Raw genomic sequence first — 64,644 nt, 5'->3', positions numbered from 1 at the left:
TAAACAAACACAGGTTGGGAGCAGAGGAGGAGTACTAGCCATAGGGAAGCTCCACTAGCTTCATTATCTCCAGAAGTTCAAACTGATTTTGTCAAAAGTGAAGTCTGATGCCTCAAACACCTCTTACATTGCTCTTGAAGTATGTTTTGGACACAGATTCAAACCCAGCTCTTAAGCATCACTGAGAATTTTCTGTGCGATGTGTTAAAGTGATGCCATCCACTTCATTCTAAGTAACAGCTTGCAGAGCTATCTGACTGTTTCAAAGGTCAGGAAGCTTTTTTCTTCCCTTGCTCCCCTGGTAATACTACAGATATACTCTTCCCTGTTCCCTGTCCTTGGCTAATTCAATGTTGCAATGGGGAATACAAAGTTCTGTCAGTTTAGATGTGGCCATTTGAATGCAGGACCAGACGGACAGCAGCTGAATAAAGAGTAACGTGTGTTTGACTCCAAATGATTCACTCAGCTAGCATCTTATTATAGTTCTAACTCAAATGACTGGTAAAATGTGGAGAGATGAGGGAAAGGGAAGCTGACAGAGTGTGTCACCTATCTGACATCCAGAGTAATGAAGAAGCCGGGGGGCAGCTCACTCCATCACTCCAGCAGACTGGAGAACCCAAAGAAGTGAATTCGGATCTCTATGCTGCATTGATTTTGTCTTGGTTTGTCTGCTAATGTCATGCTGGTTTATGCTAATGCCTTGGGAGACTTGTGATTGACCCTACCTGTAAAGATTTAAAGGTGTCTCTAATCCTCCTGAACCAAAAATAATTTATCCCAAGTGATTCAACCATGTACTGCTGGCAAGTCAAAACGACTGAAGTATGGCCATTTGCAGAAACATAATGTTTTGCTTATGGCAGAGCCAGTACTTACATACATCTGTTGTGGCAGCTGGAGTAACATGTAGAGATATTTTTGCATAATCCTGATTCCATTATTTTGATTCAATTCATAACCACTTCTCTAAGAGTATTAGATGATGCAGTACAGAAGCTTACACTAAGATGTAAAAGCAGGGTTTATTCTGACAGTTGACTGTAAACTTACCCATTCTAACAATAGGCTGTGGGGTGGCCATTCATACAACTTAAGACTACAATACAAACATCCTAGTGTTGCCTTTCCACTGACTTCCATGCCGATTGATTAGATTGCAAAAGTGAAGGGCTAGGACTCAAGCTGGTGGGTGTAGTCGAGTACTGACAGTATTAAAGAACATGCTGTGAGAACCTGAACGAAAGGGAATGAAGAGTTCTTTGGTCACCATCTTTATCTGCTGGTCAAGTAGGTGGCAGCTGTTCTTTGCAACAGCAATTTTTAGAAATGCTATGTAGAAAAGAAGGGAAATGGAACAATGTGCTCATGGATAAATGCTGGCATTTACAGACAATCTCTCTCCCTGATTCAGAACCTTTATTTTCGGAATATAATAATTTGTTCAGCAAAAGAACCTATCTATGACTACATCAAGGACAAAACAGTCATCTTTCACAGATGCTGTTTTGAGGGTTCAGGCCTGAACTTCATGGAGGGAGCAGCCATTCAAGGTAAATCTAATTGTAGCATTGCCATTCTCTTGGAGTACGACAGCTGAAGAAATTGAAGTTGTTACTGGAAACATGGACCTTGGGCAAGGTCAATCAAAACCTAAAGTAGATGAGTTAAATGCAAGGTTTGAACCTCAGCGAGGGTGAAAAAAAACCCAAACCACTCTTGGACCCTTGTGGAAAAGAACTATCCTGCCTTAGATACTTATTATGTACTCTGTATCAGAGGGGCTTTGGAAGAAGAAAAATGAGGTTTGTGTTCAAGAAGGACTTCTTGTCATTATATCATCAGTTTTCCTTCTTAGCAGGAACAACATTTGAGACCCTCAATAATGGCAAATCACTGTGCTTGAAGGAAGTAACAAGTCAATGGCAAAACCAAACCCTTAGAATTGAGAATTTTGTCTTTTTTTTTTTTTTTTTTTTTTTTTTTTTTTTTTTTTCTCTGGGGTATAAATCACATTTTGCCTTAGAGAATAAAGTATTAAAAATATTTTTAAGCTAAATGATGTATGTTTCTAATAGTTACAAATTACATTTGTAACATCACATTGATACATGTTCTTTCTGTTTTAACACACAAATGGGACAGCTTTTAATACATCCAGCCCCAAAATGTGGTTTTCTTTACAGTCTACTGTTATGAAATTCTGTTCAGTGCAGGGACAGAAAAATCCTCAGGACTGTCTTAACTTTTCAATCTTATTCAACATCTTCCCCCTACAGATCTGTGTGCTATAAAACATCCATATTGCTTAACAGAAGATGCATCTTATGCATTATGTTTTGAGAGCGTGTTCAGAATTCCCATTTCTGACTCTGTTACAACCTACAGTCCACAACATCTCTTAACAATAGGAAAAGGGTTTTAGTCACTTTCCCCCTTTATACCCATGTGTAAAATGTATTAACAAAGAAAGATTCTCAGAATACTCTGAGAGTATAGGATGCTAGATCTATTTGGGCTTTTCATAAACAAAGGAGACCTCTATTTCCTAAGGTTAATTCACATTGAGATAATTATTTTATTTTTATTTTATTTTATTTTATTTCAGCCAGGGGCTTTCTCTTACTGGGGGAGCTACATAAGAATTACAGCAGCAGTGAAGCAATTCTCTGGTTATTGTCACACTGAAAAGAACTGTACATTTCCCTTCAGTAGACAGAGGCAGTTTAAAGCTCCTCAGAATCATCAGGAGTAATGAAAATGTGTTGCGTTTTAAACTAAAGGGGAAAAGAAATCAAAGCATTCACAGAGGATTTGGCTAAGCCCATAGATGCCAATATGAGTTATCCTATTGACTGCCCATTTACTGTGTTACTTCATTACTTTACTGTTTGTCTTGCGTGGAAATTGTGCTCAGATAATTTAGTGATGGGTACAGCAGAAATTAAATAAATGGATCACATTGTTGTTGATCAAGAAATAATACAATTCAGGAGAATTTAAATGGATCTGAAATCTTTACATCATGCTGATGGCAGTCATCAATAAAAATGGGCAGACCAAAATAAGTCCCCTTGACAAAGCTTCATTTATATATTTATTTTTAAAGCCTTACTATCTATTTGTTCTGCTAACTGAATGTAATAAAAAAAAATACTGTTCGGCATCTTTACCTGCTCTCTGCACATTCTAACACTTATGTGTTTTCTGAAAGCTCTGGGTATTTTTTACATTGAAAACAAACCCCTTTTATATTATTTTTGATAGTAAAATTGAAGCTGTATGTTTTCTTTCTGGACTCAACTCTGAGAAATGAATAAAAAGATGGCCAGAAAACAATTACAGAGATGGATAGTAAATCACAATGAGCAAAGTTACAGGAAATGAGCATATTACTTAAAAGTTCACTTATAATACTGTGCAAGCACAAAGTACCCTTAGACTTTTTTGGGATATTAAAATGCCATCTCTGAATTCCAACAGGTTCAAGATATTATTCTTACCTTGTTCTTTAAGTCAACTCATGCAACATGCAGAAAACTATTGCATATGTTAAATCTCCTGTTGAAAGTACTGTGGTCCACAGCTAGACTGTTGTATATCTGGGGATGCACATGATGCTTTATGTACTTACTCACTCTGTGTGACTCCAGGCATTGAGAAAGAGTAATCCTGCTTGGCATTTTGACTCAATTTGGTCTCAGTAATTACGGATCCAAAGTAACTTGTTAGAAGCTTGTGAAAAAATGTCTCTGAGCTTTACAGCAGAGCTGGTGTAGAGAAGAATAAGAATTCAATGAATTAAATAGTGAGAATAAGTTTGAAAAGCATATACAGTTGTTATACTGGATATATACAGTAGTTATACTGGTTATCTCCAGCTATTATCCACTGCTGCTATACAGGACACAATATCATCAGGAACATTTGTCTGTGAATGTTATATTCCAGACTAATTACATCAAATAATGCATTTGTGGCTTTGAACAAAGTTGCCTTATACAAATAACAACCTATTTTACCTTTTTGTGGCTCTTGTTTTTTCCTCATTAAGTATTTATATGCGTAATATAGGTAGCTCCTGAATCTGCTCAAGAAAACAAAAGTGAGCTTTTAGGTTTACTAAGCTGAGCTCTGTTTTGCATATTTCTGAAGCTGCAGTCCAAGAGCATGCAATATCAAGGTTGTGCTCTGTAAGCAGTGATGCTTCCAGCTTGAATTTAACTTTGAAGGCATGATATTAATTTGAAGCTCTTGAAGAGCTCTGTCACAGCACAGAATTTCTGTAGGGCTTACAATACAAAGAGGTCTCTTTTTCCCCCACAGGCTCTTGGTGCAGCATTCAGTACCACTCTGGCTGTGCCCTCTGTGATGGGCCTTTTGAAGAAAGGAGCAGGATGCTCTTTAGCATAATTGAGTTTCCTATGGGGTGTTTTATCATGGGCTATTAATGGTCTATTCTCATCAGTTCCATAGCTAGTTACTGTGTTCTAACTCATTGATTTTAATAAACTGACTGAGTGTGCTGCTGTATTCTCTTCTACTTTCCTTCTGGAGAAAAAAATATGCCTATAACAAAAACTACAAATGCCTGTTTATTAGGAGATTGTTTTTCTCTGAGAGCGCCTAAAATGCTAATGGAACTGTTCATTACAAAGCTGCTAGGTTGGGTCTCACCTGGGGTGGCAGAAACATGGATTTTCTCTATATAAAAACATATGAGTTTGCAGGCAAGGTTTAGAACCTGTATTCTTTTTTTTTTGCTGGAATTGAGTTAATTTTCTTCACAGCAGCTGTGTTTTGGATTTGTGACCACAACAGTGCTGATGACACACAGGTGGTTTAGCTGTTGTGGAGCAGTGCTTACATAGCCTCAAGGCTTCCTATGTTTCCCATGCTGGCCCAGCAGCTAGTAGGCTTGGGGGGGCACAAGAAATTGGGAGGGGACACAGGTGGGGAAGCTGCCCCCAGCTAATGGAAGGAGTATCCTATTCTGTGTGACATAGTGCTGAGCAATAAAAGTAGGGGGAAAGGAGAGAGGAGGGACATCCAGGGTTACAGATGAGGCCCTGCTTTACCTGAAATAGCTGAATATCTGCCTGCCTGGGAATGAGTGGATAAATTCCTTTCTTTGCTTTGCTTGCATTCAAAGTTTTGCTTCACTTATAAAAATGTCTTTATCTAACCTTGAGCTCTCTGTTTTGACCCTCAGATTCCCTCTCCTGCCCCACAGCAGGGGAGAGATTGAGCAGCTGTATGGAGCTTATCTGCCTGTTGGAGTTAACCCACAACACAATCAAAAAGACAGCTCTCTTCTTTTTATAGTCATTTTAGCAGGTCAGCTGGTAAATTAGGAAACAGACCTGAAAAATCTTAATGCTTTTTTCACCTAGAGAAGTAGTTCCTTAGACTACAGTTAAGCATACTAGTGAAGTGCTTTAGGTAAGCTTGTAATAGTGATAAGAGCCCTGTACACCATATTTATAATAGCACTAGACAAAGTGTTCTAGTTTTATGACTTATGATGTCTGCAGCTGTATTTCACAGTACTGGAACACAACTGAAAAACAAGTGTTGTTGTCTGAAATGGGACTATTTTCTGACACCAGTGTTGCTACAGAAGAGAACTGACTGCCATTCTGTTTCTTAGGGCTTTGAAGAAGTACTGGCTTAATTTTGAATATGCTTTTCAATAGTAATCATCTAAATGTGAGACAAAGGTGATTTCTGGAGACTAAATTAATGTAAATCTTGCCTAGCAAACCTTCATAGCAACTGAGATAGATGATTCATTAGTGCTCCAGTCTTCTGAGAAATCAGATCTGGTCCAACAGACTCCATGTTTTTAAAATGCATTTGGAACCTTTTTGGGGAAAGAAAGATGAGGAGCAGAGAGCTCATAGAGCTTTCTCACACTTCTTACACTGTCACTAGATCTGTGCAGTAATAGACACACTTAGTAACAGGTTGGGACGTGGTTGTAGACTCAAGGCAGACAACATATCTTGTTGCATAAGGGAAGCAACATATTGTTGTTCCCTCTAGAAATATTGTTCTCCCTCTAGAAACTGTGCAGATGGATTCTAATTTTGATAACTTGTGAACCATCAGGAATAAGTATTCAGAGAAAGTATTGAAAACATGAATTGTAGGTCTTGGCCACAGTGGATATTAGAGTTTGAAGTCCCAACCAATGGGTCTAGGGGGGACTGCTTACTACCATGATGCAACCACATGGTGTGATTGTGATCACTCTGCATTTCAAATATTTCTATCTTCTTCAGACATAGTTAAAGGGCTTCAAAGTCCTGACAAAATGGTTTTGCATGTGGAAGCTTTAAATCATACCAGCTGTCTTCCTGTATGACCTAACACAATTAGATATCCAAGTAAACAACCGTTTGCTTGATCTTTTGTCTGAACTAAGAAAAAAAGCAAGAAAATTTGTGCACTCTGGATAAATGTTTTTCTTTCATGGTAAAATGGAAGGGCCACAACTAAATCCTGAGCATGCAGTTTGATTCCCCCTCACTCTGAGGTGATTTTATATCTAAAGTCTCGTTGGTCGATATGTCAGATGACTTAAATTAAAATTGGAAACCATTTTAGGCAAGAGTCTGGAAAGCAGCCAAGGGCCACTCTGTGAAATCACAGCACAAGGTGGGCTACAGAAGTACCAGCATTTACCTTATTCCTTAAAGAAATAATTCAAAATGCAGCCTATATCTGCAGTTCAAAATAAAAGTCAGGAAGGGCTAACATGGAGGATAAAATCAGGAGAAAAGAAATTGAGATTTCTAGGGAAATGGGTATTTTGTACTGTGCAAATGTAAAAATGCTTCTTTTTTTCTGTTGTTTGTTTTTTTTTTTTGTTATTTTTTCCCTTGTTGCATAAGAAAAGTAAGCAGAAACTTTTCTGTTTGGTGTTTTAACCATGAGCTAAGCAATGTACTTGCATGGTAAGCAACCAGCCAGCATCTGTCTTTAAATGCGGAGATGCTGACTAGTATCTGGAATCTCAGGAAGAGGAGAAGGGGGATTGTGTTACTAAATCAGATCCAAATACCAATACTATCTTAGTTAAGCTGCAGCATCAGAATTATTTCTGCTGAATGTCACCCAAATTTCCCCAGGACCTTGGATTTGGCTTGTCAGGCATGTGCAGTCGCCAAAAACTATGAAAAAAATAATTTTTTGTTACCTCTTGTTACCTTGAATTCACCTCCTTATTAGTAAGATGGAAGAGGCCTAAACTGCTTTCAAGTCTTTAGCTAAAGGGTTTAATTTCTCCAGTTTAACAAAAATAAAGCCATGGTTGAATTGATCAAGTTGAAAGAGGAGCAAGAACCTATCTACAATTATTAGCTAGGTTCAGAAAAGATGAACAGTGCTGCGGAAAATAAACATTGTAGGATTTTCCTCCTATTACAATGCATTTAACAAGGTGGTGGGGGGTGGGTGTTGAACTTTCTATATTTTGAGAGAAGCCTGGGTAAGAACGTGAAGGAATGAATAGAAAAGGCAGTGCCCTACAGACACACCTAAGCAAATGAGTCTGGTGTCATTTCATGGGACCAAGGACATCAAAAGAGAAATCCATATGAAGCTGTTCAAAACCAGTTCATGGATGACTTTTGAAAATGCACACCCCATCCTTTTAGATAGGCAAGAAATATTTTATGTGGCAGGAGGGTTTTTCAGTGGTCTGAACAGTGGTACTGCAGGGAGGACCTTCAGGGGCACGGAACAATACTTCTTTTAGTGATGCTCCTGCTCCACAGCTACCAAGACTGACCTCTGCAGGAGACTTCAGAAGTTGTACAGAACCAATTGCACAGAACACCTATCGGCAGGCTTCCTGGATCACCAGGCAGCTGTGGGTTTTGTGACCAAAGCCCTACCCATATGAAAATACAGAGGAAGGTTTTGTCAGATTCTGGAAGGAAGTGCTGAGAATTTTAGCAAAGGTTCTGATGGACAGTTACAAGGATCACAACCCATGCTGCTGGTGAGCAACATCAGAAATTGAATGACTGCTTTTAAAAGGGAAGAGATCACTTTAATCATTATAACAAGAAGAAATTAAGAGGCTTTTAACTGGGAAACTGTGATATAGACATGTCAATGTCAAAAACAGTGACAGTACATTAGCCGTATGTTACAGCATTGCTGTGCAGAAAATAGAATAGCCTGGGGGAATAGGTTCCTGCCATGCTCAAGCACCTCAGCTAGGACCTGGGTTTACTTTCCCAGAATGGAGAGCAGGAGGTTACTTCATCAGGAAAAAGCCATTCTTAGAGGGTTGGTCCAGCCTAGTAGCAGCATATCCTTATCCTGAACATATCTGCTCCTTGGCAGAATGACAGAATATGCTTAATGATACATCCTGATAGTAACTCCCCTTTATCATTGCTCTCCTTGTTTGATTTATGCTAAGAAGACAATGCTTGCGCTATATATCTTGCAATGCACTATCCAGTGTTTTCATGATGCATGTATGCATATGCTGCTGATCAGTGACAGTGCTTAAAACAACCCCTAAGTCACAACTTCCAGTCCTTCTCTTATTGATTTATGTCTGTAGATTGACATCTTGCCTTGCTGAGTTACTTCCTACCACCTGAGCTGCTGTAATGGATTTTGCACCTCCACAGATCACCCAAACTGCGAGGTACTCTTTTTCAACCAGCCTAACACACTGTATCTCACAGCTGGGTAGGAAAAAAGCACATTAGTCCAGAGAGAGTGGATTTGTTTGCAAGAAAAAGTGCAAGAAGAACTTAGAAGAGCAATTTCCATACTTTTTCACTCCATGATCTCTTACCCAGACCTTTTCATTTCCTATACAATACCACAGACCCTCTTCCATAGAATGTCACCTTATGTGCCAAACTGAGAACAAGCAAAGGTACAGGATTCTTTGCTGTTAAATACTTTCCCTCTCCCTGAAGTTACAAACATATTCTTCAGTCACGACTGGGCCTGATGCTGCAGCTCTTCCTCTACCTTCCAGACACTTGTCCCTCTATCAATACTGAGATTTCAAACTCAAGGGAACAGGCTTCAGTAAGGAGCACTCCCAAAGGCAAGGATACTCTCAGGTGAAAATCAGCACTGTGACTTGTGCCACTTTGCTTAACAAGAGGAGCATCCCCATGAGCATCTCTACTTGCATGCTCTCTAGCTCTGGACCCTAACTGCAGATGTGCCAGTTATGCCAAGGAATGAGGATTTCTAGCTGTGAATACTTGGCAGATTGTTCTAGGAAAAGGAAAATGCTTTGTTCAGTGGTGTTGTCACAACAAATCCTGGCTCCCTGTAAATGACACAATATTCACTTCATGTGAAAAAATGATAGATTTTATTTCGTGACTCAGATTTAAACTGCTCTATCTTCCCTTCAGGTTACAGTGTATTCAACATTGAACAGTCAGTCATCAATATTATGTACTCAGAGGCTCTTCTGAGCATCATCATTCTCTTATGATTCTTTATTGGCTTATTTTGTAGGTTCTGAACATTCTGGTTTTTCATATTTTGTGGGTTACAAGATGAAATACCAGCTCTTCTGGATAGGCCAGAAGACTGCTTCCAGCCTGAAGCTAAACTCACTAAAATTAAGTTGTGGTGACCTCCTATTAAGTAAGTAATTATTAAATAAGTAGTTGTTTGGGTTTTTTTGTCATTAAACCTACATTTTTAGAAACTAGCTCTAAGTAGACTGAATAGAATTTGCCAATTTTGTTGGAGAGTGTAATAGTTTGTGTAGAGCCCTCAGGTGCCAATGACACTGTAGCAGTCTAGACAAAGTAGTTGTCATGACAACTCAACTAAATAAACATATCTATGTGCAGCAGCGTCATCTTTACTCCAGCACAAAGCTTTTAAAGTATATGTGCAAATGCAGGTGTCCCCCAACCCTTTGCCTTTACTCCTCCCCTCCCAGCTAGGCAATGATGAATGTGAGGTACCACCCAGTACTGCTCACTTCTGATCACCTCACCTGGCACCCTTACAGGAGTGTAGCTGCTTCTGACAGTGCAGAAATCCAAGTCAAGTCGCTGTCATCTTCCCCTTCCTCTCACTCCTACCCATTCTCACCTTGAGGTTGGCTGATGAGGGCAACTTTCCAGAACTGGCTTCAAGTTCTACTATAATTAAAGGAAAAAGGGACTGGATAATGTGCAGTGAATTACCTGCTTGCCAATAAAATCTGTTTTTACGCAAAGAACTAGGACAATCAAATAGAACAGCCAGACTGAGGTTGTCTTTGAATCAGGAGGTTTTGATAATGAATGCTCCTTTAGAAATACATAGTATAGCAATTTAGATTACTTGGATAGCTCCACTCACCAAAGATCTATGAGCTCTGGAATAATTGACGTGTCTATGTGAATTCTAAGGTCACAACTAAGTTTTAGTTGCCTTCACTACAAAAGGTATGTAATGTTGCTTCCTAAACAAATAACTATTCCAATACCTCCCTGAAAACACAAAGCACCAAGGAAAAGAACAGATAAAAAAGAAGGGTTTCTTATTATAAAGTTGTTGAGGTTACTGTATATTGAGGTCCAAAGTGCAATCTAAAGAATAGATAACATCCACCTGCAAACACGTAGCACCAATGGCTTTTTTCACGTTGGAAAGAACCTATTTTCATGTTCACTCTCTTACCTACTGTATATTTTATCTGCCAGAAAATATTGTGAGGCACTTACAGCAATAAATAGAGCCCAAGTAAGTAAAGCATAAACCAGAAGGAAGACGGATGAGAAATAACAAGCTAAAGCAGAAAGGTACAATCCCATAGTTTTATCAGAGCATCTTACAGGCTTTAGCTGTTAGCACTATCATCCTTATTTTCACCCCTGTCACATCATAGTGCCCAGACTGATTTTTGATCCTGAAAAAAGCATCATATTTATGACAAAGTCTCATTTAGCCCAGGGAAATGCTCATTGAATGTTCACATTTGAATTTTAAGAAGATGCTTAGGTGGACATTTTCTGGTTTGCATTAGGGTTTAGACTGGATATAAGGAAGAAATTCTTTACTGTTAGGGTGGTGAGGTACTGGAATGGATTGCCCAGGGAGGTAGTGAATGTTCCATCTCTGGCAGTGTTCAAGACCAGGTTGGATGAAGCCTTGGGTGATATGGTTTAGTGTGAGGTGTCCCTGCCCATGGCAGGGGGCTTGGAACTAGATGATCTTGAGGACCTTTCCAATCCTAACTATTCTATCATTCTATGATTCTGTGCAAAGCAGTTTACACTGGGGTGAATTTTATCCAATACTGAGTCTGATAGGAATTCTGAATAATATAATATAGGAGTTAATTCAGGAAAGCATTTAAGCCACTTACTTTTGCCCTTCTTGGCCTTGGTGTTTTTCTAATGGAATACAAGTTCATGCCTAAAATTAAACACTATCTTTTTTTTAATGGAGATTTTTTTCTCTCAAGTCCTCTTTGATTCCACCAGGACATTTCTGAACAGTTTAGTTCTCTGACTTTTCCTGGCATTGCTTTAAAAAATTGTTTGAAAAAAAAATTAAAAAGGAAATAATTCTACCTTCAGTATTTCTCCTGCTTTAAAAATGCATAGAGAGTAAGTGTCAACTCCTTCCGCAAAACCCCAGCAACAATCACCCCCAAACCCTCAAATAAGGCTTCAATAGTGTATTCTCAAAAGATAACATCTCAGTATCTTATTCCTGGGCTGTCAGATTCAAGCAGAGAATGACGGATGAACTAAGCACTTAGTTAAGATACAACCATCACTTTAAGAGATTAGACATATGTTATGACTGTTTTCAAAGTGCATCATCACATTGTACTACTGTGAAAGCTTGAAGCCTAAGGATTCAGCCCGTTGTTCTCAGGCATGTACACCTGAGAGTCAATACAAAGTGCCAAAGTAAAGGAATTCAGCCTAGAGGAAGTTTTATTTTACAGAGGAGAAATAGAAGTTCAATGATTATTTTGAAGAATTCCAGAAACATTACAAGACAAATTGTGAGAAGTTTTAGTTCTAATGCACAGGATGGTGTGAAGGAATTGGGTGCTCATCTGCTTTGCCTGCCTTTGCAAGGTAGTGCCTGACTCCAAGTCCCTGATGGCTGAAAGACTGAATTCTGTGCAAGTATAAAAGGACTCATGCTGACAAGCACCCTGGAGAAAATTCGGATTACCAATTCAGCAAGAGCTCTGGTCCTGTTTATCTGATCAGTCTCATTGAACGCAAGGAAAACTTCTTCAAGCTCTTGAACAAAGCCCATTTTCTGTATTGAATAAGGCTAGAATTTGCCAAGCCTGCTTTTCTAACGGACAGCACCACACTGCAGACAAATCACAGTATCTCTGGAACTGCACTAATTTCCACCAGCTGCAGATCTGACTCACAATGCCTAAATGCAACTGAAATGTCTTTATACCCTGAGCTCCACAATACATCTCCAGGAACCATATGACTGCCCACCACACCAAACTGTGAACCATCTGTCTGTCCTGCTTAATAAGCCTTAATTTTTAATAAGTAAATTAAATATTTAATATTTACAGAAATCAGGCTGCAGGCTGCACAGTTGTCAAGTGCAAAGTGGCCAACAAAATGTACAGAGCTGCATTTCTGACTCTGTGGACGTAGCCGAGGTTGTCGTCTGATGCCAGACACTTTCTGAACTTACATTTCTTAATAGAATCACAGAATCACAGAATAGTTAGGGTTGGAAAGGACCTCAAGATCATCTAGTTCCAACCCCCCTGCCATGGGCAGGGACACCTCACGCTAAACCATGTCACCCAAGGCTCTGTCCAACCTGTCCTTGAACACCATCAGGGATGGAGTATTCACAACGTTCCTGGGGCAACCCATTCCAGTGCCTCACCACCCTTAAAGAATTTCTTCCTTATATCCAATCTAAACTTCCCCTGTTTACGTTTTAACACGTTATCCCTTGTCCTGTTACTACAGTCCCTCATGAAGAGTCCGTCCCCAGCATCCTTATAGGCCCCCTTCAGATACTGCAAATAAACAAACTTCAAGAGCAGGAAGTTTTCCTATGCTTTTATTCAGTAGAAGGATGCTTGCATCTTCAGCAAGGCTTCTGGACACAAATGTAGGTATTAATAAAGAGTAACAATTGTTCAAGCAACTAAGAAACATTTCTCCCATTTTATTCCCATTCACTATGCTCCATCTTTCCCTGCTTGTCTCTTTGAATTCTAAATGCACTTCTTTTTCTCAATGTTAGCTAGTGAAAATGCTCACCTAAAGCCTTTCAGCTTGGACATCTGTGAATAACCAATTTAGCTATAAAAGACACAATTTGGAAGGTAAAAAGCCTCTATACTGACAGTTAAGATGAAGGATATGTCAAAACGTGGCAGATCAGCAAAATTAGATACAAGCCCCCATCTGGGCTACCTGGGAAGAATCTAACCAATAGCACTACTCAATAAAGTTTTCCTGGAGCATTCATGTTAACTGATGCTCTTAGATTCAGAGCAATTTTTTACGTAGTACCTAAATTATTGTGTCAATTAGTTATCTCTAGTCCAATTTAGAGTAAATACCACTGCAAATTCTAATAACTAAATTAGTATTACAGTTTTAAATAACAGGAATGCATTTGGAAGACAGTCCTCAGAACAAAGAGATTTTTTCCTTCTACCTGGGATAAATATTTTTCCTAGCAGAGCACTTTTTCTTGCTCATTTCTAGGGCTTAAGAAAACCAATTATCCATTTCTGTGACTTCACTGATCAGCCATATACTGGACTGGCAAGAGAGTAAACCAGGCAGGCTAGGGATATTTGAGATCTACTGTTCGTTTGCTCTTGAAAAGAAGCATGAATCCAGGCTTACTGTGTTTTCTCTGTTGCTCAGCCATCTATGTGTAGTCAGATTGAATGAATTGGAAGAATACTGTTATTTCTAGTACATTAGAATAAGTTCCAGGAGAATTGTTTGGTAAGCCCCTCATTTCAGATGCCATAATGTGAGCAAACCAGAAAGCTGTACATGGTCAGTTGTGTAGTGCTGAGGAGATACTTGAATATAGTCCCATTCTAAAGAGCTATAAATCATGCTGTTTGGATAGCCCCATATGCAGCAGCCCCACAGGATACAGCCACCAGTGTCAGGCTTGCCCTAGAGCACCTGGTAGCACCATCCTCCTGCAGTGCTCTGTTGAGCTGCTGGCTGCTCAGCCCTTCTTTTCACCAGACACACAACCCTTCCCTGACATTAGACACATTTCTAATCCTTTGGTCTTTTCACCTCCTCGGAAGGGACATGTAACCATAGCCTCTGCTATTTCCCCTCACCAGATGATAGATTCTGTTCCTTAATCACAGAACTCTTATGCTCTTACATCCAAATAATCAATCTAATTTTTTTTCTCAATCTTTCTTTTTTTTTCAGCCTTCTAGAGCTGTGCCCAGGTTAACAGGCTCTCACAGATACAAAGGTCCCAATCAGGTCAGCTGTCTTTCATCCCTTTTCAGCCTGATGATTGTAGAGAATATGCTCCATCCATTGCACACAGCTTTTCAAGTAAGGTACAATTTCATGCTAGGTGTATAACATCAGCTTCATTTCTTTCAACAGTATTCCCAGTTTTCCAAGCTTGGTGGACCTTCATTTACATCTGTTATTAATTCCTTACTGCATTTTTAATCAACAGTTAATAGCTGAAATCCACATTATTATGCATTCTGTATGACTTCCATTTTTAGCCATGAAACCTGGCAATAAACTATAGCACTCTGATTTTAGTCTGTTTGTTTCACATAAATATCTGCAAGTCAATACTGTAGATGTTCTACAAAGATGTTGCTTTTAAATTTAGAATTACACACTAATATATTAATAACTAACAAATATTCTAAATAAACTTAGGCTTCTTTAAAAGTACTGATTTATTAAGCAGAGCCATTGATTGCACCTGAATGCAAATGTTAAGAAATGAATAATCAACTGGAGATGCAAGATAAAATGTAGTTGAGATAATTTACATTATCAGTTAAAGTAGGTGTGTAGTGTAAACTGAAGCCTCAGAGCTTGTACTTTGGCACAACTGTGCTAAGGTCAGTGAAATTACTGTGATTTATGCCAACTACATATTAGCAGCAATTAAACTATTAGAAAAATAAAATAGTTTCATCAATTATCTCTAAAAGAGAGAATAAAATAAACACTATTTAAATGTTCTATTTATCAACCCCTTTTCTACCGGTGTTTGTTTCTATATACAATCTGAATACAGATTTACATCACTATGTCCTTAATCCTTCAAACCTTCCTTTGTCTGGAATTGCTCATTTTCATTTCAACAACTGGATAACTGGCTCTTACAGTGCTCTGGAGGGGCAGTATGACCTACCACAGGGCTCAAAGACAAATTCAGCTCTCCTCTAAGGCATAGTCCTTGTTTGCTGCCAGTAGTTCTGGACTTTGCTATAGGCATAAAAGGGGATGCCAGCACTTCGTTAAGAACAGGTATGCACATATTTTAAAACAGCTGTGCTAGCAGTCAAGCACTGCAGCAGCTGCAGGATGAATTATAAAGATATATCTTTAATATAATGTACCTCTAAACATACTTAGGTCAATAAATGGTCATGACGGGACAGTCTAAAGGATTACAGAATTCAGAGTAAGAAGAGGTAAATGTGCTCAAAATAATAAACCTGTTGCTAGCCAGTGAACAATCTTTACCCTGAAGCAGATTTGAACGAACAGGATGACTATTCTTCATTAATGGTTCATTATTACTTGGATGCTTTTCTTCCTGGCACTTTTCATGTTGAAAACCAAACCAATCCTACCTTAAATATGAAGGTAGGTAACAGGCAACCAAACAGTACAGTAAATTTAATTTACATTATAAAGCATAAAGAAATTTATGTTGAAACTCAGAATCCCATCTGCAAAGTAAAAATTCTGACTGCAGAAATGTGTCTTCTGCAAGGGAACACAAACAAGTGCATTTCCTTTTTCTGTCTCCCTTATTTCTTATATTACATTTGGGGAAGACAGAAGGTTTGAGGGACAGCGGGATTATCTAATAATCCTTTTTACTATAACTATTTTTTATTTAACGGGAGATGGTTTAACATGTACTGTTGTGAAAACCGCATTGCTATGGCAACCTACTAAAAAAATAGAATCACTGAAGGTACATCACATACATATTGACATGTTAGCACTCGTGAGGGTTTTCTTCAATGACAAAAACATCTCCAGATTTTCTATTTCATATATGTGATTTAGGCACAGGCTGAATATAAATAATTCCTTTCTTGAATACTTACATTCTCATCTAACTATAACTGCCTTAACCCTGCAGAAACTCTAGCTATGCGAAAGTGACATTCAATTTAACTGAGCAGTGCACACTGACCTTCTGCAAATGAAGTGAGCATTTTATGTTTTTCCTCTCACAGCATTGCTGTAAGCAAGTATAGATACCATACCCTTTTTTAAGTAATTTTGATTATTTTTTAGTATGCTTATAATTGTTAAATACCAATTTATGTATCAAATATATATAAAAGTTAAATGTTCACATAAATGTTAAATATCAAAGTCTGATTATTTGAGCATTCAAAAATGTAGAAATGTTAAATGCTGAATCACTGCGCATGAACTAGAAGAATGACTAACAACTCACATTAAACTGTATGCCACTTTAGTTAATTTTATATCATATCAGTAATTCTCATGTTCTGATACAAGCCTTGGCACTCATTGTGCTTTCATGCTAGCATTACATATTACATAGCTAGAGAATGTAATTTGGTATATATTTTTCATACCTTTTTACAATTCAGCAATAGCTTTGGTTTGTAAGAAAAAGTGCAAATCATAAATATATAGGTATGAAACACCTTTTCAGACTGGAATCTGTATTAAAATACTATGCTTAAAAAATGCCAAGGCATAAATGCATATGCTATCTTTAATTCAAGGTAAAGGAGTTCTTTACAATCACTACATTCAAAACAAAAGTACATACAAATCTATTTTAATAGTATTCAGGTATAACACAGGACCAGTCGGAGAGACCACTGGGACACCCAGTTCTTGATGAGTGCTTTGTTACATGGCTTTAAAGACAGATCTGGAAGGGGCTGAGACTGTGGACATGACATGGATCAGTTAGGAGGGCTGCCAAGGTTGGAGGGACTCATGTTCTACTGTCTGCATCAAGAACTGTGGAAGAATTTTATCCGAAGATAGCCCAAGGAAACAATTTCTCAGTAGTAAATGTGGGACTGGCAGAACTGCAGTTTTAGTAACAAGCAGTTAAATTTTCTTCTATTCTTTTTATGCTCAAAGGAGCTGTTTGGGCTCTCAAATCCCAGATGGATAACTAAATAAAGAATGAGTTTTTTTGCGGTAAGAAACTACTTCCCGAATTTCAAAACAAATGTCAGTAAAATTTTGTAGGACACTTAATGTGAAGCATGAAGCCACAGTGGTTTTACTGCAAATCACTCAAGGCTTTTTGGTTAGAATTCTGTTATCCAACTAGCTCAAATGGATGATTTGATTCAAAAATCAAAAAATTTGCATTTGCTAAAAGGACCAACAGCTGTAACTGCTGTTGCTGTCCTTGCAGTTCCACACAATGATGTTTAAAACAAGAGAAATAAAACCAAACTAAGGTTTGGATTTGTACAATTTGTACGATGTCTGTGCCAGATCTGGCTGAGAGATGAAGGAGAAAATAGTCTGCTGGGAACAGAAGACGATGGTAAGTTAGTAATTATGTCTCTTGGTACCTGTTTTGTTTGCTAATCAAAGTTCTAATTGCTATGCTTTATTTTAATTAACAATGTACTTATTTTAATTAGTTACTTTTCTTGCATACATTAGCATTGAGAGAAGCCACTGAGGATATGCATAATATGATGGGGAGTTTAAAGTTAAGCTTTTAACAATTTCATAAGTGTTTAATAATGAAAAACAAAGCTGTTCTTCATCAGCGTGGCTACTACTTCTCCAAGGATTTCATCTCAGGGAAAAAATAAAAAAAAATCCTTTTTTCTTTAAACTTAAAACATCAACAGATACCAAATATAATTAACACAGACACCAAAAGAGGTAATGTAAGAAAACGACAGGTTTGATAGCAGTTAGATATGCTAAAATGTTCAAACTGGGTGCATCTCTGAAACATCCCAATGTGCCAGCCACTCTCTAAAGAACTGATCTCAGTGTTATTAGCAATTATATTTGAAACTCAGAACTGTATCTTCTTCCCTGACAGAGGCTGGGAAAAGGCAAATAGAGTCCTGCGAAAGAACTGAAGAACCCATTAATTCCTGGAAGGTATCAGGAGAAGTAACCTTTATATAAGTGCTTTAATTGCCAAGGACATGTGCAGCAACTGTTGTCTTTTTCCTATGAACTGGTTTTGACAACTGTATTTACTTCCTCTGTGGCCCAGGTAACAGGCTTGGTGTATAAGGAGAAGTATAAATCCTCATGTTTTGGATATAGCCTTGCCCAATGTTCCTGTGTGCAACCTAAGAAGGGCTGGTCTACATAAAACTAATATTAGTATGTTATGCAGCTGGTTAGAAAAGTAGGTTCATTGTCAAAATGGCAAGTATCAATTGTGATTCTGCAGAGGCCTGTTCTGGGTGAGCTTACTCTATGTTGTAAATGAAACAGAAAATATACTCATTAAACGTGAGGATAACAGCAAAATGGGAATGTCTGAAAAACACAGCATAGATCATTACAATTTTATTTCTTTTTTTTTTTAATCAGGATGTAATTCAATCAAGACAAACGCAAAATGCTACATTTGGTAGGAATAATCAGTTGTCCAAATACAGAACGCAATAAATATAGGAACAATTGGCAGCATTTTCAGAAAAGGGTAAGGCAGCTTTAATGGAAGAGTATGAGTCAATACTATTATACTGCTTCACAAAGAGCAGTAACAATGGGTTATGCAAAAAGGAGCTCTGGAGTAATGCTGTCCTATCCAACCCAAACAAATGCTTAACTAGAAAACTATGACCAGGCTTGGTTTAGTTATCTTATACTTGTTGGGGGGCTGGGGTGGAATTGGAGGAGGAAGGTTCACTGAAGATTTTGGAAAGCAACTAAAATGACAAGATGTGTATGGAAAATGTGACTGATGAAACAAACCTGATCATGAAGCCTAAAAATGCCTCAGGAAGGCACAGTGATGTAATTTCCAGAACCGCAGAAAGTAACAGGGCAAACCAGCTGCTCCCCATTTTGCTGTGTACAGAAGATGTTAAGTGATCCTTGCCACAACCCTAAAGCATGCCTACAGGACTACAATGGATTGCCCAAGGAAACTTAAAGGAAAAAAACTTGTACTTACCAGACTATTATGTACCTGATTCCATCTTTAGGTGGCAGGACATTAGGCTAATTTTTGAGTTTTTTTCCAACTTAGTATTCTGGTTGTCAATCCTGTACTTTGTGGAATCATCACAGAACAATGATTTGGGTTGGAAGGGACCTTAAAGCTCATCCAGTTCCAGCTCCCTGCCATGGGCAGGGACACCTTCCACTAGAGCAGGTTGCTCCAAGCCCCGTCCAGCCTGGCCTTGAATACTGCCAGGGATGGGGCAGTCACAGCTCCTCTGGGCACCCTGTGCCAGCACCTCAGCACCTTCACAGGGAAGAGCTTCTGCCTAATGTCTAATCTAAATCTCCCTCTGTCAGCTTAAAGCCATTCCTCCTTGTCCTGTCCCTGCAGGCCCTTCTCTGGGCTTGCTCCAACAGGTCCCTATCTTTCTTATGCTAGGGTAGCCAGATCTGGATGCAGGACTGCAGGGACTGGGTCTCATAAAAGCACAGTAGAGGGGGAAAATTCCCTACCTCAACCTGCTGCTCATGCTGCTGGGGATGCAGCCCATGACACAGGGGGTTTCTGGGCTGCAGGGGCACACTGCTGCGTCATGTTATGTTTGTCATGAATAAACACCCCCAAATACCTCTCCTCAGTCCTGCTCTCAGCGCAGTCTCCGCCCAGTCTATATTTGTGCTTGGGATTGCCCTGACCCAGGTGAAGGACCTTGCACTTGGCCTTGTTGAACTTCATGAAGTTTGCACTAGCCAGCCTCTCCAAACTTGTCGAGGTCCCTTCCCTCCTACATCTTGACTGCACCACACAGCTCGGTATTGTTGATAAGCTTGCTGAGGTTACACTCAATCCTACTGCAGATGTTGCCACAGCATGAAGAGGATTTCAGGCAGAATATCTACCACTGAATTACTTCTGGGAGGAGACAAATAGTTAAGTATCACACAGTTGTAGCAGGGAGAGGAGGCGAAGTGAAATTCAGTCCTTACAAGATCTGCATTGATTTTAGTCTTGATTTGTTTTGGTCCCCTTCTGTCAGCTGAGTGAAACTCCAGCATCTTTCTTTTCTTCAGTAAAAGGTTATGCTGCGGTTACCACCAAACACAAGCTGGTATTTCAGTGCCTAAATGCTACTCCAGCACAGCAGCCAAATAATGTTATGGATGTAATTATGAGAAGCTAAAATAAAAATCTAATAATTGGGTTTTCTAGAAAATCGTAATTAGCTATTCAGGCCATACTTGGGAAACACTTGTTTGTAAAAAAGAATGAATTTTCTGAAGTCACAGCCAATTTCAAGCATATTACAGAAGCTGTTTAATGTGAAAATTTGACTGCTGCTCAATTACAGCACAGTTCATAGCAACTGCCAGCAACTTTTTTATCACACTTGCATCTGTTAGTGAATAGAGGGGGGGAAGCACATACTGTAAAACCCCAGAAGAACAACTGAGTGGGTTTTTTTTTTCACCTTATTCAATACTAAGACTAGGGCAAGTGATCCTGAAGGACACCGAATACTTTCAACTCGCACGTGCTACTCAGAGAAGATCAGCTATTTAAGGACCAGTAACTTACTCAATTCCAAACTACACTTCAAATACAGCCAAATTCAATCTTGCTTTTAAAAACTTAACCATTTGGCAATGAGATCATGACCACTGTGAATAAGCTTCTAGTTCACCAGCAATGAGGAAGCAAGGATTCACAGCACAAAGAACCCCATGTATCTGATATTGCCAGGGTGACTTCTAAAGGTTCAGCTACAGAGAAGCATTTTAGTCCTTATGAATACTCAACTCTACATTTCTTTCCTTAAGATGACTCCCTCTAGGAGCTGGGTGGGTGATGCTAAGAAGGTGCTGAGGAGCAAACTCAGTACAGTTGCCTGTACGCTGTCTTAAACAGTTTACAGAATCTCCTTGTGAGGAATGTCAAATTAAACAAAGCTAACAAAACCCCATTGAATCTTCCTCTTCCCTCCATGAGCCCAACCAAAACAAAACAAGATTGTGATAGCATGTGCCGCCTCTTAGATTTTTATTGTGCTTTGTAAGTGCTTAAAGATTCCATACAAGATTGTGCATTGTTGTCATATGTAGTATGTCACAGATAAAACTTCCAGAAGTCTTCATATTCTAATTCAAACACATAAAAATTAGATAAAATAGTATTATCTCATTATACAGAAGGCAAACCACAGAAAGTGTCTTAGGTACCATAAAACAAAGGCAGAAAGTTAAACAAATCTTCCAAAACCATATATTAAGTCCATCAGAAAGAATGTTTTGGGCAGCTCTAAACTAAATTAATAGTTATATTAATCTAGTTAGGGGTGGTCAACTTAAAAATGTTATTTTAAATAATTTACAATCAGTTCCTAATTCGGAGGAAATTCAAACTAAGAACTGGTATAAAGGGAATAAACAAAACCTTTTTTCCTCTTTCAGTATAAATTAATTGCCAGACTAATTTTTATATATTGCTCTTCTTTCTTTCATACACAGATGCATATAAATTCATGAAGTAACTCTCAGAGGATGAAATTAAGTTGTCCAGATCATAATCAATTTCAAAGGTAGGTCTCCTTCTAAAAATTACAAGAGCAAGAAATACAGCAAAGTGGGCAGTAAGTCCCCATATCCTGAATGACATTTTATGTTCCGGGTCATCATATGTAAAGGAGTGCATCCGACCGTGGTAACCAGATGAGGTTTTATAAGGCACAGTCTGGTAATTTAAGGGCTTGATAAAGTATTCCAATGGCACAACAAAAACATTGCTCACTTCATCAGGATTAGGAGAGGGCTGGAATGTATCCTCTATAAATCCTACAACTGGTGTGACCAAGTAATTCATCTAAAACAAAAAACAAAAAAATAACAAAAAAAAGCACCAAACACTGAGTTTGTAACAAGTAAAAGAATGTTCTTTATTTTAAAAACATTTCAGAATTATAAAATGAGTATAAGAAACCTAAGAAATATTCAGTTAAACATAAATAAACTCCATGCATTCTCTCTCTTGAGTCTTCCTTACTTTGGTGAGTTCTGATTTTAATTCAGATTTTCCAATTCATCTATGCTTTATCATATCTCTGTGTCTATTTTCCCAGTATATTTTCTAATAGCTCATTTATCGACATTTTTATTTTAAATACAATCACTTTTTCCACAGGGAGGGGAAATCTATTGAAACGATAGCCTGCACAAAGAGGGCACCAACAGTTTTAAGATACATTGCTAGTTCTACTTATTCTTACCAAAAGAAGCATCACTGTTAAATAAAAAGCAGTAACACTCAACATTTGGGCTATTTCATGCAAGTCTGGACACACTACACCCAAATCAGAATCACTTGGAATGTACGTACAGAGAAGAAAGTAAAATCTGTACTTAAAATTTCCGTGGTCCGAACCCACATAATATTTTCTACTAATTGAGGCAATTTGCTGGAAAACACTGAAGAGAGTTATAAAAACTAAACTGATTCTCTTTACATATAGCCTCTGAACTATGTGGCTTTAATGTTATCTCCACAGAAATTACAACTGAAGGATTAAATAAAGCATATACAGTACAATTTGAAAACTATTTTCTATTGTTTTTTAATGGGGGAGGAGGATGTTACTAACAGTGAGTAGCTACAACATACAAAACCAAGCCTTAGGCATATTAACAAAGAGAAACTGTTACCTGAAAAACAAAAATAGTCTTCTGAAACAGTACTCTCTGTACCATGGAAGAACTGACCCCATGAAATGTTGTTACTGAAACTGGCAGCCTGTCCATTTACAGTTACTTACACTCCAAAGACACTTCCAGAAGAGAAGTCTCCTTGCTACATTTCCATACAGAATCACAGTCCACATAACCTCCAGAAGTCCCTTTTCACCTGAATTAACCCTGCCTTTAACAGGATAATGAACGAGAAGACTTTTGAGGTTACATCAGACTGCTGAGGGACTTGTCTGGTTGAATTCTGCAAATCTCCATGGTCAGAGATTATGCAGCCTGACAGGAAAATCAGCTGCAGTGTTAAGCTAACCTTGTGGTGAAGACAATTTTTCTTGCATCTCATCAAAATTTCATTTGTTGTTGCCTGTGTCCCCTGTCTCAAGAAGAATCTGGTATTATCCTCTCTAAAACCACCAGGAGGTACTTGAAATGAGCAATGGGATCTCCTGCTAGCTTTCTCATCTTCAGGCTGGGCAAATGCACTTCTTTCAGCCTCTCCTCATACTCCACATACTCCACATGCCCCCCCTTACTTATCTCTGCGGCTCGCAGCTGAAACATCACCAGCTTAGCACTCTTTCTGTACTCTAGTCTCCATAATTGTACATGGTACACGAAACATGCTTTCATAAATACTAAACAGAACAAGAATCTCCTCCCTTCTCTGCTGGCAATGTGTGCCCTGCACTCTAAGAAGCAGTGGTTATTTACAGTTACAGGTTTTAAGAGGTCATTATCAACCCCACAAAAAATAACCCAACCTTATTTTCTAACCATATGCTGACTTACTCAGTTTATTCCTTACTTTATCAATTCCAGGCACAAGCCTACAGATGACTTCCACCTTCTCTGGCTGCAGTCCCACTTCTTCCTTAGCTTCTCGAAGAGCCGTATCAATTTCATCTTTATCAGTTGCATCACTTTTACCTCCTGGAAAACACACTTCCCCTGGTGATCTTCTCAGCTACAATTTAAAGGAGTACTACTGTTAAATATAACAAATTTACATTTCTTCTTGGATACACACAAATGCTTGATCTTACTGAAGATTCACTTTATGTTTATCAGTCCAAGAAGCTGGGAATGGTGGTTAAGAGGTTTCTGCAACCTGAAGAAATGTGCCTTATCAAGAACTACACAAGAGAAAGCTGGGCTTATACCCAGCTAATCCATAAACCCTTACTATCAGGATTACATATATCACTTGTGCAGTACTGTGTAATTCCTACTACACATTCTAAATATAGACTTCTCATCTTCCTGCTTGCATGAGAGATTGACAGATGAATCTAGGCAGACAGCTTGAATACTGAGATTGAAGTACTTAAGGTAAGAGTGAGAACTTCTAAAATGCACAATTAAATCAGAGAACAGTCTGGGTTGGAAAGGACCTTAAAATCATCCAGTTCCAACCCCCCAGCCACAGGCAATGATGCCTCACACTAGATCATGCTGCCCAAGACCCTGTCCAAACTGCTTTTGAACACTGCCAAGCATGGAGCTACTACTGCTTATTTGGGCAACCTGTGCCAGTGCCTCACTACCCTTACAGTAAAGAACTTCTTCCTTAAATCTATCCTGAACTTCCCTGTTCAAGTTTGAACCCATTGCTTCTTGTCCTATCCCTTTAAATATATCATAGTAATAGGCCTGCATTATCAAACATTAGTAAAAAGCCCCTTTACAACCAGCTTATCAGTAAAGGGACTGCAATTATTAGGGTCTTAAAACTTCTAAGACCTCAAAAATGCCCACTTTTCAGCCACAGAAAAACAGGCAAGTGAATAGTCCCTGTATAGAGGCAGCTGATCAGGGAAAACGCTGGCAGAAATCTTCTGGGGACTTAGGTTGCCACCTTTCACACAAGAACAGAAGAGAAACAGTAAATGCAGACTGAAAGCCACATTAATAAAAGCTGGTCTGCATTGTGTTTAAGTCATAGGAAACAATAATAATTTCATTTTCTAATCCAGAAATCACCTTTTACAGTCATACTCTTCCGGGTATCCAGCATTTTTGTGGCATCTGAATACCAGAATCATCAGCATAGAACCACTGAATAAAGTTAGAAAGGACCTTAAGATCACCCCGTTCCAATCCCCTTGCCATGGGCAGGGACACCTCACACTAAACCATGTCACCCAAGGCTTCGTCCAGCCTGGCCTGAACATTGCCAGGGATGGAGCATTCACAACTTCCTTGGGCAACCTTGCACCTCACCACCCTCACAGTAAAGAACTTCCTCCTTATATCCAATCTAAACTTCCCCTGTTAACCCATTATCCCTTGTCCTACCACTACAGTCCCGTACACTACAGTACAGGAATATCTCCTTGTAACCCCATGCACACTGCCTGGCATTAGAAAAGCAGATCCCGGCACCCGAGACGGGGACAGGAGCCAAGCCACACGGCGGGGGGCAGCACACAGGGAGCGAGACTCCGGCAGCCATCTCGCTCCCAGCCCCCGGCCCACCTACCTGCATGGACCGCACCGTGAGCAGCAGGTGCAGCTTCCCCGCCCTCACCATCAGCGGCAGGAGAACAGAGGCTCTGGCCAGCGGCAAGTGGGAGAACCTATCCCGCACATCGAACTCCCTCAAGCGCAACCTGGCCTTCTCTTTGATACTGTCTCTAGGAGCAAACAGAAAGGACCGCCATGACACAAGGCAGGTGTCTGTCGGCAGCGCTGAACCCAACAGCCGCGGTGCCTAGGCCACTGACACACCGCTCACCGCCCTTCCTCTACCCAGACCTGCTTCTGGCGAACCCGGGCAGGGCTTACGGCCGGCGGCAGCCCAGCCCGGCAGGCAGCGGAGAAAAGCCGTTTCTATCCGGTACCTTTCCTGCTCTCCCTCATGCTCCTCAGCCGCCATCTTTGTCACCCCCGACCCGAACCACCCCTTCCGCACCGCGCACCGCCCACCTGCCGTGACTGACGGCACGTTCCGCCAATCAACAAGCGGGGGTCCTTGATGGAGGGCTGAGCGCAGCGGTTTCGGTGTGGGGGTGACCGTTTTGTGGCGGCCATCGTCTGTTCCCGTTCCCAGCTTCCGAGGCTGCATGTACCCAGAGAAGGGTGACAGCAGCGTCCCGTAGTCCTCGCTGCAGCTGGGAAAACCAGGAACTGTGGAGCGGTTTGGGATAGCGGCCCTCCCTCAGGGGATGTAGGTCGGTGACAGCGGGCGGGGGCCGCTGGGCTCCCGTGTGAGCCGGTCCCGTACCCTAGGTAAAGAGCCCGGTCATACAGGCAGCTGCGTACTCATTCTCATCTGCTTTAAGGGATGGATGAAGTGAGAGATCGCAGCCTCCAGCTGCCGGGGGGCTATGGAAAAGAGTCATGGCACGGCTTTGGGAGCCGGGTCACTGCAGCCTGTAAGAGTTACAGGGCATCAAAAGACCCTCTTGGTTCAGTGCTTTTAATTTATAATGGAATAAAGCCAAAACAAACCAAGGTCTCAGAGCTTATTTTAATCATTCAGTACAAGTACGAAACAGCATCTGAAACTGCCTCCAGCTTGGTGCAGTTCCTGGGCAGTAAAATCGATCTTCCAGTTCTTGTTGCAGATGCACAAGTAGCAGAAGTAGTTTCCTGCTGCACTGGTTTACCATCTGGTTTTAACAGCTGGTAATCAGTGCTACCTGCATTTAAAGTGACACCACCATAGTACAATCAACATCGGATCCCACAAAACCCAAGGCACAACACCCCAATTGCATGGAATGTTCAAGAACTAATCTCAGTCTAGCTACTGTAGTGTTTACTTTTTAGATGTTTTTTACTATGTTTACTTGTTTTATTGCATTAAGATAAAGAATCAAATGTGTTTTCCACTAGGTATGTGCTTTGTACAGTTGACTTAATTAACATCAGGTCCTTAAATGCGTATTCAGCCTATTACAGAAAGAAATATGTATATATTTACACACACGAGCTCACATGTAAAAATAAGTGCAGTTTATATACAGTATGCCTAATGGTTTACATCATGTAGCAAGTTAATAGCATACACATGGATGTGTCCTGGCCGTGTCCCAGTCTGCTGTGATTCCAGCAGACTATAATACCCATTTTATGGCTATTGCTCTGTCAAGGTTTCACTGGAACTTGGACAAAACTGATTCACCTTTAAACTGTTCTACATAATTATTATAAGAAAAAATGTGGAATAGTGTCCTAAGAAAATGTAGTTCTTCAGGGAAAAGATTGCAATTGGTAGATTACTTATTATTCAGACATTTTAGTGTTCCAGAAGACTGATGTTATCAGATCTTATACTTCTCTTTGGCTTTCTCTTTCAGAATGCAGATGTGCTAAAACAAAAAAAAAAGTGAAAAAGTACAACTTTAGTCAATCTTTACCTTCAAAGGAAATGCAAGAATGTCTTTCAGTTGTATTCCTAGTATTGTAAGCAAAACAGAACAGTAACCTTTGAGAGTTTGGCTGCAATTTACCACTTGCAGTAAAATTGAGATGTTTAAATTACAGATGAGCTTGGAAGCAATATTTAGATTTGTGTATTCTGAAGAGGTCAGGTCTGTTCTGTTTTGTATCCCTCATATCACTTTGCAATAGCATGGATCCAGTATGCCTCTTATTAAAAAGACTTTCAAGTGAAAAACTTTTGCAGTTAACTAGATGTAAGAAGGTACTTTTGAAAACTAAGGAGGGAAGAAGAAAAATCAGCTCTTTTTGTCAGTTGTGGTCCTTCCAAGTCTGCTACTCAGTGCAGCTTAAGGAGAATGTAATGGAACAAAGGAAATAAAGATCTTAATGGACATCTTACACATGACAGGAAAACCTTCATGCACAGCCCACACACAGCCATCTTAAAGAGTTGGCTAGAAAAGAGCAATACAGGATTTCACTAAGACAGACAAACATCAAATAAAAGCCAAATTACAGGTTACTTTCTTTCCAGGTGGGGCTGGCAGATTGCATGCTGCTAGCCATCCTGGAGGATTCAGAATACTGTACAGCAGGGCTGGGCCACAAGACTTGTAGAGTAGATCCAACCCTAACTGTTTATGATTCTATGAGTCGTGGCAAGGTAAGGCATAACAAGTTCTGCATTTACACTGAACTATAAGCTTGGCATGTTAGTAATGTTTTTGCCTGTTAAATAGAACTTTCTAATGAGATTTGAAGTTTTGTTAATTGTTGAGAAGTTCTGAGTATAAGCTAATATTCTTGCTTGTTACCTGAGGTAACAGTCATATGTAACAGTTGAGGCACACATGTATGTACTCACGTTTAGGTCTCTGAAGTATTCATTGTAATCAAGTGCATATCCAACCACAAATTTATCTGGAATTTCAAAGCCTATGTCTGTAAGAAAATAGAATTGTTTTTATACTGGGGTGGTGTAAATTATTTTTAAGGACGCAGTTTGTATTCAGCCCATGCTTGAGCTGTTTAAGAGTACCTAACAAATATATCATCTTGCTTTCAAGGTACTTAGCATGATTCATTAAAAATCAGAGCCATAATTTGATGGCAAAAGTTAGAGTACCATCATCATCACTTAGTAATACAGTTAAAATGCTAAGAGAATGTGTTTTAAGAACAAAATAATTATTTAAAACCTACTTATGACATAGTCTTGGGAAAGGCAGACAAGGAGTGAGTGAAAGTCTTGAGAGTCTTCACTAGGGGTTTTCAGTTTGAAAACAAGGCAAGTTTAATGTAGAGTCAAAACAAATTCCTTATAGGATCCAAGCCAAACAAAACAAATATAATGTTTGGTTCTGTTTCTGGTATCTGGTAACAAATAGCCAAACCAATGGGGATAAAGAAAGGTGGTGGTCATAAAGTTTCAGCATGGGATAGCTGGTCATCAGTTCGGAAATTGTATGTGTTTTCTCCTCATTTCTTTTGGCCTTCCTGAAACTTGCGTGCCAGTTGTCAGACTTCCTACATGAAGTGAGATTATGAGACTCTATTTTGAACAACCAGAAAAATGCAATGCTTACAGTCTGGTCTGTAACCTGGATTTCTGTGTGTCCTTTTAACGAGCAGGCTGTAAGGCAAAGCAGAGAAGGTTATGCGTTTTTTAAATATTTCTTGCTTTAAGATGTATACTTCTACTTCCCATCCCTATAATCTTCTAGAATCATGCAGTTAAATTAAAACAATGAGATAATCACAACAGAAAGTAGTGTTCAGCCTTATAACTGAGGAAGAAGTTAAGGCACTGGTCTAGGTTCATTCCGAAGGTCTGAATTACTCCATTGTTTTATATTTATTTATTTTGCATTCTGTATCCAAAATCATTATCTCCTCATGTAGCAGTGTATCAGCAAACTAGATCAGCACAGGCAGGTAATCATGTTCAAGTGGCATTTAGATTTTAGCACGGAGGGAGGGAGAAGACGACAAGCTATGGATTTCTTCCACAAAGTCGTATCCATTCTTGCTTTTTCTATGCACTTCTGAACAAACTGAGGATCTCCTGGACAGTCATTAGGAGGATCATAAATGGTACATCAAACAAGAAATGTCTTTTCAAAGTATTGTGATTACTTGACAGACAGGTCTATTCCCCAAAAATTCCTTCTAGAGACCATCTAAAAAGAGATTAGAATGCCATTTGAAGTAATCTTGCAAGTGCTGGCAAACTCTTAGATTCTGAAAACCGGTATGACTGAGGATATTAAGGAAAATTCTTGAGTGTTGTCATTCTAGTATTGAGGCAACTGAAGTGTTGGGAAACCTATGGAAAGAGCTGAATTTCCTTCAGACATAGGGAGGTAAGAAACAGGGAATCCATCAGACTTTATGGACTATGCAAAAAAAGCCAGGAAACCTTTCTTTATTCATTTTAAGAATGAAGGTGGTAGTAAATTTCCCAGTTTAATAAATACTTATTTTTTTTAGTTTTTCAGCAGCTGCATAAAGATTGCCTCTTACTTTTACTTCCTCTTCCCCCAAACTTCAGACTAAACAAAACCAAGCAAATACCAGCATACATTGATTATTCACCTAAATGGTTTTGCTATATCTTACATTACAATACATTAGTAAGTGTGCATAACAATTATACCTTACAACTTTTACCATCTTTGGTTCATTGTCTTTCAGTTTTGAAAGTAGGGCTTTCATTGTTCTACCAGTCTCAATAATGTCCTGAAAGAGAGACAAAAATAAATTGCCCTCTGAGACTGAAAGAAAAAACAGACTGTGAGTGGATTAATTTAAAGCCCCCAAACCAGTCAGCCACCCTGGCAGCAGAGTAACATAATAAATTATTTGTTTATATGCAAAAGGTATTAACTTGCAAAACATCAGGAAAATGTCTGTGTTTTTCCCCACTATCCCCTCCTTCCCTCCTCCGCCTCCTTCCCAGTCTTTACTTACCTCTACTACTAACACATTCTGGAAAAGATCATGTAAGGAGAGAAGAAAAAAACAAAAGAAACTATTTACATGTCAACAGTGAATTACAGAGTCAGCAGAACTTTTCACTACAAACCCCAGTTACAGAGTTTTCAAAGGAGCTCGTTACTTTAACTTCTTCGGTTATTTTAGTGCTTTCTGAATAGTCTTTCAGTTGGTATTTATGGAAGCATAAAATATCTTGAGAAAGCCACTTATGTCAGGTTTTACATATTATTCTATGTATAGCAATAGCATTCTAGAGCCATACTGCAAGAGTCAGTTTTAAGATGGTTCATTTTCAGGGGCTGTGGGATAAAATGGGGAATAGAAGCATTCAGTATTGATCATGTTAAGTTTTCACTGAGACCAGTAGGAATTGCTCCCTGTTTCAAAGGGTGGCAGTTTAAACCAGTGTTAAGTCGCTGCAAGTAAGTAGTGTCAAAATTTTAATAAAGATGGAAGATACACAATAACTGTTTATTCCCTGTAAAAGCTGAATATGCTAATCATACCTTCCCATTTAGTGTACACAGTTCCTCGCCTACAATACTGATTTTTTCTGTAGGTGAATCATTCTAGAAGGAGAAAGAGCAGAGAGAAGACACATAAAACATTCTCAGAAGTGTTATTTTTTTTATGTGTATGAATGGTATGTTGCTCTTGCGTTTTGCCTACCAAATGGCACTTGCAAATCTACACAGCAATCCTTCAGTAAAACAGCTTTTAAGCATATGAGAGCAAGCACAGATTTGTTTTATAATTCCATGAAGAAATTCTAGGATATTGTAAACTGTTATATTTAGCAAAGGATAAATTTTGATCAGTGCTCAGATTTCTAATCTTCAAAAAGGGGAGAAGATAAAACAGAAAAAAAATGGCATAAGTCATTGCTTTACAATACTTGGCTCAGGCTAACTATGATTGGTTCAGGTAGAAGTTACCTGTTATCCACACACAGATTATGAAAACAAGTCTCCAATATTATCCGTAGGAATAAAAAATAATGCTGAGAGAGACAATAAGCAAGTCTCTGATGCTAAACTCTCCATATTCCCTCCCACCAAAGGGTGCCATGGTACAGACAGAGTAGAATGTGTGGAAACTGTTGGCTGGAGAGGAGGACGTTGGAAACCTGACCCTGGCTTTTTCATATTAAGTGTTCTACTATATGTTCACTCCAGTGACTATACAATATTCATATGGTCATTGGGGCAGATCAGTAAATCAGCATGTAATAAATTGAGTTGCTTTGAGCAGGATATACACATAAACTCATTTTGAGGTGGAGTTTTCATGTAAACTACCAGTATTCAGAATGTAAGTCTATGGGGAGTCTATTTCCAAAGAAGATAAAGTTGCTTACACAGTAGCTTTTTATTCTAATAAAATCCACAGTAATAGGCACAGATTTATCACCATTTTGATTTAGTGCTTTTATATGGTCCAGCAAATCAGCAAAGAATTTATAGCCTCCTTTAAGGACACAGAGTGCAACAATATGGTGGCTTCCCATATCTTGCATTATATCTCTAGCCAAGCGTTCTGTCCTGGAAGGGAGAAAAAAAAAAGAAAACAAAACAACACCCCCCCTAAGTTTTATAAGACCTGTAAAGTGTATTATATATCATGTTAGTTTGTCCCTATATTAAACAATGTCCATATTAAGATGTTGATCATGCAAATTGTGGCCATGCTAAGACAGAAAAGTTAGTTACATACTTCCAGTTCACAAGATGGTGCCTGCCTACTCTGTTTGTCATACTGTTGATTTGATCTGTTTATCTAAAGAATGCAGAATATGAAAGCTTAAAGATATTTGAGATAAAATGGAAACTTAATTGGGATTGTAGAGGAGTCCTCTAGAGTGCCTTTTGTATTAAACTCTGCAATACAAGTAGTATAGCTGCAGGGTTTCCATGTTTCTCATGGACTATGCACTGTAGGACCTCAGTCTTTTCATTTGAATGGAAATGAATCACTGTCATTGCTATCACTATTTTTTGTTGTTTACCCTCATACCTGTCCAGGATGAGTCCATGAGGGATGAAGACTCTTTCTAAATCTTCTTCATAATGCTTAGGAATGCAAAATAGATTTTTGTTATAGCCACTTTCTTCATCTTTTATCTGCAAGTGAAAGGGAAATAGTTCTTAAGAGTAACAACTGAACCCTACAGGAAAAAGCCTTTCAGTCTCTGTTTATGGTAAAAGAGTCCTGTCCCCACACACCCCAATAATGTGTCAAAATGAAAGTATACCTGAGAGCTTTTGAACTTTCTGATAGAACAGTTCACAATCTGTCTGATAATTCAGGAGCTAGTGTGCTTGTCTGAGATTTGAATAGATACTTAACTATTTTACCCCAGTCGTAGTAAGAGAAATTCTCAACCATCATAAACTAATAAAAATGACCCCCAAAAACCAAACCACCCTCTTGTATTCTCCTTTTTCTCTTCTGTGGAGCTCAGCAGCTTGCTTGTGTGCTAGACAAGCAAAAATTAAGATTATGGCTCAAAGCTTCACTAGTGTGAAATAGGTCAGCTACACACCAGTTGCATTCAACAGAAATCAATACAGTGGCTTGTTGACAGCACAGAGCTGTGGACTCAGTAGTAATAGCTTAAAGTATTGCTAGCAAACAAGTTACCTGGGAACTCTTTAGACAGATGAATTGTTTTTAGTTCTTTTTTTGGCATGTGGGAGATGAGCACATAGGTAGAAAGGAAAAATGTATGTAGGGAACAGGAATAGTTTATCACTTGCAAAACTTAAAGCAGCCACAAAAATGAGATAACCAGTTACTGCCGTTTATTTTTAACTTGGCCACAAATAGCCTACTTAATTTAAAGATAAATCTAAAGAGATGGAAGTTAACAAGAATTGCAAAGAACAGATAATTGTAATAGAAGGCAATGTATATAGAATCTCATCCTGGCTGAACTAGGGGTAATCTGCAAGTATTCAAAATTGATAGGCCTTGGTGTTCCAAGTTAAAATTACAGAGCAGCCTTGCAGTTGAGCACTGTTTAGAATGTCAACAGCACTGTTTTGCCTGGTTTTGTTGCTATTTTCTTCATGGTTGAAGTCAGCAAAGTGAAAGCTTAGTTGAATGATTGTTTTAAATTCAGCCTGTGCTTTATTCAGCTTGGAAAAGATATGGGCAGTTACACTGGTGTCAGCTGTACATCAGGCTAGACAGTAGTATCTATGAACAGGCTTTAATACAGTGCAGAACTGGTTATTATTGTTGGAGTATTGGCCAGTTTGAAATGGACTAATTTCTGCCTGTGTGAGGTTGCCAGTGGTGACAGACAGAAAACACATAGAGGATATGGGGTTCTGTCAACATGAAGCTGTGGCAGTGGGACATAATTAGAAGCATTGGTCAAAGTGGAAAGATGGTGCTTATTTGTTTGTTTGGAACATAAAAGCATAGTTTTCATTTGGAGTACAGAAAAAAAACACATTTAAGGATAGCCACTGACATGATAAACAGTTTAAAAAGTGCTGTAAAACCCTTATTTTGTTGTTTTGGTTCTGATTTTGTTTTTGTTTTTTTTTGAAACAAGAGTCCCCATCTCTACTGCATTCTGTGCTGAAATGTAATGACAGTACCACCTGTGAATTGAGCAGTTTTTCTTTCACCCAGTCCTGATACTGATTGCCATATTTAATGGATATCAGCTTTACAATTTGCTTTTGCAGCTATAAATTGGTCTTTCATCTGCACAGCGAGGTAAAGTTCAGCCTTGTTGATGATGAATTTCACTTTCTTCTGCATTTGATGAGAGGCAATACAACTGGCTCAGCTCGAGTGAGTGATGAGCTTTGTCCATGTTAATGTAACTATTGAACAAAGCTGATCTTGATGCATATAGGTGCGTGTAGTGATTACTGCTTCTAGGTACTCTGACAATGCATTTTAGTACCTTCTGTTTGGCTAACAACTATGCTCATTGAGATTATTTTGCACAATGTCTACCACATTAATATCTTGTTTGTTGCTATGTGTGAAACATTTTTAAGTTCTGCTGAAAGGTTCATGAACAGAACGTAAAGGATTGCATCAATTTGAGCTCCACATCACCATAGCAACATCCTGCATATGCCTTATAGGCTCATAAAAGCATTTGTATTGTGGCACTTGCTAAATAATACAGCAGAACTGCATTATAATAAAGCAGTCTACTAAACTATTACACAAAGTCGTTAAATTTTTAAATCATGAGCTTATAAGGTGAAGAATCAGTTGTTTAATTTAGATTCACTCTCATCTGTTGTTCATTTACTGATGTAGTTTTCTGAGTTTAAGGAGGAAAAAAAAAACCCAACAGCAATTTTGTACATTAAAGAGATTCATAAATAAGTATTGTTTCATCAGCACTGAAGGAAAGAATATGAGTATAGATATATTAACATCAAAATAATAGTGTCATAAGTTTGTAAAAAAATTTAGTCTATTAATATGCCTCCATTCTGAAAACCATTTTTTTCTCGTGAGTAGATACAAGAAACAAGGCCTTTCATCAGTCAGCATTTCTAACGTTCTAGTATTTTGTTGAAGCTAACTTATCTCATGCCCAAAGCTCCCTTCAATTAAATAAGCAAATATGAGTTCAGTATGTTGCCTTACCTGCAGTCCACGAGCCATAATCTTTCTTTGAACTATGTCGCCGGAGAATGAGTTGGTACTGTCACTGCAGTTTGTCTTGCTCTATTTTCATCTTGCAGTCAAATCATGACCTGCTTCTAAAAGGTCAAAATTGCCATCCTTGCTACACGAAGCATTACTTCTTTCTGCTAATGCACTGACATCACAATCCTAGGTTCTTACTTAATCAGATTAATCAGAGATAAAATAGGCATGAGCCCTGCTATGACCAATCACAGAAGAGGTATGGGGAACAAGAGAGATGCAAAAGGGAAGCTCATGAGTCAAATTAGTAGGAAGGACTAGGTAGGGTAGGATTTTTCTAATTGAAAATGCAAATTGGATAATGAGTTGTAGCAGATGGTAATTAAGTGGTACATGTGCAGAAGGTAATTTTACATGTCAGTTTCTTACATAATATCTACATATCCATTGTTGTGATAAAGCCCACAGCTTTTTAAGCCTAAAATGTGCTAAGCGGCTGAAAAAAAGAATGGTATTTGCAAGACCATGCTTTTAAAGATGACTTGAAGCAGAGAGGTCTGCAGCTGTTGAGACATGGTGAACTTTGTCTGACATTCTTCCAGGGCATCCTTTCATAAAATGAGGGGGTGATAGTTCGAGTAACATGATTCACATCATTTAAAATCAAATCTCACTGACATTCACTGTAATCTGATTAGGGTACCAAACTGCACTATTATCTGGGATTAACATGAAGGTTTTAGATTTCAAAAAATTAATCGTACTAACAAAATGAGATAAAGCCAGCTTGCATGCAACATTACAGAATGTTCTTACCAGCTTGGGAACATTTTATTAATTCATGGAGTGTTGTGTTTTCTTGGGGAGAGGGCACATTTATGAAAGAACATTTTTCTTTTTTCTTTGTAGTCTTGCTGATGCTCTTCAAATCGTGGTTGATAACACTTGGGATAACACAGAAATACTCTTCTAAGTGGATTAATGGGCATATCCACAAATTTCAGTGATACATTAAATAGTAGTACTATTTGGGAGCTACTAATAATGCCTTGAGGCTACTTGGCTTCTGTTTCATGCAGTTAGCAACACTTTCCTTCTGCAAATTCCCACTGTATTCCCTACCTTACACATGTGAGCTCCCTATCCTGTTAAAAGCCTTGCTTGTCTAATTCCTAGTTTAACACAGTCCTTTCTAGCTGGGAGTAAATTGTGTCAAAAAACCTGGAGAATTTCCTCAACAAAATCCTGCTTTGAAAGGAAACATTAACAAAACCCATACATGTAAAGAGCAATGGCTTGAGCAGATACTCTCCCTTCATTATTCTCAGGAGCCAAAATGAAGGTGAACAGCAGCACTGCTAGGGAACTCATGCAAACATACGTTGCCTTTGTAAGTGTTTGTGGAGAAAAGTAAGAGAAAAGGGGGGCTGGGAATCTCAGACTATTTTGTGTGTTTTCTCTCTCCTGAGCTTTTCAGCACAGAGTAATTTAAATTTAGCTATGCTGAAAGGGTGCTGGAGCTCTAGAGAGCACTGAATAGATGATGCCATGGTAGAATACTAAGTGCAGCAGTATTGCTCATACAGATTGCCCATATATCACACCTACAGCTTTAGATTACTAGTTCTAGGATTTGAACTTTTTTTTCCCCCAATTACAGGCAAAAAAAAACCATATCTAGATTTTGTATTTGTTGATTCACTTGTAATTTTCCACACTTAAATAGAATTTAGTGTAGTTTTGCTAAGATCAATAGCATGTATGAGACTACTTGTTTAAATGTCTTTTTAATAAAGGGGCTAATTATTGGTACTGTCTCAGTTTGCAGTTTCCAACAGCCTAACTGAGCTGAGTTACTGAAATTACAGTGAAGAAATAAATGTTGTGTGCATATGTGATATGACCTGTAGCACCCAATTTAACTCTGCCCTTTTGTTAAATGCTCTGTTCTTTATATTACGATTTTTTTTGTGCACTTGATCTCTGTGTAGCAAAACGTTGACTGAAGATCATGCATCCTAGGCAGGCTTAAAATATTCTCAAGTGTAACATGGTCTGTCTATTAGACCACCTCTGTTGTGTAAATTACTTTTATAAATCCCTGAAGTCTTTAATGCAGGCAAGTTTGATTTTACATTACTCATATTTTCATATACACTGGACCTTGCAAAGCTTTGTCTCATTTAGGCACTGTAGTGTTTGATCTCATTTGAACTGAGTCCAGTTCTAAAGTCCTGTTTAACCCTGTTTGAGAAAAAGATTGCAGAAAATCCCTCCCACTGACTTTATTTCTGAGTTTTTGCTGCACTGGGAGTATTGTCTGAGCTACAAATAAGAGCCAACTTTTTTACTAGAATCCATGTTTAGAAAGAGCAGGAGAATTTCATTTAGAAGTGGTACATGCATATATATGCATGTGTTATATAATTATAGTATTATTACATTTTCTTAGCAAGTACCGATTTCTCTTCAGACAAACTGACAACAAAATAAACTGTTGTGATATTGCTTTGTGATGTGGGCGTCTGTTCAGCTGGAATGAGATTCCTCTAATTGAACTGGAAGAATAAGTGTATTCTACTAAAATCCCCATAGATGGAAAGTGTCAGACAGGCCACCATGTAGCCTCCAAAACTTTATGAAAGGATTCATGAGAAAAAGTCAATAGCCCACCAGGGAGGAAAAAAAGCAGATTTTAGAACTCCGGGAGATTTGGAATAGAAAAGTATAGTGTTGGGAAGAATATACGCTTTCATTAAACTTTAAGCTCGTTCAAGAAGCCTCTGCTTACTCTATCTAAAACTCAGAAAACTACTTCCCAAATAATATTTGATTTAGGTTTCTCAGTAAATTCCATAGGACCATAATAGTAGCCACATATCACTATCAGCTGGCAAGTACTTGAAAATCCAATAAACGTGTTAGTGGACTCAATTAGTGGGCTGAGATTTGCATTATGAAAGTTACTGCTACAGTGACTATTTTTATTGTCCCATTCTGAAGGAAGAAAAATTCACAGGTGAAAGGTTCATGCTAAGAGAGTCCTTTGTCATTGCTGAATAATGGAAATAGAATGTAGCCAGTTGGCGTCCTTATGTGGTGTCTCAGTTGTATATTATGGGATCATGCTCCCATAGGAGAGAACAAAAAAGTGTATGTGCTTATGTATTTGTTCCATATAGGAGTCCCAAGTGCATCTTTTTTAAAAGTAAAATGTTTTGAGTAAACCACCAGTGAATCTGCTCTCTATCTACTGCCCTCCTCTAAATAAGACAATACTGAGAGAGCCAGTAAGATAGCCTGTACAGACAGACCGGAGATTAATTAGATCAGCACTGATAGCTTGATAAAACAGCATCCAGTCAATACAGAACAACACTGCTCTTGTCCTTGAGTCTATTCTCTGAACTACTGAATCAATAATTACTTTTTTCAGGACATGATTTTGCTGTTTACATACCTAAGTTCATTACAGTTTGAAGTAACTGGTCTTGAGACTAATGTAATAATTTCAAAGGTCCTCAATAACATTGTATAGTCACTAATTAAATCCTGGCATTTTCTTTTAGTTATCTTGAATTGGAAGTAAATTGGAAGTATCATACATGTTCCATTAGATTACTAAAACCTTACAAATCAGAGAAAGCGTCCACTAGAGGGAAGCCTCTACCATGGAAGACAGTACTTGCCAAAGGGGAAGAAAAGCCTACATTTTATGAAGCAGACTTTCCAGACTAAGAAACTCTGTGTTCAATTAATAACTGCACAGATATCTCAAAGAAATGCAAATACAATCATGTAATTTAAAACAGGCGTCTTAAATATTTAGACCAGTTCTGAACTTGTATAATTGTGGATTAAAGGAAAACTGCTCTGATTTCCATCACTGGAGACTTGACCCATGGGCTTCATGTTCCAAGTGGCTAATAAAACCTTAAATTAAAGCTGATAGTTTGTATTCAGTGACTGATGTGTTATTAGGAAACCTAATTAATACACTTTGAAATGGCTCAACTTTAGTAATTTGGAGCCCATCCTAAATCTGTTTTTTGTTTGGCACTTTTAAGTCTAAGATAAGAACAGCTGCTTAATTGGTTTTTGTTTAGAAAAATCACACTGCACATCTCCTGGTAAACAGTGCAAGCTTATTATTAGAAATTAGAAACACTTTTGCTCTTTTAGTCTTTATCACATGTACTCTTTTTATTATATGACTCTTACGTAAAAAATTTTATGAGTAAGAGTCTTCATACTTTATTTGGCTCTTTTCTGTCTGGTCTGAAATGAGATTTTTCTTATTTTACTGAAGCAAAAAGGTGGTAGACATATTGACAAATATTGGATATTTATAAATGTTGTACTTGCAGATGTCTGCTTTTACAACTCTTCTAATACCCCCAGCATTTAGACATCTAGAAAACACAGACTGATTGATGGCAGAGCTTGAAAGAAACACTCCTGTAAAAGGTGACTCAGATTTAAGTTAGGATAATTCTTAAAAATACACTAACACCAATTCCCAAATAGACAAATGACAGATTCCGTAGACTTTGGCATTCTGATTGTTGACCTGGAGGAAACGTACAATATTTACTAGCAACATCTTTCCATCCATAGCATAAATGGTGGAGTAACTGTGTGAAGGAAACCCTTATATAGCTTTTGCTACATCTGTTTGGTACATAGGAAAAATGTTTCAGTCTCCTGTATTGTCTATGTTAGGAAGTCATTTTGAGAGAGGATCTGGCTAGGACTGGGGCAATAGGGCAGAGAGAAAAGGAATCAGGACTTCTGGATTTTATTCACAGCTCTGACATACCGTTTATTTGCTGTACGACTGTGGCCAATTTATTTTCCTGACTGCTCCTGTTGTACCTCTGACCTTCCCATGTGCCTGCTTTTCCCCCGGTGCCTCCTGTAATCAGCTGACCTTAGTTTTCTGAGACTCCTCTCTTGTGGGCTACATAGGTCATGGTTATTTTTGGGAAGGTGCCATTTAAGGAACACTGTTGCTGACATTAGCTAGTGGTCAAATTAATGCTTTGAAAAAAAGACGGTGGTCTATTTATTTGAATGTTAAAATACAGTTGATATAGTTCAGTGTGTCAGTGAACAAGCGTGAGCTGCTCCATAACTGCCATAGTGTCCAGTGTGCCTGATCAAGTTCCCCCCACCCCCCAACAGCTGGTTGAATTGTTTTACCTAGGGAGCAATGGGTGGTCCAGGAAGCAGCCTGCTCTGCTCTAGGGGAGCTGGACTCATCTTCACTGCAGAGATGTTTAATAAAAATATTTGTTAAACAATGGCTTTATCTGAGTGTGTGATCACAGCTGTTTTATTTTAGCAATGTAACAGCAATAACAATTAGATCCATATTCCTCCTTGGATATTTATTTTCCTGAACTCATTCTTAGTGCGGTGAAAGAATTTGGTGTGAATTGCTCTTTTAAAATAGAACTGCATGTAGTGGATTTCAGATTACTTGTATTACCTTTGTATGATTTTTCTATTACTTGAGACCTTGAAACTGTATAAAAATACATACCACAGAGAGGCCACATTTAAAAATACTCTAAAATTCTTCCCTCTAGTTTTTTTTAATCACTATTTTTAATTTTTAACAATGTTCTGTTCTGCACTGACTGTTAGAAAAGCTAAGTACTATCTTCCCATAACAGTATGTAAGAAAAATGTGGATTATGCATTTTGATAAAATGAAAAAAAAAAGCTCTTTTAAGATACCATGCAATTAGTGCATTTGAATAAAGATAGCTCATCTCTAAACCTCAATTTTGTAAAACCAAATATTTCAGTGTTGCCAGTGTCTTTTGTTGAGATGTTGAATAATGAAGATGATGCTTTTGTATGAGCTTGCTTAGAAAGATTTTACTGCTGCTACTCTTGTTTACTTATTCCAGTAGTTGGCAGCTTGCAGGGAAAACCACTGGTAGTGGCAACTATCCTTGCCCACAATCAAAAGGAAATTTAGTGCTGGTCAGTACAGTTTCCTAAGACAATGGAGGGAACAAAATGAAAGCTTCTCTTACTGATTCTGAAGTGTTCAATTATTTGCTCAGATCTCCATTAAAGTACTGAATCTACTGGCATAGATGACTCTGTGGAATCTGTTTACCCAGTTAAGCCTCTCAATTCCATTGAGGGCCCATGCCATTGTGAAGCCAGTAAATCGTAGTAAAGATTTTCGAAGAATCCCAAACCATCCCAGCCTGTAAGGGACCTTGAATGACCACATGATCCAACCTTTCATGGGAGAGGGAGCCTAGATGAGGTCTTCTAGCACCCCATCCAATTGCCCCTTGAAAATCTCCAGTGATGGGGGCTCTGCCACATACGTGGGGAGGTTGTTCCATTTCTTATATCAAGATGAAACCTCTCCCAGTGCAACTTGTATCCATTGCCCTTTATCTTCTCCGTGTGGTACCTTATGAAGAATAAACCTCTATCCTCTTAATGGCTACCTTTTAAGTACTGGGCCTTCTCTTCTCCAGGGACGAGGGGAAGAAGACCTTAATTCCTTAAGAAAACCATAGCTCCTTCAATCTGTTCTCATCAGGTAAGTTCTCCAGACCTCTGATCATCTTTGTGGCCCTCCTTTGGACTCTCTCCAGTGTGTTATAATGTACCTTTTTCATATGCTGAAAACTGTATTTTTCCACTTCCACCACTCATGTTTCATGCCTTCACTCTCCTTGCAAGTTTCCTCTTATTCTAGTAATGAGAGAAGAATGTACCTTGTCCTAATATCTTGGCATCCTATTCACTAAACTCATTTCCACCTGGTTTCGGCATCTCACAAGTAGCATTAGGGTTTTTCATTGTAAAAGCATAATTTAATTCTCTTCATCATCTGCCTTCTTTCCATTCTCCTATCAGACATCACTTATAATTTCTCTCCATTCACTGAGTTACCTTCACAGAAAATGTTTGGGCTCTGATTTCCTAATTCTGCATCATGGCATTTTTTGACCTGGTTAATGTTTTGCACCTTGAACACTTGTTCCTGTTTTGCTTCTAATTCAATTACCTTCTTCCACTCAACAGTTTTTTATCTCTTCCAAAATAAAAATATTTTATTTTCTCGCAGATTATTTTTTTTTATGAAAGAAAGCTGTAACACAAATGTAAGCAAAGTCTGCTTTTAGAATAATTCATTTTTATCCTCATTTGAGATCGGGAGAACTTAGCTCAGAGGAAAAAGCTTCCATGCCATCAAAAGGATCTTCCAAGCCTATTAATAAGGAAGAGCTACGCAAGTTTTTATGACACAGTGAACACAGCAGTTGTTTTTTAGCCATTCATGAGAGTATGTCATAATGAAGACAAAAACCATGGCTGAATATTAATGAAGGGAAGCAGCATACATTTTTCTTCCCTTAACTAGTCTTCTCCATATTTTATTTGAGTCTATGCCAAAACTGACATCAAACTAATAACTAGGAGGGAGCCACTACGTTATGTAACATTGTGTGATGCCTTCATGTGATGTAGCAGCTTACTTTTCATTTTGCTTTGTTGCTGTTAACGTGCATTTCAGAAAGTGCCATCCAGCAGTGCCTAAAAAAGAGAGGATGACTTTGTAGAAGGTATAATGCAGTGGTAATCAAGAAAAACCAGAATGCAAGACTGTGGGCTCAGATTCTGGCTGAAGTTCACTCAGTCTAGCCACAAATCCAAAAAATGCACAACTGTATGGTGAAGTTGGAAAATCTCTAACATCTTGGCTTTTACTAAGAGAAAAGAAGAAAGTTAAACTCATGGAAGACAGCTGTGATAACTTCGGTCATTTCCAGACATGTTAAGTTTTCATTATAGAAATTATTCTTTTAATTATCTTCTTAAAAAGCTTCCATTTTAAAACATCATCCACCGTTATTGGCTTTTCAAAAATTCATTTTAATCAGTAGGGGTCCAATTTAGAAAAGCACAAAAGTCTGCATCAAGGACTATCTCTGTTGAAGGCAATAGTTAAAACCATTCTTAATGTCAGGCATATACTAAGGCTTCAGTCATGGATTGAAGTCACTGGCTTCAGTTGTGGAACTAAAGAAGTTTGAATGATTCAGGCATAGAGTAAACTGGAACTGAAAAGTCCCATTTGCAGCTTTGCAGCCCCTCATCTTCTAAGAGATTGTCTAATGGCTGCACTATGGAGTGGCAGAAGGAAGAGTTGTCCGGGTGTCATGGGTATAAACTGAGACAAGATATCTTCACATTTTCAGTTCACAGAATTCCATAAGGACACTGTCAGTGAGAGGCTGTAATAGCAATGTTTTTTGTATGGCTAATATGGTACGTATAGTGAGTCTACCCAGGAAAAACAAGGCAAACTATTAACAGAAAAATAAGTTTTGGACAGCTAGGCTGTGTAATAGTACTTTCATACAGCTGTGTCAATGGGCTCAAAGCAAAAGCTTCTGTGTTGAGTTAAAACGCACAGTATGCTGTTATGCTTAAGTGTGCCTTTTAAAAAATCCATCATCTCAAGCTGTGCTTTGTATCTGGAAGCTAGAAAAGGTTGAGGAATAGGCTGCCAGAGAGCAGCAACAGAAAACTGCTGCCTGAAGGATGAGGAGTCAAGCATGGTGACATAGCAGGCAGAGCAGCAGCCTCACCAGCCAAGGCTTAGACCCACAGTACCTGACTGAGGTGAACAAGACAGACCTGGGGATGGGACTGGAGTCAGCCAGGAGTGCAGATCACCAGAAAACCTTGTGGTGATGCAGCAGGTCCAAGGGTGAACTGGGAAGTAAATTCACAGGTCAGGCGCAGCGATCATCACACAAGTCCACAGCAGCAGCTGGTGACAGCTAAACATATGACACAGCTCTGACAAGGACTAACAACCCAGTCCTGAGCTTAAATGGAGTCTCTGGGCCCATAGACAGGAGTGTTGGTGGAGGCCTCAGTCTTGATTAGCCATGGCAAGTATTTGTCTTGCCTGTTTGTGCACACAGGGCCCTGACACAGGCCACATGTCATGAGAACCCAAACTACAGGGTTTCTCTTTAAAGTAACCCAGAAAAGTCATGTGTAGGGTTAACCAGAAGAGAAAAATCACAATTAAGACCCACTTTTGATAGCTTTATACATAATAAATGTGCATGATTGATATGTATACCTGAAACACTGGAAAAGAACAGCAAAAAGAAGTTTTATTTACTCTAGCCAAAGAGTTTTGAGATCACACAGAATCTGTTCAAACCATAGAAGAAATAGTAATATCCAAAATCTCTCATATTACAATAAGCACTGAGTTTTAGCACTGAGGCTTTGAATTAGTTAACAATTCAATTCAAGAAGCTAATCTGTTTCCATCAAATGCTTCCACAGCTGTGCATCTTCAGAGGAGGTGAGAAGATAAATGGCATGATGTAGAACAGGGCAGCTGGTTTGGATCCTTGTCCCACATAGGCTGAAAGAGCATTAGAACTATTACTCTTACTGTAGGCATGTTCAGACAGCCCATCATCATAAAGTTAACAGAAAGCATATATATCTCAGAGGTATCTAGTGAACTGCATACCTCTCAAGCATTGTCAGAGATGTTATTTATATTCCTATCCCAATTCCTTTACTTTTATCATTACTCATAAAGAATGTGAAAAAGGCCAATTTAATCTTTCATTAACATAGATTTTTTCCGGCTGTAGACAGTGAACTTGGGATACAACAGAGTCTTATATGGATTTTTGCATCCTGCAGTCTTTAAAAAGAATGTGGAGGGAAATACTTGCTTTTCCATGTTTATTTGTGTGAGGGAGTAATCTGTCATATATGTGCAGTCAGGTGTACTAGGATAATGGGGAACTGGGAGAGGTCATGTAATGGAAAACAGACATTAAGCAGATATCAAGCAAGATATGGGATCTCCATGCAGAGATTCCCTGGGAGCTGTCTCTGTGCAGTTAGTTCAGTTTTGGTGCAGCTTAGCAGTGACCCTGTTAGAAATAGGCTGTATGCAACCTCTCGGGGAGTCTCCACACTGTGTATCCTCACTTCTGAGGCTTCTTGCTAGCTTTGATCCACAGTAGAGAAACGTACAAAAAATCCTTTTCCATTTGTTCTATTGCCAGCCCAGAGACACAGCCATATAAGAAAAATGTCTAATCACAGAGATCATTTCAGCTGGGAGGTAGGCAGGTTGTCAGAATAGTGCAGGCTTCAAAACTGAAATAGTCCTAAAAAGAAGCTTTGCATAGCGCCTTCTGAGAAATGTGAGATAATACATAGAAAAGAAAATTAAACACCTGGTATCTAAGAAACAGGAATAAAAAAGAATTTCCAACAAATAATTTATATGGTGACCAGTTTTTCATTCAGTTCTGAAATGTAACTTGTCACATTATATGACATTAATTTTTTATTCCCTTTCCATGGTTTTCTTCAGTGCTGATTTGAAGGTAATAAAAGGTTTTTCTTTCTTTTTGAATCACATGTCTGATTGTCAGGTTTTGTGCATAGATATTAATTTGAGTGTTTTATTGTACATATCTGGATAAATTGCCTTATTGCTATGCAAAGAGAAGACTGAGTGTTACAGGTTGTTTTTGACAAATCCATAGTGTAATACAGGGACTGAAATAATCCCTCTTAGTCATAGGTCATGGTAACTTTGGACCACATACTAATATCTTTATTTAACTGACACTGCAGGTAGCTACAGATTTATTAATATGTCTGCTCCTTGAACAAGGAGTTAGTCTGCCTGTGTACCAATGTACATAAGTGGACTCAGTACCTGGTCTTACAAAACAGGTTGAAAATCCTGTTTGAGGAGCAATCTCTGACTGTAGTATGAAGTCTTTACTGTGTTAGATATGTGCCAAAGGCAGATCAGGTTCTTCTCTTGTTCCAAAAGCCAAAGAACGCTACTATTTCTTTTTATCATCTTTTGAATGTTTGCTTTTCCCCAAGGGCCCACCTACCTCAGTTTTTCAACATACAGTGAAATTTTTATTCCTTTCCCAGTTTGTTCTGTTCCTTCTCTATATGCCTGCACTGCACCCACTGTACTGCTCAAGGTGCAAAGATGAATGTAAAACCAACTTCTTACTGTCAGGCAGGAAATCAGTGTCTTTCTTTCCTCTTACACTGCTTCAGAAAGGCCAGCAACAAGCTAACACAATGAAATCAAAATAAGTAAATGCCAGTTTGTTAATACCCAATATGAAGAGATACAGAAGACGTAGTGACTAAATCTAGGGAGATCAGGCTGATGTCTGATCAACTGATATGATAGTGACATTTCTAAATTCATCTTCTCCTGTACTGTGGAAGCTGGGCTTACTAATTCAAGGTTAAGTTCTTAAAGGTATGTGTGTATGCCAGACTCACTGATTTCTTATGACTACATCTGAAAACTTTGTCTTTAGTCATTCTATAGGAAGCCTCTTTTCCCTCCTCACAGATGACAGTGAACTCCTCAAAATGGGAGCTGTCTTTGGCTGGTGAGTAGATAATAATAATGTAAGGTGATCTTACATCATAATGCAAATAAGTAATGGCAAAAATACTGCTCTGGATGCAACTCAAAAACAGGAAATTAACTGTCAAAGTATCAGGAAAAAGCGCTCCTTTGTGCATATGCTAATTTTTCTTGTTTGCAATGCTTAGAAAAGAAAATTGAGCAATATAAATTAAGCAGTATTTTATAGTAGTATAGCTGTGAATGCAGTTAATTAGCAATGAGAAAAAATGATCCTAAAAATAATGTTGGAAATGAAGTCTGGTTAAAAAGATGATAATGCTTTTGCTGGCTGTGTGACAAGCTCCAGTACAAGATGTCTAGTCTGTAGATTTTACCACTGAGAACCTCATTGCCATACTTCATGTAAAACAATACAATTTTATCATTCCTCCAATAAAATTAAAATTAAACTGGGCTTGCACTGCAGCATTTATTCTGGCCTCTATGCCCCAAAGATCATTGTATTGTCTGCATAAAATGTTTGAGTCATATTTGAAAGAAGAGTAATAGGATAAAAATGTCTTCATTGGAAATGCTTGCTTCCCTGGAGTGTAGGAGCTCTTGAGTACTTAACCATAGTTCCATAGCAGATGGTGAGCGGCCAAGCCACTATAATGGGGCGAGAATCTCTAATGTCAACATTGGCTTCAGGGGGTGAAAAAGACACATTTTTTTTATAGAGAGAGGTCTTCCTTTCCTCTGCAGTGTAATAGTAAGTGTTAAGCTGCATTTTAACTAAATGGTTTTATTTCCTACAGCAACTAAAATGTCTGTGTTAGAATAATAAGAACTACCATAATTATGCATAAAAATCTGGTTCTGCTGAAATCAGTGGTAAGACTACTTGATTTCAATGGAACTGGGGCTTCACCAGTCCATTTAAATGTCAAATCACAATAGAAGGTCTTTGTGCTTTGAGCAGCATAAATAGTATCCTGTATATGATATTGGTTTTGAACTAAAAGAGAGAATATTCAGGCTGAATATGAGAAAAAAATTCTTTACAATGAGGGTGGTAAAATACTGGCACAGGTTGCCCAGAGAGGTGGTGGAAGCACCATCTCTGGAGACATTCAAGGCCAGTCTGGATGTGGCTCTGGGCAACCTGATCTAGTTGAAGATGTCCCTGCTCATTGCAGGGGTTGGATGAGAAGAACTTTGAAAGTGTTTTCCAACCTGAACTACCCTATGATTCTATACGCATAGAACTGTAGAACAGAACCATAGAATAGTTATGGTTGGAAAGGACATTAAGATTATCAAGTTCCACCCCCTCTTCCATGGGCAGGGACACCTCACACTAAACTAAGCCTCTGTCCAACCTGACCTTGAGCACCACAAGGGATGGAGCATTCACAACTTCCCTGGGCAACCCATTCCAGTGCCTTATCACCCTAACAGTAAAGAACTTTGTTCTTATATCCAGCCTACACTTCCCCTGTTTAAGTTTTAGCCCATTACCCCTTGTCTTATCACTACAGTCCCTAATGAATAGTTCCTCCCCAGCATCCCTGTAGGCCCCCTTCAGATACTGGAAGGCTGCTATGAGGTCTCCACGCAGCCTTCTCTTCTCCAGACTGAACAGACCCAACTTTCTCAGCCCGTCTTCATATGGGAGGTGCTCCAGTCCCATGATCATCCTCGTCACCTCCTCTGGACTTGTTCCAACAGTTCCATGTCCTTTTTATGTTGAGGACACCAGAACTGCACACAATGCTCCAAGTGAGGTCTCATGAGAGCAGAGTAGAGAGGCCGGATCACCTCCTTTGACCTGCTGGTCACACTCCTCTTAATGCAGCCCAGATACGGTTGGCTTTCTGGGCTGTGAGTGCACACTGAAGCTGGCTCATGTTTATTTTCTCTTTGACTAACACCCCCAAGTCCTTCTCCTCAGGGCTGCTCTGAATCTCTTCTCTGCCCAACCTGTAGCTGTGCCTGGGATTGCTCTGACCCAGGTGTAGGACCTTGCACTTGGCATGGTTAAACTTCATAAGGTTGGCATCAACCCACCTCACAAGCATGTCCAGGTCCCTCTGAATGGAATTCCTTCCCTCTAGCGTATCAACGGAACCACACAGCTTGATGTCATCGGCAAACTTGCTGAGGGCACACTCAATCCCAGCGTCCATGTCAGCAACAAAGATGTTGAACAAGATAGGTCCCAACACTGATCCCTGAGGAACACCACTCGTTACTTGTCTCCAGCTGGACATTGAGCCATTGACCACAACTCTTTGCGTGCGGCCATCCAGCCAGTTCTTTATCCACAGAGTGCTCCACCTATCAAATTGATGTCTCTCCAATTTGGATAGAAGGATGTCATGTGGGACAGTGTCGAATGCTTTGCACAAGTCCAGGTAGATGACTTCAACAGTGTATTGGCATCAAAATTAGATGTCATTGTAAATGACAGTATATAAACATTCACTGTATGGTTATCCTTGTGCCTAATGACTCATTTTGAAAGTGGGTCATAGCAGTTCTATGAGACAAATCATTCTTAAGCCTGAATCTATGTGGACAGTATGGGAACACAATTATTTTTCTCCAGAATAAACAATGCTAGAGGAGTCAGGCTTATGCTGAGTCTTCATTCTACCATTTAGAGGCGAATCATGAAGTGGAATTCACACAAAAATATTACAAAAGTGTAGGCAGACTCAATTGCAAGCTGGTCTTGCTCCCTGCCAACCCAAACAGGGAGCACTATGGTCACTTCCACGCAGAGCTCACTCTTAGCTTGCTGAGTCAGCTGAGAGCACTGTCGCCTCTAGCAGTACTTTACACTGGGACTATCACTGTTAGAGCAGCATACATTGTGTGGAAGTGTTTTCTGAACAGTTTAGCTCTGTAAATAGCAGAATTTACCTGCTATCCAGCTTAAACAGGACATGTGGTACATGTAACTCTGTCCTGCCACTGGGAAAATACTCTATTTCACTCTACTATTTAGCTCTTTGCCTATCAGCTGGGGTTGCTGTTTTCAGACTAAGATAAAATACTTTATTCTTGTTTTGCAGCAGAAATATCTACATTCCCAAATCCTGTCACACACACACATACACACAGACACTTTGACTGCTGCCTCTTTAGTTAAAGTTAGGCAGTGAAGCATTCTAACTTCAATATGCTCATAACGACCAAAAAGTTATGATCAGTACTAAGAAGATGATTCTGTCTGTGCAAAAGGGTTTTAGCATGTTAACCAACAAAATCACATTTTACCTTGTTTTCTGAGTTGGTGGGAAAAGGAATTTTGCTTGCTAGATGAAATCTGAAATGGTTTTATTCTGAACCAGCTGGGAGTCACAGAACTGGAATGACAGCATCAGGAGAGCAGAGACCGTTCTGGTTTGGCATGAAAGAGGAGACAGAGACAGATGAGGGACATGGAAAACATCAAAATGTCTGAATAAACAAAAGGACTAGACCTCAGCTGGAGTAAATCTGAGAAGATGCAATGAATTCAGTAAAACCTCCTCTGGTTTACTCTAGGCCCGCAGACTTTCCAGGGTTTGGCAGATCTAAATCATATAGTCATTCTTTCAAAGTTTATTGCAGCACTAATTATTTGGTGTATCTAAGGGCCCGACATTCATTTTGTGAGGCTTTTTAAGACCTGGTTTTAGCAAGAAACCACAGGATTCAGGGTAACAATTTTTAGACTGCTTGGTGTCGGTGGTGGCTTTTTGTCTTCGAGGTTTGCTTGGTTCCACAGCTGTGGTTTTATTAAGAAAAGCTTCATGTAGCATCTAGTTTTTCATTGCCTGCTCCTGGTGATGTTTGCTGGAAAAAAAACCCATAAAATTTCCAAGTTGCAGGTGAAAAGTGTATGCACTGTCTGGATCCTGCCCCCAGACTTGTTAGAGTGCAGGTATGCTACCCAAATCCTACTCAGAGCTCTGATATTATAAATAGTGGCTGAAGTACTAAAGGCAAAACCCAAACAAACCTGAACATAAGTCTAAAAGCTCTAAACCCAAACAGTCCATAAATCAAATGATAAGATTCCACAAGATGAAGAATTCATGAATAAAAAGCATGTAAGTTTGCTTGGTAGCAGGTTGGAAACATGCCACCTCCAGCAACTGGTAATCAGATCCACCTGAACTAGTGGTTTATGGCCTAAATAATGTGAAATATTTTCCATCTACTGTATTAGAAGCTAGATTAGAGAAATCAAAAAGAAAGGTTTAACTACTCTAAAAAATAAGAAGAGAAAGTTGTGTTTTCACAGACATTTCATTCATAATAAATCAATGTTTGCCTCCTTTTGGTGTCCTCTTCACTTATGGGGGAGGAGGTTACCTTTCATTTATCAGAGGCAGCAAGGTATTTCTGCTCTTGGAAATGTTGCTGTGAACTAGATGTATCTCAAATGGAGTCTAATTTCTCATTGCCTTTCTAACCTTTCAGCCTTTGCTGATTCCCAAAATGATGAATTTTTAAATGTAAGCTCAGAAGCAAACTGCATCTCTCTATTTAAGTCAGATAGGGACGTCTGTGCAGTTTTAACAGAAACCTTCCAAAGCGTTAGTGATACACTGATATTTTTTTTCAGTTGGCAATTGACATAAATAAACCCAGATCTGGACCCAAATGTGTATTTTTTTGAGACTTCGTTTTTAATTTTTTGTGAGTTTCTACATTTGGCCTTGTTGGTGAGAGATAAAATCATGTCTGTAGATGAGCACCTTTTATGGCTTGAGTATCATGTGAAACTAGATGAAGTGCACCTAACAGGATGTAGATGAGATGCTGAGCACAGTTCATTCATAAAAATTACAAGTCTCCAAAAGAAGACTGCAGTGTTATTCATAAAATTCATTGCTTTTTCAAGTCTGTTAATTAGTGCTGTGAATGAATGCAGTTGTTGGCACAGTGTATTTATTTTTTTGTTGAATTCAGGAATAGAATTGAAGCCATATTAAAGTCTCCCATCATGATAGCAAAATTTAAAGAGCTTGTGCTGTGAGCTGCAAACCACATCAACCTCCAGAACTGGAAACAGCTGGTAGTTATCTTGGCTAATCATAAGAAAACATGTGGTATCATGTATATCACTGTACAGTAATGATTGTTGCTGATTTTTTTGCATGTAACCAGCACGTTTTACCTAACTACTTATGCAAATAGTTTGATTTAAGTAAGCCCTTTTATTAGATTCAAATCTGAATTAGATTTAATTGCCTCACATTTCCAGATGTTAGTCTTCCAGTGAAATGAGTAAAAATTTTAAATGGTGTGCCTTGTATAAGGTAGAGGCATAGAATGGAAGCTTGCTCAGGATCCTTCAAAATAGCTGCACTTTTATGTAGTGATAGGAGAAAGCATTATTCCCAATGTATAAAGAACTGACTACAAAGTGTACTCTTTTGAAAATCTAAGGAGAGTAATGAAAAAATTTCCTCCTTGAAAATCTTCCAAATAAGAAAAATGAGCAACATTCCACAGGCTGTTCTACATGTTGTTGGTTGGTGTTTTGTTAGACCTCTTGAAAAATTCACTAGGGGGAGATGAAAAAGGGCAAGCTGCCTGAAAAGAGTAGCTCTAAATCTGAAGTAGTATTTAAATGGAACAAGGATCTGTTAACAAGTAGCCTATTTTAGCATTATATGGATCAGTGACTATCAGCTGTCTTTGGTGAGGCGATATAAAGGACAATGTAATGCAAAGTAAATTTGTAAAAGTTACTTTCTAGTAAAGAAACTCTATATCAAAGCAAACCTCATAGCAATGAAAATAAGTATAACCTTTGCCATGCCAGATAGTCAATCCAAACCCAAACTATTGTTTCACTTTGTTGGGTTCTGGAAAAATATTTCACAACCATTAATTTATATCATGAAGTACTGAATACCATGTAAAAACAGTACACAGACTTGTAGTATTTAAGAGATGGTATCACTTTCCCCTGCAATATTTATTTTAATTTTATGGCTTTTTCATGGTTTACTAGAAAAGTGCTGAAGAACACTAGGGGAAGTATGAGAGAATTGGCATAAATCAAGACTGTCCCAACATACTTTTAATTCTGAACATCAGTTTTTTAAAGAAAAATAAATAATAACAAGAAAAGCATTATTTGTGTGGTGGTGTGGTGGGCTCAGATCAGGTCAAATCAAAAGCCCACTAGGCTTCATTTGCTCTTTTTCTCTATAGGACTAAATGTATTGCATTTACATCTTTATATATAGAAGTCCAAACCTATTGACTTAATTTCTAAACTGTTGTGCTGGGAGGGGGTCAGTCAGATACCATCTCTTCCCAAGCCTGCATACCATCTCAGGGAACTTAAAACACTGTCAGCACTCTCGCACAGGTTGCCCAGAGAATCTCTGGCTGCCCCATCCCTGGCAGTGTTCAAGGCCATGTTGAATGGGGCTTGGAGCAGTCTGATCTAGTGGAAGGTGTCCCTGCCCATAGTAGGGGGTTGGAACTGAATGAGCTTTAAGGTCCCTTCCAACTCAAACCATTCTGTTCTATGACCTTCAGGTACTACAGACCAAGAAATATATTGACTTGAGCACACCTGCCAGCTCTTCTCTTGACCAAGCCCTTAAGTAGCTATTGTGTGCTTTTCGCCTCCTTAGTCTCCAAAAGAATATGGGGTTTTTTGATTCTCACAAAGTCTCTTCAGCTCATAGTGAAATGATCACAGATATAATCACAGTTTTCATTTCTAAATGTTTTTAATTCATCTTTTGAAAGAAAAAGAGCAAAAACTGAAAGATGACAGCATCTATAGATAATTAAGGATAGAAAAAGCATGGTGGTACATTCCCAAAATAATCAACTGCCAAAATTATTTTGTATTCAGGGACTTTCTGAGCTAGAGGATAATCTTTGTGTTTAAAAGCCTTTATTAGATGTTTCTTCAACAAATTGGTTCAATCCCATTCAAGCCCCTGCAATCTTCCAGCATCCACAACATCCTGTGGAAAGAAATTCCATGAGGCAGTGTGTTAGGCTGATGATTGTGCTGCTATTGTGTTTCTACAATGCATGGAAATTAATGACTCTGTTATATTTTCCTGCCCATTATCTTAACACAGGAAATCACTCAGATACTGCTCAGAGCACTAAGCTAGGTTCTTGACTGATAGAAATTGAAATCATGAAACTAGGATAATTGATTAAATAGTACATTGTTATTGCTGTGCAAGAGCAGTCTTGAGTTTCAGATGAGGTCACATTTTTCCATCTATCCACACAATTTACCTACAAAAGTTCTTATTAGTTTGGCTTTGTGAGCAGCACAATGGTACTCCCAGGAGGAAATAATTAGGTGAGTCCTCTACTGTGGGGAGTGCTGACCTGCTGTCGGGACTGTACTTTGCATGGTGATCTAATCTGTCCTGCCTGACTTTGCAGTGCTTTCAATGGCAAATATGCAGGACATAAGGTAACACAAAGTCTTTCTTAAAAAGGTCCCAGAGTTTTTCACCCTAAGGACATATGACATCTATAGAAGTTCTACGTTCTGGTTGCTTGGCAGTGGGAAAAAGAACATGTGGAACTATGTCCTGGGAGGATTTCAATCTGCGGTATTCTTGGCATCTCTCAGATCTTACAGGTAAGTATAGTTCCATTGCACAGAAGTCCTCCTTTCTACTCTTGTTGCTTTAGGATGGAACTTTCATTTCAACCTCTCTAGTAAGAGTACAACTTTATGTGCAGGGATTTTGAAGCTTTGAGAGACTTTGTCAGGCCAGATTCTTTGAGAAGCTTCTCAAGGGAACTTATTCATGAAACCAGTGCAGACAGCCTTTCTCAGTGGAGTTAGGGGTGTGAAGAGTATATCAGATTGGGCATCTTTTGAATATCCAATACTTAGAGGATTTAATGCAGGACTGCATAATTTACAATACCTCAGTACATTGGCTGCAGAAGCAATATGCTTAATGCTGGCTAACTGCCCAAAGATGTAGACTTTCTGGGCAAATTTTGCAGCCTGCGACCATATCTTTAAGCAGGTTTTGACCTGGATTGAAAGCTTACCTCAGCAAGTACCTTTTATCCTGGAAATTCTGCCTTCTATATTCCAGAAACTCAGCATGTGTCCCACCTGTCTTGCTTCCTCCCAGTTTTAATTGCTTTTAATTCTGAGTATCAGATAATCTTTTCCCCTCATTTTCCCAGAAGACAGTTATTCATGGAAAAATTGTTCCTGGTGTCTGGCTGTGGGGTGGATCATATTCCAAATACAAAGGGTGACCTAGTTTTGGTATGTGGTATGGCAGTATTCCTCAACTCTGACTGTATTTCAGTAGCACTTAGCACCCTCACCTAACTCCTGCCCGCAGACGGTTTCCCACTACAGGAGTGTTCATTTTCAGTATAAAAATATCCCCAACAAAATGACAGATTACCCACATTACTACTTTTTAATGAAGCAGACTCTCTAATGTAAAATAATCAGTGTGGTTTTCGGTTTGGCTCAGAGGTGGCTTACAATAAAACATTGAGTAGTAAAATGGTAGGTCAGAGTAATGCTAGAGTAATACCAAATTGTGCATGCCTATCACATTTTATTCCTCTACTTGAAAGGTTGCTCTGGTTTTACTTATAGCAGGGCCCTTTTACCGCATTGGAAAATGTCCATTCCAGGTTCTATCTGCACTGGCTTTCAGAGGACTGAATTTATAGCCTGGCTCTCATTTGTGATCATAATTTTGATTTTTAGCTCAACATGTGCAGCTCCTATGTTCAATTCCTTTGGACACCTTTGGTAATGGTTCCTGTGACAGCGGGATGAAGGGTTTCATGCCACTCTAGATGCCCTCCCTCACAGAGTGTTCAGTGACAGTTGTTTAATACAGTGTGTAAATGATGGAATACCAGTCATATGCTTACTTGTGCATACGTGTGTCAGCTACAGGGATTTCAGGGAGCTTATCTAGAACAATCTAGAACCCACCAAAATGCTGATGTAGGAGATGCAGTTACAGAGCTTGTTATATATGCCCTAAAAGGTCCTAGTCAACTCTCTAAACAATTTCTGATTTGAAAACCTATCCTACTTCTTCAGAAAGTGCTATGTCAGTAGTTTCATGTCCTGTCCTCAAAAGTACTGAGTGCTTCCGTTTAGTACCTAGGTTCGCTTCAGTTCTCTGTCTGCATGCTAATGCAGTTCAAACTGCTTAGAAATGTGCAAAAGCAAGTCTTAAATTATCACCTCACCTCATCAATTAATATCTGCTGGCAATGTCTTCAGTGTCAGTATACATCTTCTGAAAACAACACCAGGTCTATGTACTTCTTAAGGTCTTCATGAACCATCTGTTTTTCTTGTGATTGCTACCACTGTTAGAAGTGCCACCCTTCTGGAGCAACAAGAAAGTGTGTCTCTCTCATTTCACAAAGCCATTTGGGGATCTTCTGTTGCTGCTAATGTTTTTAATTCTTCTACCTGACCTAGATTAGGTAATGGTAATGAGAAGCACGTTTTGAAGATTACCATCCAGGTGGCAGAATTAATTTTTGTTTATTATGAGCTGATAATCAGCTATTATTTAATTTACACAACAGCTGCAAAAGTAATTACTTGAATATATTGAACAGTTATGTCTATAAAGATAGACTTATAATGACAGCTGCATTCTGAAATTTTTATTCATAAAGCAATAACCAGAGTTTGGAAAATTTAGGACAAATTCAGAAGAAACACCTTGTCAAGGTTGTCTAAAAGAGTAAATTCTGTTCAAAGTCATTTGGTGCTAAACATCTAAATTGTTGCTGCTTTTCAGAAATATGTGCATTAGTGAGTGGTGGAAGGAAAAAACTAGGTTAAATTATTGTCCATGTGAAGACTAATGTATTACGTACATTGCTGAATTATGCAAATACAAGAAAAATAGTACGATTTTATTTATTCAGATAGAAAGAAAGCATAATATTTGGAGGAAAGTATTTGCACTGTAACAAAGGAGCTAAAATATGGCTACTTGGTGATTTGCAGAATACTTCTCAGGTTGTCAAAATATATGTGGCATGGCCTTAAACATTCATAGGCATTTTGTGTCTTTGCTCCATATCAGTAGATATACAAGCTGTCTTGTTAATTCTTTCTCTGATCTTCAGTAAGATTATATCATAGTAACATATAAGTGTTGTGCCTTGCTGAGAATCACACAGGTGGAAAGGATGGCTGAATAGAACACTGTGTGCATTCTGAACTCAGTTCCTGGAGGGATGATTAGAGTATCAAAGGGGCAGAAAAGAAGTGGGTCAGGGAAGCTGTCTTGGGAATCAGGATAAGAAAAATCTCTGGCAAGTGGAGGAAAGAAAGATGAATGAGGACTTGAGCTGTGAATGGACTAGACCATTTGGGTAAAGATGGAAAAGAGTTAATAAGAAGTTAAAGGACTTAGATAGATTTTTTTTTTTTTTTGTTGGAATCTCTTCTGCATTCTACCTTATAGCTTTTTTATGTTTGAGAACTCCTCACTTTTTAACAATTTATGATAAATGTGATTCTGTCACTTCATAAAAATTATGGCTTCATATGATGTAGCATAATGTCCTAAATAGCACTTACATCAGCAATGATGCAGACTTCTACCTGCTCTGATTGTCAGCATCATTCTTTATAGGGATGCTGAAGTAGGTAATTTTTGTGCAACTCGTAGTGGCTCAGCAGTGCATCACACAAGGAATTAGAGCAGAAGCAGAGTTTTCCAGTCTCCATGCTTTAGGGCAAACCCAGACTGAAACTGACATTTGGGCTCTAAGTCTGATAATTCCTATCAAAGAAGGAGAACAGTAATTGTTCATTGCTGTCAGTTTTGACAATCTGCTTTCTTTTAATTGCATTAATTTCAGCCAAAACTTTTTAAAGCCCAAGTTTCATAAGAAATATTTTCACAGGCACAAGACAGCAAATGTCAGGCTGACCTACAGTTCTACTTTTCTGAACATCTTCAGTGCTGCTTTTTGCTCAGTAATGAACACAGCTGTAGAGTAGCAAACTATTTTTTCATTCCAGGGAACATGGAACAACCTGAAGTGGAACTGGGATATGTTTTACAAAGGACTGCACAAATAGAGCACAAAACAACAAGCAGTAATCTTTCCCTCAGTTCCAGTCTCCAGTTTTTATGCAGGATGAGTTGGAGGCTGTGCAGTTTGATAGATAGGGCACTGAACTAGGTTACCAAGGTTTATGTTCTTGTTTCAGCTCAACCCTTGACTGTCTATATGACTTCAGCCAGGATTTTTTATTCTGGCTCTTTAAGGTCCTTTAGGACTTAAAGTTATAGAAAGAAGAAAGAGCACAATTTGTCTCTTTTCTCAAGCACCCATCTTCCTGTCTTTTCCATAGTGATCTTAACATAATTCAGCATTAATGATAATGCACTACCTTAGATGAGATTTACCTAAACAGCTTTAAATGCCAGAAAGTTCACTGGAGTGTTGACTTCAAACTCTTTTATGTAAACTTGTGACTGTTAAGAGTGTAGGTCTTAACTAAACACAGTGACTTAGTGCCTACTAACAGGATGGACTGCTGTGGCACCGTGATTTTAAAAGGATGCAAGTGCAAGCTTTGGTATTTAACTTTTAGACATAGAAATGTAATAGAAACCTAACCTTTTGCCTGTGTGTCTTTTGCTATACCCCTGAACATTGTTTGTTGCCATCCTTGCCAACAGCTACAGTTTTAGCTGCTTGTATAATGGTATATGGTTACAGTATGTTTCTTATACTCCCCTCAGTTGGGGACCCTAAATGGTCCTGTACTAATTGTTAAGAAGGCTTCATTTCTCAATATATTTCTGACATGAGTGATCACTTGAGCATCAGGCAGCTCTGCTAAAACTTCAGGCATTCCAACTCTCAATGGCCTTAATCAGCTGTCAGATATGCCATCTCTATGATGATTTATTTTTTCTTCATTCTCTAAAACCTGAGAGATAACATCTTGTCTCCCCCGATGTCAATTTATTGATTGTGACAATTACATCCATAGCTGTTTAGCACTGATCGTTCAGACAGTTAACCTGGGTAGGTAATACTGCAGGTTTTGTGATTTTGTTACACCTGGCAGATTAGATGCCTACTTTTCTCTCACACAAGGTAAAAATACATTCCCTCTATTAATGTTCATATTTGCAAAGACGATCAGTTTAAAGATAAAGATAGTAGGTTTTGGTTGAATGTGTTGGTGCACATTTGATCTAGATGCTGATAAGGCACGGTAAGCCATGATGTAAACTGTGATGGCTGCAGCATACTTCCCTCTCTGTGGATAATTTTTAAAGACAGCATATTTCAAAAAAGCTATTAAAATATTTTATTTGTAACATGAAGGATATATACTATGAACTCATTAAAATCTCTTACATCATTGTACTCATTAAACTATCTGTAAAGGTCAGGGCCTGTTATCTTGATACAGTGACATTAATGACAGCATTATATGGTTGAGAAAGCAACATTCGACTCTAAATCATCCCAACTAATAGGGTAGGTAGGTGTAAGAGCTGTTGAAAAAACCCTCCTAGGTTCATTACACTGTTAGTTCAAGCTTCTATTACTTGACTTGAGCCTATGCTTACACAAAGTCCAATGAATTTAATGGAGAGGCTTCCAACTTGGTCTATTGGGCACTTCTGCTTTTCAGATAATGGAGAGGAATTCAGGTGCTTAAGTGAGCTTTGAGTATGTAAAATGTATACCTTGTAACCTGTATTGGCATACAGTTTTATTGCAGCACATTTAATGTGCATCTTTGCAAATTATAGACAGCAGATTCCCTTTCTTAGTCAAAAACTTTTAAGAACCTTCTGACTCCAAGTTCCTTTTTCTTACAACAGCAAAGTGTTTGCAGTGTGAAAAGGACTACAATGCACATGTTTTGTGAGGTGAATAGCATATACTCAATGTGAATGATTATGCAGTTCTGTAGAAGACATTTTCTGTGGGTTCAGCCTAATGAAACATATGCTTCCTATTATCTCAAATACATTTTTTACAATAACCATTTCAACATTATAAAAACGTTTAGATGTTTTCCCTATAATTTATATCCTTCTTCAAATCTCACCTCTTAAAACTCATAATCATTTTATGAAAAAATATTTCAACTCTTTTAACAATTATTGCATTCAGAAAACAAAGGAAAGCCAGTCGTATGCATTCCATCCCAAACTGTGTTTGACCTCATTCAGAACTAACAGGATATTTTTTATAAGATTTAAAAAAAAATAATATCATTAATCTACCACTCAATTCTATTATTCTTCCTTAATTGTCTTCTTCAGTTGCTCTGTCTGTGTCTGCCCTTCCGGCTTTCTTTTCCTGTAAAATACTCTAGCAGCCTATTATGGGGGAGAAGAATGAAGCCTGCGAAGACTGAAGTACACTCTGGCTTTCTTTGTGCAGTGCTTTACCAGTGTTATGCAGGGCAGGAGTAAACCACATGATGGGGCAGTGTGTGGAGCCCTGGACTTCTTGCTTTGTTTTCAGAAAGAACAGTGTAGTGGTAAAGTGTGCTTTAGAAATGTGAGTTTTTCTTTGCTGGAATGTGTCCTCTGGATTTCAGACAGATGGTCCTTGAACACACATTTGGACTGGGCTATTTTCCCCCTTCCTGTATTTCTTTTGTCTTCTAGGGTTTAGTTCCCATTTCCCTCAAAGGGCAGTGGGTCAGGACTTTACAATTTCCTATAAATTTGATTTTTGTATTCACTATAGTTAACTGCAAAACAGGTTTGAAGGGGGAGATTTTTTGATGAGTAAGTTTTAAATAAAATCAGCGATATTTTGTTAGTTATACTACTTTTTTTTTTTTTTCCCACTGTTTTGCCCCCCTTTTTTTCTGGCACCTTAAAATGCTAAAATATGCACCCAACTGTAAATTGAGTATCTTTCATTTATTTTCTTACTATATAACTACTAGTACATACATGGGCTCTGAAAAAGCCACACACTACTGAAATGAATAGCTGTACTGTGGGTGTGCATTGCCTCCGTACGATGATGAGAAAAAACAGCAAGAAGCAGTCATGCTGTGTATAACAGCTGGGACATACATTCAGTGTCTTAGGGAGAGGAGAGGCACAAGATCTCTCTCTTGTTAAGCAATGTTTCTTTACAAGCAAACTGATCGCAATGAATCTACGCATGCAGTTTGTCATTATTGCTTATGTCAAAGTCTAGTTCTAACATTGTAGCATTAAAAATTATCTTTATACTCGTTTCCTTTCAATCTTTCTGATTTCCTTGAGCTAGATTAACACATAAAATATGACTGAAAGTGAAGATGCAGGACAGAGGGGATCTGTCGGCACACCATAAATTAAAACTCTCTTTGAGTTTTGTTTTGTGAGAAATCTCACCAATATAAACGAAGGTGCAATAGCTGTAGGCCTGTTGGCAATACTAAGCCAGTAAAGTGGGTAAAGAAATAGCTTAGTCTGCTAACAGATAATTCAGTAGGACTGTTTGCATATTGCAGACTGCTTACGTGAGCAAAGAGCTCAGGGTAAGGTACATTAATACTTCCTTTGCCGAAAAACAGAAGTAGGAGCTTGTCTGAAATGAATTTTAACAAGGTTCTTTGTTACTGCCCAGGCTTCTCTATGTTTCTCTGTATTCAGTGACTGCAACTATAATGCAGTTAGTGTGAGTACAGCATCAACACAGCCTCACACCAAAAGATGCTGCTGGTTTATTGCTCATCTTCAGTTCTGCTTTTACTCTACGTTAACACATTCACCATGTATTTGTCCAGGTAGATGGGACTAACATTTTCATTCACTAGGAGCCTATGTCCAAATAAGGGCAACTACCGACATTTTAAGGTGTAGATGGTAAAATTTTGTTGAATGTGCCTATGCTCAATTTTAATTGCACGTTCAACCTGCTTATATGCATTTGGAGATCACATTTGGTTTCCATGTGCCTCTCAAAGTGCCTAACCACTGCTGAAAATTGCCTGCAGGACATATTTGAAAATGAGACATAGAATGTCTATGGATGTTCACAACCAATTTAGTTACCAAGATTTAATGAGGTTGTAAGCTGAAGTTTTACTTTACCACTGGGGATGACTAGGAATGCACATAGTCTGTGAAACTTAGTTGATGAGCAGAGGCTTACTCTGAGCACTTGCAACCATCAGTGCACACCACAAAAATGGTATTTCAGGCTCCTGTACATGCTGTGACAGAGCTATGTCTAAAAAACAACATTGTTTTCACCACTGCAATTGCAACCAAATGATGAAAAAATAGACACCTAACCCCCTTTCTGGTCTTCAAAGTTTTAAAAATAGAGCAAAACCCTGAATTATAAGCTTTAGTAGCTAGAAGATGCTATCACAGGAATCAAGCCTCTTTCAGCTTGCTATGCATGAAATTGTAGAATGGGATACTACCCAGGTTTCACATTCACAAATACTGATTAACAAAGAATTTTAATTTCCAGATACCTTATCATAACATGTGGAATATAATTACTTCAGTAATTTTCCTGCCTAGGGCAAATGTAAACCCTGGCTGTCCTACACCTAGATATGACATGTGATGCTGAGGTGTAGTCCATATTTTCATAGTGTTTGAGGGCCAAAGCATTACAGACGCCATATATATATATATATATATATATGCTTTCATTTTCTGTTTCTGATTTCCAGACTTCAAGGTTCCTTTGAGCTTTTTTTATTTACTTCACAAAACCTGTGTTGGTGCTGCCTTGCCACTTTTGTCCTAATGCGGGGACACCAATGTGCAAAGTGTAAGTGACATGCTTTAGGGACAAAGTGATGTTAAGTGGCATGGTGAGAACATAAATGCAGAAAGAGTGGCGCAAGGTCCTTGGCAGTGGTCTGAGCAGTGATCAAGTGTATGTTTTTACCCAGGATTTATAAAGCCAGCTGCCACTTCTGTATTCCAGTGTAGTCTCATGGTTAATAGCAAGGCTTTTTTCTCTAAATGAAGGTAAATAACTGTACATGGCACTCTTTTCTGTAAAGCTAGCAATCATTTTTCTCATCAGTGATACAGGGCAAGTCTTATGAAGATGATAAAACAAATTTTGTATGGACCTAGCTAATGAATTACAATATTGATGACTATCTTGTGTATGTTTGAGTGAGATACAGCTTTTGAAAGGTGCTTCCTAGTGCTTTCTGAGCTAGGAAAATACCTGGTAAATGCTTCTGGGTGAGAGACAGGAAAAGAATTCCAACTATTTCTCTAAGTTACAGAGTGTGAGATAGAGCAGGAAAAAAATAAGAGAAAAAAAAAATGGTCCTCCTTTCCCCTCCCTTTTTGCTACAAATTGTTGTGACTAAAACTAATTTAAAGGTTCCAGATATTGCAAAAGTTCTGTGCATTTCTGTTTTCAACTGGGTTATTGTAAATAGATAAAATTGTTAAGAAATTGTTGAAAGCAAGCTAGTTTTTTTCATGCTAGTTGTAAACACATACAATATGGTGAACTGACTTTACCATTACAGCAATTAGAAAACATGATCAGAATGTTCTGTTAGTCTAGTGCAAGTGCACTGCTTTGGTATTTTGTGCTCTTGCCACATGGACTTGCTAACAGTTCGCATGCATTTTGCATCTTCATGCATTTTGGATTTGGGGAAGAATTTTCTGACTGGCTCAAGGACAATCTTAGGGTAAAATGTTAACCATCAGATATGTATATACATATACTTATATATATAAATATACGTAACAGCAAGCTCAAAAACACATAAGGAAAGATTGTCCATTGAGTTTTAGTTTTGAATTTATAAAACAATCATAAAATTACAAAGGCCTGCCTATATAGGTGCTGTTATAAGTTGTGCATGTTTACCATGTCAATGTTCCTGTACCTTCACCAGTCCAATATAACAATTTACTACAGGCAAACCCCATTCTATAAATAACATCTGTATAAACCCCATCTATAAATAACAGTTTCTCACTGGTGTGAATGTTAAATTAGTGTGAACCTTGACAACAATAGAATTAGCCTGGTGAAAAAAACGGTAAATCAAGCTCAGGGTAAACCAGTGCATTCTATACCTTATATATTCTCTGTGAAAGTTGGTACAAAAAGTAATTGAGAATTATACGGAATTTCATTCCATCTTTCCTTGAAAGACTGTGACATGTTTTGGAAATATTAAGAATGGTTCCCAAGACCATGAAAAAGGTGGCACTCACAGCCACCAGTTATCCTGCTCCACATTATAAGCAAATGTAAGTAAAAAGGACTTGGAACATTTCCAAACTTGCAAAAGCATGATCTGGAATCTTGGGACTGGACTTATCCTCCATTTGAATTGCATCAGAATAAATCTGGCTTTCAGTTCATTCTGGGTCTTGTCTTGAGACTCTGGAAATGTTGAATTGCTGAAAATGTTTTCAAGCCCCAGACTCAATGATCACTTCTCTAATCATTAACACAATTGAGAGAGTTCTGTATAAAGACAGTTAAAAATCTTGCATAGGTTTAATTTACATAGAATCAGTCCCAAAAAAAGCAAGCTGTTAGCTTATCCATTAAGGATGGTAATGTCAATTCCTGTGTGCAGACAATAATTAACAAGTGCTAATATCTGCTATGATGGGTGTTGGTAGATTTTATAATTTGGTTAAATGAAGATTAGAAAATCAACCCACAGAAAGGCATTTTCTTAAACAATCTGTTCCTAACATGAACTTCATTTGTGAAATTCAATAGCAGCATAAGAAAACAAGTCTTTGATATGCCCTAGTATACATCCTGTAGGAAGGATTGTTTTGCTGTAGAGGGTAAATCTGTACCAGCAGACAATGTTATGCAGTCAAACTGCTCATTATTTATCTATGGCCTAACATCTAACATTTGATGAATGAATTTACAGCAAAATAAGGTTACTGGAGCTTGTTCAATTGTTTCATGTGGTTAGGACAGCTGTAGGCAATCTGTATAGGCTCTTCTGCTATTAGAAAACTATACATGTTTAGGCAGTATGTATTTCATTTATGATCTGCCAGAAAATATATTAAAACTGAAGATCACTGTAGGAATATTCCACTATGAATGCTTACAGCATAA

General features: G+C 38.5%; 2 protein-coding genes across 4 annotated transcripts; both read right to left on the bottom strand.

Annotated features, from left to right (window-relative positions):
• Positions 1–21,380: 21,380 nt before the first annotated feature.
• Positions 21,381–25,996, bottom strand: NUDT7 (nudix hydrolase 7). Of its 3 annotated transcripts, XM_034073287.1 has the most exons (5): positions 25,854–25,979; positions 25,579–25,730; positions 23,905–24,063; positions 22,150–22,221; positions 21,391–21,500 (listed from the first exon to the last, which is right to left on the bottom strand). In XM_034073287.1, exons 1-5 carry the CDS (start codon positions 25,972–25,974, stop codon positions 21,423–21,425), a joined length of 582 nt encoding a protein of 193 aa, XP_033929178.1. In that variant the 5' UTR covers positions 25,975–25,979; the 3' UTR covers positions 21,391–21,422. The 3 variants fall into 3 exon arrangements, with proteins under 3 accessions (XP_030907881.2, XP_033929176.1, XP_033929178.1); XM_031052021.2 differs by having other exon boundaries at positions 21,381–22,221; positions 25,579–25,732; positions 25,940–25,996; XM_034073285.1 differs by having other exon boundaries at positions 21,381–22,221.
• A 1,368-nt stretch (positions 25,997–27,364) lies between these two features.
• Positions 27,365–35,126, bottom strand: LOC101871296 (hypoxanthine-guanine phosphoribosyltransferase-like). Its single transcript, XM_005152162.2, has 9 exons — positions 35,109–35,126; positions 32,496–32,602; positions 31,840–32,023; positions 30,989–31,051; positions 30,456–30,473; positions 30,142–30,224; positions 29,072–29,118; positions 28,351–28,427; positions 27,365–27,412 (listed from the first exon to the last, which is right to left on the bottom strand). The coding sequence occupies exons 1-9, from the start codon at positions 35,124–35,126 to the stop codon at positions 27,365–27,367; spliced, it is 645 nt and encodes a 214-aa protein (XP_005152219.1).
• Between the last annotated feature and the right edge of the window lie 29,518 nt (positions 35,127–64,644).

Source organism: Melopsittacus undulatus, chromosome Z (genome assembly GCF_012275295.1).
Source record: "Melopsittacus undulatus isolate bMelUnd1 chromosome Z, bMelUnd1.mat.Z, whole genome shotgun sequence".
NCBI classification, from domain to species: domain Eukaryota; kingdom Metazoa; phylum Chordata; class Aves; order Psittaciformes; family Psittaculidae; genus Melopsittacus; species Melopsittacus undulatus.
This window is presented reverse-complemented; position numbering and strand designations above follow the sequence as displayed.

Bases quoted from the DNA above. Each gene is read 5' to 3' on its own strand.
- NUDT7 (XM_034073285.1), bottom strand. From the start codon at position 25,974: ATGGCGGCTGAGGAGCATGAGGGAGAGCAGGAAAGGTACCGGATAGAA. The intron at 25,731-25,853 runs GTCTGGGTAGAG...TTGCTCCTAGAG, and splicing joins CCCGGGTTCGCCAGAAGCAG to ACAGTATCAAAGAGAAGGCC. The intron at 22,222-23,904 runs GTAAGGAATAAA...TTTTTGTTTTAG, and splicing joins TTGTGCCTGGAATTGATAAA to ATGAATTACTTGGTCACACC.
- LOC101871296 (XM_005152162.2), bottom strand. The intron at 32,024-32,495 runs GTATGAGGGTAA...TCTCCCTTCCAG, and splicing joins CATGGACTCATCCTGGACAG to GACAGAACGCTTGGCTAGAG. The intron at 31,052-31,839 runs GTAAGCAACTTT...TTCTCCTTCTAG, and splicing joins TTAGAATAAAAAGCTACTGT to AATGATTCACCTACAGAAAA.